Source organism: Kogia breviceps, chromosome 2 (assembly GCF_026419965.1).
Source record: "Kogia breviceps isolate mKogBre1 chromosome 2, mKogBre1 haplotype 1, whole genome shotgun sequence".
NCBI classification, from domain to species: domain Eukaryota; kingdom Metazoa; phylum Chordata; class Mammalia; order Artiodactyla; family Physeteridae; genus Kogia; species Kogia breviceps.
This window is the reverse complement of record NC_081311.1, coordinates 96,940,842-97,012,930: the sequence shown is the minus strand read 5'-3', so window position 1 is coordinate 97,012,930 and position 72,089 is coordinate 96,940,842. Positions and strand designations below refer to the sequence as shown.

Sequence of the window (72,089 nt, the reverse complement as noted above, 5' to 3'; positions counted from 1 at the left end):
TCAGTGTTCTGTCCTTTGACCTCTTGCTTGTATTCTTCACTAATGCTTCCCTACCAGGGACAATGGTGCTCCCCAGGAACATTTGGCAATGTCCAGAGACAGATTTGGTCACTGCAAGTGGAATGCTACTGGCAAGTAGTAGATAGAGGCCAGGGATGTTGCCAGACATCCTCAATGCCCAGGACAGCCCCATGCAACAAAGGATTATCCAGTCTTAAATGTCAATAGTGCTGAGATTCAGAAGTTCGGCTGTGGTTTTCAAAAGAAGGCACTGGAGAGAGGGTCAATCTTGCTACCTTCCCCTTTTTGTGGAAGGGGAAGGTGGCAAGATTTAAGATTTACCTCCATTTAAAACTTAGGAGGTACCTACTATATAATAAGAGTTGAATAATATTTGCAGGAGGAAATATGAATAAACTAGCCACCTTACCTCTTTCATATGTTGGTTGCCATGAGAGCTCTTTAGCTAGAGGTGGTTTTGTTGGACCTAGTGTTTAGAGGTGACTTTCATAACTCTAATTGCATTGCAGCCTAGCCCTATCAGTTTAATAACCAGTGAGGTTTTATGAACCTAGGTCATTGACTTGACACTCAACCCTCCAATTAGAGGGCAAGTGACTGCCCGTAATATAAGGCAGTAAACATAGATAGCCTTATTCTCTTGTGGTCACAGCAAAAGCAGCCGAGGAGAAGAATAAATTCAGAGGCCTATGTGGTATCTCTTGGTCCTTGGTATTGCTACTAACTGTGAAAGGAAAGGTTTACATATTTGGGGGGCAGGGTCCTTTCTCCCTCTACTTTTTTGGTGTCTATGAAGAAGGCATCAACCTAACTTTATTCTGAGATACAAAGAAAGAATCATGATGGAGACTACCCTTTGGGATTTTATACAATGTAAATCATAGACATTTAACATCTCCCTTTATGTCCTGGTCTCCTTCTGATTCACTTTCCATATGCTTATCAAGATAAGTAAGCTTTTGGAAACACAAAACTCAACATGCACTATTCCCTGCTTCCCATTAAATTTAGGATAGGAAAAAGAATTCTTAACATGGCATATAAACCCTCATGTGGTTAGGCTTCTTTATCCTCTGCTATTCCTCTTTCAGATTCCTCTCACTTCTCCATGTTAAAGCCCCCTCATAATGCTGTGTATATCTCCTTCATGGTCTTTGGCAAAGTTACATAATTTTTCTAGCTAGAAGTGATTTTGTTGGACCTAAGGACACTTATTAGTGTCCTTCTTTGATTAATATCAGTCTCTCTCTCTCATAAAATCTTGGCTCCAAGACAGCAGGGATTGTGTGTCTTTCAGTTTTCCATTGTATCCCCAGAGCCTGACACATAACATCTGCTCAGGAAATACTTCTTAAATAAATGAATAATTAAGCAAAATGGATGGTATCATTAGTAAACATCACTTCCCCACTTCAGCCTAGGACCTAACCAAAACCAACTTTTGTTAAAATATGTAACCACCACTTCGAAACCAAAGAAGATATAAGACAGAAATAGAACAAGTTCATTGATGATGATGACTGATAATATATATGTAATATTGATATATAATCAAATAATAGAATGATTATACCTAATAGTTAGATCTTAGCATTTATTGAGTGCTTACTGTATGCCAGGTACTCTACTAGGTAATGAGATAAAATGTGGAGCAAAATCAGACATGGTGCCTTTCATGCATTATCTCATTCAGTAGATTCATTAAATAGGTACAGCTCTTTTCCCATTTTATAGATGAGAAATTGTGGAAGCTTAAGTAAGTTGCTCATGATAATACAACCAGAAAATTGCTGATAGAGCAAGTATTTGAACCCAAGAGTGACTCCAAAGTTGTTAACCATTAAATTGTATAATTTTAGAAGAAAAGAGATTGGGTCAGGCTAGTGCATCAACCTAGGAGGCAATATCTATCAGCAAATGCTGCAGATACTAACAGATCCACCAGCATTCACAATGAATTGAACATCACTGCATGCCAGACACTGTTTTGGGTGCTATATGCACATTTTCTCTCATCTTTAAAGCAATTCTACTGGTAGGTATTATTATCTTCACTTTACAGGTGAGTCAACAAAGGCCCAGGTAGGAGGAAGAGGCAGGGAAGAGATCAAAGGCAGGTGCGACACTTGAAACCTTTCCAGCTTCTACAGTGTTTAATATAACTTCTAAATTGTATTTTAAAGGCAGGAAAACCTTTTGAATTCAGGCACAATAAACCTAGAAGTTGTCATATTGAGACTTTGAATCATAGACTTTTATAACTGAAAAAGATCTGAGAGATCATCTAGTCTAAACCCTTCATGGGGCTTCTGACTGAGTATAAAATTAGATAAATCTTAGGTAGCTGAAAATTTTTCTTTATTCAGATAATGTTATGATTTATAGGCCTATCACAATGTGCCATTTTAAATGACCGACTCAATTTAAATGAATTAGTAACCACGCCAATCAATTTATAACTACATTTGTATGTAAGAAAAGTGTGTATCTTTATCAATCTTTGATATTTGTAATAGTTACTAATTCAAGTAAGAGGTCACCAACAGGGTTTCTCTTAGTGGGGGAATGAAATTTTATTATCCAAAGATGTCTCAGGACCTGAGGCACACACATATTCCAGAGTAGAAAAGCACATTCCCGGAAGAGAGATGTGTCTTCCTCCCTCCCTTCTTTCTTGCTTTCTTTTAATCCCACGCCACTGCTGTATTCTCTTGTCTTGAACAAGTAAGGATGGATCGTATTTTAAAGCATTTGTCCTCTGGTCATTCATAGGATCTAGAATACTTCTGGCTGTCCATGCCATTCCAAAGGAATAACTTTGAGTAGAAAAGATGACATTGTTGGTGAAATTGAAGGCTCACCTGAATTTACTTTAATGGGAGACCCCCAACTGCCCAGGAGGAAATGTCTGCAAAGATATCACTGGGAACTCAGAAGAAAATATTATGTTCTAACCTTTTAAAAATTAATCTGTTAGCAGGGATCCCAACTGTATTTCATTCAAGCCATCATATGAAAGGTACGATGATTAAACCAAGACAAATGTAGTGTCATAAGCAAATGTCAAGCCATAGATTTACCTACCAACAAGACATTGGGATGGTTCAGGTCAGAGGTTAATTAAAGACATTGAAAGGTCATTCTGTGATTAGGTGAAAGCAGACTTTTAATAGGGCATCAGTCCGACCCACACTGACAGAAGATTTATGCCAGCCACGATGATACCACCACGAATCCTGCTGATAACAAGAGCCTCAATATTGGACTGAACAGAATGATGAATGGAGCGCATATCTCCTCACACTTCTCATTACAAGCTCTTTCACTCCTGGTGGCACTTAGCAGCATTTATTTACTGGGGTTTGAAAGTGTGGGACAGCAGAACAGTATATCTAATACTTTTAAATGTAGACTAGTGATATAAAAATGAAACAGAGATAAGATTAGGTCTTTGAATAATTGCACAGCTTTTCTTCCAAGATTATATTCACTAGTACTAACATTATTTCCACCCCCCCAATGTTCTCCTAGTATGTGAGCAGTTCAAGAAAATTAATTGGGTGAGGCAGAAGGTCAGAGAGAAAAAATTACTGATAAGCATGAAACGTGCTATAAAATAGCACCTCACCACATTTTGCCTTCCAACACCCTTAGTATGTGAACAAAAGATAATATAAAGACAAGGATATACACATTTCCCCCTATGGCATATTCAGGGGTGCTTAAGTGCTGTTTTTAGTTGGCTTCGATTAGGATCTAGAAAGCAAGCCAAATAATAGAAAAATAAATAAAAATCAAACAAACAACTTATAATACTGCTCAGCTTAAGGCAAATATAAGAGAAACTAAAGCCGTGATAAATAATGTTTACTTTCCTGCGAAACTCTTTTTCAATATGTATATATTTATCAAACCACTAGAGTGTAAATTTGACAAAGTCCTATCGCCTCTCCACCAGTAGACATCATAAAAATGAAAACTACAGAAAATTGTTAGTATTATAAAAAGGCTACTTTCTATAGGCTCAAACATATCTGCTGCTGCAATTTCATGATAGAAAAATCAGACTCTTTCTGCTTGGGCCACCAACCAGGGCCAGACCTGAGAAAGATCACATCACATCTAACCCTAAGCCAGTCCTCACATTTATCCAGGAACAAAGATGAGTTAGACTGAATGGAAGTGGTGAAGCTGGAGAACTCTGAGAATGTTTCCTTTTCTTTTTCAGGAAAGTGTATTCATGGGTAGAGAACAAATTGTAGGTGGATTTAACAAATGGGTAACTCAGCCCAGCATACTCAACCACTTGGAGCCATGAGAATGCAGTTAGGTGTGTGGCAACCACGTGCACACCATTGAGACCCACTTCTTGGCACCGAATGAACTAAATGAGCATTTGTGAATGGCTGATTTACTCCATCCGAGTGTATAAAAGTTGCTAATAATGAAGAGGATTTCCTTACTGGCTTTTGAAAAGAGCTTCTTTCACCACTTTTAGCTTAGGATTTTCATTTGCCCTGACAAATGTTAGCTGGTGAACTCTTCAGAATCGATAACATCACCATGCAAAGAGCTTCTTGTCTCCTCTATTCTGACCCAGCAGAGGCTTATTATGTAGGCAACCTCCAGTATTAAAATGACAGGTTATTGCAGGACCATCCCGCCTGTGACCATAGGTCTCAGTCAGGCCACTCAGTCCACCAAGTCGCCACAAGAAAGCCCAGAGTGATGGCCATCAGAGAACTGTATTATTATATATACATATATATATATATATATATATATATATATGAAACTGAGTAAATTTTGAAGATCTTACTGGCTTTATTTAATGATCCATGCATTGGCAGCACTCTTTCTAGCAGATAGAAAGGAGCTCCAAAGAAAGACTTTTGTAGGCAGAAGGGAATAGTATAAGGAAGTTATACGAGCAAAGAGCAGATTGGTTATGCCAACGGCGCCTTCTTTTAGGGGACAGCAGGGTCAGTCAGGTGTTTACTTCATGGTACGGACCAGGTAATTGGGGTTTGACTGGTTTAATTTTTCATTCCTAGGAGAGCCTGACACTGTAAGTTAGGTATTAAATCTTGGTTTGGTGATGATGGACTTAGCATAGGTGACTCCATTTGAGGCCTGTTTCATCTTTATTAGCAGTTCCCCCCAGTTGGTCAGACTCTCAGCCTGAGAGATGTGATCAAAATTTAAGGCATTAACAGGACTCCCAGATACCGCTCTGAATTTCATGCAGGTTTTTTTTTTTTTTTTTGCGGTACGCGGGCCTCTCACTGTCGTGGCCTCTCCCGTTGCGGAGCACAGGCTCCGGACACGCAGGCTCAGCAGCCATGGCTCATGGGCCCAGCCGCTCCGCGGCATGTGGGGTCTTCCCGGACCGGGGCACGAACCCGTGTCCCCTACATCGGCAGGCAGACTCTCAACCACTGCGCCACCAGGGAAGCCCTCTTGCAGTTTTTGCTGACCCTCTGTGTGATATTTACAGGTCTTGATGTCTTTTTGCTGAATCTCTGCGGTATTTACAGGTCACAACTTCAGGTTGACATTTTTGAAGATGATCATTCTCTTCTTTCCTTTTCTGACATTCTAGTTTTAGGGAGATCATTTGCTTGATTTGCAGAGGCTGTGAACATGCTTTTAAAGCTTTTGAGAGAATGTGGCACACCAGGGAGATTACTATGATTATTTATAAACAGGGTAATTCCCAAACCAATCAAGATCAAATAAGTCAGAGAAGGACCCCATTGCAGCCACTGGCTTGTTGAACAAGTGGCTTGTTCAGTGATCTTATGCAGCTGAGTCTCAGCTTCCCCAGAAGTGTTAATCCAAGTGCAGCAAGTGATGTTGGCCACAACACAGACACTCCTTGCTCATCTAAAAGATAACCAAGTACTATTTTATTATCAAGAACAACTTTGGCCAGAAAGTCTAAGGGTTTTTTTTTTTGGACAGCTATTGCTTTAGCATTGGATTCTGCAATATCTTCAAGAGTTAAGGAGAGATTCCTGATCATAGCTTCATTCATACTCACTCCTAAACAGGGAAGTAGGGACCTGCCAAAGGAAGTGATTTCTGGATCAGGAATACCTCCTGGTAGGTCCTTTCTAACTTGAAAATGTAAATTCAGGGGAGTTGACCAATGAGATATCTCAGTTTGATTGTGGACAATTAGGGGCACAGTTAGATAAACTATGAGGCATTGTTTTGTTACGCACCAGTCATGTAGGCATTCATAGGCTCAAGGAGAATGATAAACACCACAGACAAAGAAACCCTGTTGGGGCACAAACCACTCCTACTAAGGTGACACTGTTAATGGATTCATTTGCAGGAATTGTTGTGTTTGCAAGCCAGGGGTCAATTAGGCTTTCAGTGCATTTGGGAAGTAAATCTCCTAGACTGAAACAGAATGTTGTTCTAAATTCCTTGCAAAGATTGATGCTGCTGGTGAGATCTTTTCATGATTGAGGACAGATCTAAGTCAGATCATATAAGAATATCAGATAACATAAGAATGTGGAGATGCAAATATACCATGATTTGCATAGATATTTGTGTCTAATTGGGCAAGTCCAGTTATAATAAAGGAAAGGTCAAAAAAAGGCATTGGATAATCTGGCTATAAAAGTCAGACTCTAAGTGACTTCTAAAGGTGGTCAATTATAGTTTATGATGACATTGGGAATCGAAGAAAAATTGGTCACAGGAAGGACCAGGGGGTCTTTAGCCTCGTGAACAGAGTTTTTGATGACAAATCCAGCAGTCTAAAGTTACTCTCCTTAGTAATGGCCTGGGAGACACAGATGATAGTGTTATCTTTCCAGGCCAATGCCAGAGTAAAAGAGAAGAAGAAAAGGTTTTATGTTTAGGTAAGGTATGAAGCCTTGATCTAGTATCTTGGGTGGATTCAGTCTACCTTGATGTCAGCTACTTCTCTTCCTAGTCAGTTGGATTCAGAGGTCTCCAGCATTCTGAGCCTTCCTCAGCTGTGAGATGTGTACCCAAAATTCAAAGCCTTCTAGTTTCACATTAGTGTCAATGGTCAGGAGTACTTGGTGAGGCTCTTTCCATGAGTATCACTTTTGCAAAAACATCAGAGTAAAACAATAACTATTTATAAATGACAAAAGAGTTAAAATGCCCATTGTTAAAGATCTGATGAGAGTTCATAAGTAAATGTAGTTATTTCTGTGATATACATTTTAAGATAATAACTGGAATTATGACTGATAATATACTAGGACATATCAGATTTCCAGAAATTTCATACAATTTCTACAACTTATATACCTGGAAAAATATAACTTAAAGAAGGCTTAATATTACTTCTGATTTGACAATTCTTCCCATGTAATTTAACATATCAAATAAGCCTAATTAGTTTAACCTCTCTGTCTCTCTGTCTCTGTCTCTGTCTCCCTCTCTCTCTTTTTATAAGAAGAGAGAACAATTCTTTTGAGATGTTCCAGAAGCCCTCTGGAAAATCCCAAAGTTAGTTTCAAGTCAAAAAGACTTCATTTAGAATTTGATTTTGGGAAGTGTGTCAAGAATATAAAAAATTTTGGATACTTGACTAAAAATATCACAGAAAATTATGAAACAATACAAAATTGCCCATTTAACCAAAGTAATGATAGAAGATGGTAAAGGCAAATACAGAAGACCACATAGTTGTGAACAAAACTTAGCTCTTTTAATATGGAGAAGATTGAATTTTCTCAGTATTAATCAAAGAGCTGATAATCAAAGACCTGATAAAGACAATATGGAGCCCAGTAAATTATTTCAATAAGACAGAAAATATTTGCTATCTAGGTAGATTACTTAAAAGGTAAACAAACTTTCACAATTTTCTTATCCAAACAGACCAAAAGTCCAGTAAAAACTTTGTCCTTTTAACAAAGAGAACACTAAATTCCAATTTTGCACTAGTGTACTTTGATATTAAAATTCATTTTTTAACTTAGATAAATTCATCACAATCTTAGCCATCTTGACCACACATAAAATTCCTTTCCATAGATTCTTTTCCACAAACCTTCTACAACTTTTAAAATATTTCTTGAGATTTTTGTCATGTTTGTCCTCTTTTTCATTTTGTGACAATCATTTTACTTTCCTTACCTACTTTTCATACACAGCTGTTCCCTTTCACCCTTATTACTTCTAAGTAGCTTTAATTATACATATTAATTAAAATTCTTAACCCTAGAATCCTTAATTCCTAGTGAAAGCTAAGATGTAAGCAATTGTGGACTGTCTGTTACACTAGCATTCTGTGAATTGGCAAATTTATAAAGACATTTCATAACTTCTAGAAACATGCTTCCTCAAAGCACAGTTTTTCAATGTGGCACAAAACAATAGAACCAGATATTATTTTCTTGGTAATAAGGAGCCAAAAGTAGATAAACTTATGTTCAGTGGTTAATGTGTCTCAATATTTTATTTTATTTGGAAATGATCTAGACATTTAATGACTATCCATAATTTAATTTAACTTAGTAAAACTCTAAGGTTTTACGTTACCAAAAAGATTTGGGGAAACTAACTAGACATACCATAAAAAACAATTATTGTTGCAAAGTTCACCTAAAAATTCTTATCCCACTCACACCTATTTAATTTACTTACTCCCAACAATTACATTTAGACTACCCACAAAAACTTCACGAGACATTAGGCAAAGTCAGCCATCACCTCAAGCTGTTTTTCTTGTTGAAAAATTTTGTAACAGAGATAATATGAAATTATTTGACTAATAAACCCAGGTAAAGTAAGAGTTGCATGTCTGCATTGTTTTCAATAATATCAGTGTTGATAACTCTAAAGACATGTCTATTTTAATTAAACCAACAAACTTAAAGTAGCTTTTCTTTACTGAAGATTATCCTAGATCACATGAACTTGAAAAATATCTGGGAGAGTTTTTATAGTTCTGAGAGTATACTTAATTTATACAGTGCTTGTTTGTTTTTACATCAGTTAAATAGAGCTTTTTACAAATTAAGTTTTGCAGCACACATCTTTAACATACATTTATAGACATACATAAACCTAAAGACACAAACAGAGATCTTATAATTTTTGTCTTAAAATTGTAGTCATGAGATGAGTACGATAATACTAAACTCAACTAATTTATAAAAGAAGTAGGATTCAAATTGTGTTTTTGGCAAATGGAATAAGTTAAGGTTATCTGCTCAGATGGTGAATCGTTTTACTAACAGTTATGAAGAAGACACTTAAGATTTGTCATTTACCTAAATTCCAGATATAACTTTTTCCCCTTTCCTTCTGATAAGAATTATTTTCCTAAAGTGTGTATTCCGAAGAGACGGCCTAGATAAGAGTTCCTGAAGAAAACCAGGTAGAACATTTACATCTCAAAGGCACAGGGAAAGTATGCAAGTTTCTCCAAGGTGGACTTTTGTTTTCTAAGGCCAGAATTTTTACAATACTTACAAGCCTTTTGAGATAAATTAGGGGAGGTTTGTGGCTTGGTTAAAAGGATAGGTGAATTTTTAATTCTTTCTGGAGCCACATTTCTGGTCTTGCAAAGATTTGTAAGATAAGGACAGTTGCTTTTAATACCTCAAAGAATTGGTTTGCAGCCTAAATGATATCAAAGGGCTGATCCTTCCATCCAACTGTATTATCTTTAATTTGCTTTTTTATATTAGGGAGAAGATTTCCAACTAAGATAGAAATCAAAAGATTTTTATGTTCTGAATTTAGAGCTGTTTGTCTTTGGAATGTTTTAGTGAATTCTTTCACAAAGGCTTCAGAAGTTTTCTCTGTCCCTCTGGGTACATAATTTTGGTTTAGTTTAGGGGGAGAGGCCAAAAATATTTCTGGCCATATTGAACAACGCTGTCAACTGAAAAAAAATGCACAACCTAAAAGTTGAGAATTATATTTTATTCAGTGGACTTTCTGAGGACTTCAAGCCTGGGAGGTAGCCTCTCAGATAGTTCTGAAAGACTGCTCTGAACAGGAAAGGGAGTAGCCAGGATATTTAGGAGTTTTGCAACAAAATTCAGGTAGTTGGAACATCAAAAGATTACTGTTAATTAAAGAAAACCAGATATCTCAACTTAATTTAGTACGTTTCTGTCTATGGGAAGACACAAGATTCTGGGCTTATCAAAATCATTCCTTTGAGAAGCACCTTAGCTATCTAGGGCCAATATCCTGTTTTTTCCCATCTTGAGTTCCCTCAGGGTGCACTGCTGGGTGCGGCTCTAGTGGCTTGATGGCTGCACATCCTTTGTTTACTAATGTGGCAGGTAACATTTTTCATTTACAACCCCATGGGCCCAAGATGTGTTTCCAAAGACAGTGCAAAAATATTACCCTCCTAAGATCCAGAGCCACTCCCAAAGATAGCCAAATAGAAAATTTCTCTGAATGCTGGCAATAGACTCTAGCTGCAAATGGAGTTCAACCCACATTCCTGATGGTTACCAAGCTGAGTTCCCAGGACGCAAAACAGGACAAACAAGAAGGTAACAGCTGTCTCTGGGAGAGAAAGGATCAATAATCAATGAGTCTGACTTTGGAAATAAAAGGACAACATGAAATTTTATTTTTCTCTTCCAACAGTGTACTACAGAGATTCAGGAATGCTGACACTGGTAAGAATTCTCACTCTTCTCTGGCTTTTACCAGTTTTCCCAAGATCCTATCTTCAAGCTGTGGCATCTCCCAGAATTTGATAAGGTTTTCCATTAATTTTTTTTTATAAGTCATCTGTTTTTATTTATTTATTTATTTTTGGCTGTGTTGGGTCTTCGTTTCTGTGCGAGGGCTTTCTCTAGTTGCGGCGAGCCGGGGCCACTCTTCATCGCGGTGCGCGGGCCTCTCACTATCGCGGCCTCTCTTGTTGTGGAGCACAGCCTCCAGACGCGCAGGCTCAGTAGTTGTGGCTCACGGGCCTAGTTGCTCTGCTGCATGTGGGATCTTCCCAGACCAGGGCTCGAACCCGTGTCCCCTGCATTGACAGGCAGATTCTCAACCACTGTGCCACCAGGGAAGCCCTCCATTAATTTTAATTTTAGTTTCCCCTTCACTGCTTAAGGGAAAAATGTAGCAGTTTACCACAAATTCTGTCAGAGTTCTGTTAACCTGGGAAGAGTCAATATGGGTGATCTTGGGTAGCCTTGGCTTGCAGAAGCTTGAAGCAGGATCTCAGTTCCCTGACCAGAGATTGAAGCCAGACCATGGCAGTGAGAGCACCAAATCCTAACCACTAGATCATGAGGGCCAGTGGCTAGTGACAAGGTCCTGGATCGTCTGCTTAAGAGAAGGGAATTTCAACAAAGAGACAGAAAGTAGTGTAACAAGTAAAGTGTTTATTAGGAGGAGAAAAGCATGCATGGATAGACACACACGGGAGGGTTCAGAGAAAGAGTTGCATCCTTAAGGTAGTTCAAATCACATATTGGGCAGTTCTTCTAGGTTTCCTCCGGCCAGTCATCTTGCTTTGCCTGGCTCTGAGTCCATATTTGGTCTAACTCAGGGCCATCCCCTGTGTGTGTGTGCATCTTTTAGCCAAGATGGATTCCAGTGCAAGGGTTTCTGGGAAGAAGAACACATTATGGTCTGGTACCTCCTTCCTTCTGTGACCTCTGAGGAACCTTTCTGTGCATGTGTAGTTTGGGAGGTTTCCTTGACCTCAAGAATGAAAAATATGTGGTCTCTTGATCTTCTATTCAAGCAGGACTCAACTCCTCCTTGCTCCTGCTATGATCTTCATCTTGGAGTATCTGTCCACAGGGGACAGTTTCCAGCTGCTCAGCCTGGGGCCCATCTGTCTCCTGCCTCGTGGGGTTCTTTCTTCGAGGGTAGTTATGGGAGTATCTGTAAGGCCACTAATTTGGCCGACTTTTGTTTATAGTCATGTAATAGTCTGCAGGGTGGAAAGACAATTCAGAAAAAGGAGTAGTAGAATGAGTACTCAAGTAAAGAAAGATAGAGGAGAGTAGTAGGAATTGTGTCAGTCCCATAGTCCTTTGATTTAGGTACCTATTGTGTCTTCAATTTTTCACTAGCAGTTTGTAATGAATCCTTCAATAAAGCTGTCTTGGAATTTTGAAGCCTTTTATAGGCTTTGGCATGTCAATTAAAATAGGTGTCTCATTCTGTTTGTTTGATTTGGTAGTCTTTGCTTTCAAGTGAACTTTGTAAATAATCTTTTCTAATTGGAATGCTCCTCTTAATGGTCATTGTAATTCTAGGTGGTTTTCATAATATATTGACATTTTTGTAGATATTTACAGCTTCTGGGACCATAGTTCTTAGATATAAAATAAGCAGGTGTGCTGGAGGTAGCATGCTCAACTCTTTGGAACTTAAGGATTCCATTTCTTTAGCTAAGTCTTGGGTCTCTCAGAGCCACACTAATACCTAAGAGGGATGTTGCGCTGGGTTGGGGATTGTGTTTTCAGTGTACCTCATTGCATGGAAACTTTCTTGAGGTTGCAGGTGACCTAGTGTCAATCTAACCCTTTCTGTGACCAATTTATCCTAACACAGGAGTCTTAGAGTTAGGTGGCAAGTGCTGTAACAGCTTTTAAGTGCTTGGCACCCACCAAATTTTCAGGTTTTAGCTTTCAAGATTCCCATTAGCAATAGCTTTACCTTAACACACCAGCTGTAGTCAAAGAGATATTACTGTGAACTGGTCAATAGAAGGCCTTGTATGGCGCTCCAGCAATTCCCAATGTGGCAATGGGGAAAGGATTGAACCAACAGACCCCAACAAAAAGGGACTGCAGACAGGGATTCCAATCAAACGTGTAACTACAGACTGAACCACCAGCAGTTCCCAATGTGGAATCTGGAGACTGATCCAAGGGCTGAGATTCTAATCAAATGGGGAATTTCAGACTGAAGCAAGGACTAGGGACTTGGGCTCTGGGTGGAACTGTGCTAGCTTAAGCTAAGCTGCCCTGGACTGGAAAGCCAATTAGATCAGGAACTTAATGCAAAGACAGTGGAGCTCAAAACTGAGTGGAACTTAACCCACAGCTCTTGGAGATGGTGAGGAAGGCAGAGAACCCAGAGTGTTCATTGGTACCGGGACCTGTGTTTCTCATCATCCCTGAAGCCATCAGAAGTTTCCTTTGGATCCTACTGCTGCCACCAATACTGTTAAGACAAAATTCAACTGAGTGAATTTTAAAGATCTTGTTGGCTTTAGTCAATGATTTATGAATCAGGCAGCATCCCTTCTAGCAGATAGAAAGGAGCTCCAAGGAACTGTAGAAAATTAAAGATTTTTATAGGCAGAAAGGAGCAGGACAAGAAAGTTATATTAGCAAAAAATGGATTGGTTGTGGCAAGGTCACCTTCCTCTAGGGGACAGCAGGGTCTACTAGATGGATTACCTCACTAGTGCTGCCTAGGTAATTCCTGATTGACTGATTTAAGATTCCATTCCTGGGAGAAGCTGAAACTGTAATTAAGTTAGGTATTAAGTCTGGTTTAATGATGTGGGGCATAGCAAAAGTGACTCCATTTTGGGCCTTCTGTCTCTTTTTTAACAGTATTGATCAACTTCTGCCAATCCAAATTATGTCTGCTAGTACTTATAGTGTGTGTGTGTGTGTGTGTGTGTGCGCGTGCGTGCATGTGTGTGTGTGTGTGTGTGTGTGTTTTGCAGCTGTTTTGGGGTTGTTGGAATCAGTATATAGTCGATGGGGAAAGTATTACAGTTATGTAATTGTGTATAGAAAGGATAATATTTTCCGGACTACTAGGAAGAAATACACAGCTATCCCTTTGAATCTTACTTTACTTTCAGAGAAAATTTGAAGCTAACCAATGTCAGTAGGCTGTGCCCACTTTGCATCACAAACAACTAGACTGAAATGGTGTGAAAGTAACAAGATATCATTTTCTCTTTCCTTTTTGGTACCAGAAACATCTCACAGAGAATTTGGGTAAATTGTGCTCTTTCAAAGAAAATCAAGAAGAAATTGACTGATTAGTTAGTGTTCATTAATAATTTATTCTGAGCTAAGTATTACAAAGTGTTCAAAACATGTACAAATCATAGACCCTATCCTCAGGGGGCTTCAAACTCATTGAGAAGACATACAGAAACATCAAAGTATGATCCCTACATGAAGCTTCTGATAAGTACTAAAGAAATGGTGTATACCAGAATTTGGCAAATTTTTCTATAAAGAACAGATAGTAATTATATTAGGCTTGCATTTTATATGGTCTCTGGGTCAACTACTCAAGTCTGCCCTTTTAGAGAAAAAGCCGCTATAGACAATCATAAATGAATGGGCGTGGCTGTGTTCCAGTAAAATTGTATCTACAAAAATAGATGGCAGGCTGTATTTGGAAGGAGGACCATGCTTTATTGACCTCTGGTATAGTCATTAAGTGGTATGGGTATTCAGAGAACTGAGAGAGTTTAACAGTCTTCATGCAGTAGCAGGAGATTGAAGACTAAGTAAGAATTCTTAATGGGAACACAGTGTAAACAAAAGCTGTGTATAATAAAAAGGCTTTGTGTTGTGGTGGGTGGGAGTAAATAGAAAAATTGGGCTTCTCTGTGAAAGCACCCCAAGAGGCAAGGGCATTTCCACTTCTGGAAAGCAACTGCTGAGAGATGAAATACACAATATAGGTCCTGAGATGCATATTCCTAAAACCATGTCACCTGTTCAGGTCCTTTTGCCTTTCCACCAGGCTATATTTCTAGCCTATCTCTTTCTGCAGAATTGGCATTTCAGACTCCAGGGTACAGGGATGTCAGCCTACAGGAAGAATGAAATTTGTTGTATGAGTGTTTAGGAGAGTTCCTTGGTGAGGTTTTCTCTATGTGGTCAAGAGTTGCACACCAATCTAAGTGACTGAGGTAGTTCTAAATGTCTATGTCTCTGATGACAAGAGCTCCCAGTTTAAGACAAACCCTTACGTCAATGGGTGGCATTTCTTCTACTGTATTAATCAGAACACTAGTCTGGTTCAATCATTCCAGAAAAATAGGGTTCTGTGGTACAAACTATGCTTCCTTTTGGAGACTGACCAGGTCCACTGGTAAATTAAAGGGCAAGAGAAGACCTGTTGCAGAGAAATCTGTTTAACTTGTAATAACCATAAATTTCCCAAACATTTGACCACAGAACCTTTTTCCATGGAGCATCTATGAACATCTCATGGAACCCATTTTGGAAAACAATGCTTTAGGGAAACAAGTGTGGAAATAAATATTGCTAACAGTTACTAGTTGTGGCTTCAAGTTAACATGAAAGACAGGGTGGGGGATGAGAAAGAGAGTTTTAGAAGCTCAGATGACTCTTTTCGGTACGTGGGCCTCTCCCTGTTGTGGCCTCTCCCGCTGCGGAGCACAGGCTCTGGACACGCAGGCTCAGTGGCCATGGCTCACGGGCCCAGCCGCTCCATGGCATGTGGGATCCTCCCGGACCAGGGCACGAACCCACGTCCCCTGCATCGGCAGGCGGACTCTCAACCACTGCGCCACCAGGGAAGCCCACTCAGATGACTCTTGAGGGATGTAAGTATAGGGTGGAACTGAGTGTTATTATTTACTGTAGCCATTTGAATTCTTGTCCCAACCTACCCACAACCTTCTAATTTCAGGTGAACAAGAGTACTAAAATGCTGTGATAAGACAGCAAAAAAAAAGGGAGCAGAATACTTAAATATCTTTTCTTCTTTTCTTGTTGTTATTGATGTTAAACTTCTGGCTTTGTTCTCTTCTTCATGGTCCTTCTGGAGCCTTTGTTTGAAAGCATGAAAATGATTGTCATCTGGAACGATTCATGGTAGGCAGAGCTGAGCTTAGAGGGAAAACAAACGTATGATTAGCAAGTACATAAACATCCCTATTCAGACCTAACTCCCCTCCTCTGCAGAGCAGAGGAGGGGCTGTGCAGAGGAGTGAGGCAACCAAGAATTTCGTTGAAGTATCTGGAGGATTCGCTGGGAAATTCTGTACAATTTGCTGCAAACAAGTCAGACATTACAATCTAATTAAATTTAACCCTCTGTTGAAGAAGCTCTAGTTGGCATTTCATTTCAAAGCATTCTTTTTTTTTCTTCTTTGTGCTTACGAAACGGCCTAATTTTAGGCACTGTATTGCTATCTAGTTTTGTCAGCTCGTTCACTTGGTATGTATTTATTTAGGATCTATTATACAACAAGTACTAGCAAATCAATGAAGAATTTGGCATGATCCCAGCACTGAGGGGCTGAGAATCAATATGGGGAGAGACACACAGAAGTTAATAAATACAGTCAAGTGTTAAGATGCATGCTCGATATCTGTATAGGCAGAGGGGAATTCAAGGGAAGCAGTTGTCAGTTCTACCTGGAAATCCCAGAAGTTTCATGCAGAGGGTGGTCTTAGAACCAAATCTTGAAAAATGAGCAAGTAGGGTGTTTGTCAGGCAGACAGGTATTCACATCCTTCAGACATCTGTTGCTGGTTAGTTCCGTGTGCAGTTAGATGATCAGCAAATCGTTACGCCCATCCCATCCTCATACTATGTTGTAGTTGAGAATATTGTACCATCAGTGATCTTCAAAGTGAAGCATGTGAACCCAGGGTGAGGGACATTGCAGATGATCCACTAAAGTGTAGAAAAGAAATGTCACAACTTAAAAATTTTTATCTCATCCCTTTGAAACTTCTATTTTTGAGTTTTATGAAGGGCATATGAATGTCATTATATATGTTTATAATTTATAAATAAATATACATATATTGGAGGTGCATGGTACAGATTTTTTACTGATGGAGTGCAGGATCCTAAAGCGTGTAGACTACCTGTATTTGTTATTCATCTATGAAGTGGTTGCAGATATCTTAGGTTTTGTCTTTTTTGTTCAATAGACTATTCCTCAGTGTCTAGACATCAATTTTTTTTTTTTTTTTAGTAATAGTAACACACTATTTTATGCCTCTACCAAGTTCCATGTTCTGAATTAGGCACTTTGCATAAAGTACCTCGGTTAACTTTTAGAATTGTCCTAGTGAGACTGGGAAAACTGTCCCAGTTTGTGTTTGAAAAAGTGAGGAACATAGAAGTTTAGTAATTTTCCTCCATATTAGAAGGTGGCAGACCCATGGTTGAAATTATATGTAGCCTGACTTAAATGCCAACATGCTGAACAATTAACAATTGCCTTTTCAGGGTCAATAAAAAGAAATTACTAACATGCTTTCTTTGTTTTGTTGGAGATTATAGAAATTAAGTATTTAAAGCCTTTTACACTTATAATTTTACTATGAAAATGTGTATTCCTGTGAGTAAAAGTGAACTCTGATGCTTATTAGATTATTCAGCCTTTTATATTTGCATTTGAGTTTTGAAAATGTATCTCTTCTTTGACCTGGAAAGAATTATCCATCTCTAGTCATAGAAAATATTTATTTAGTACTTACTATATGTCAGACACCGTAAAAAAATATTTTCCCACAACAGCAAGCCTCCAGTTAAGTAACTACTTAGAGTAATAGCTAGTGGGTGATAAAGCCAAAATTCTAACCCAAGCAGTATCTTTGGCTTTGGGACCCATGCTGTTAACCATTAGGCTGTGTTCCCTCCCCACAGAAAGGCATAAAGTTGCCTCAACAAGAATATTCATTGCAATGTTGTCTGCAATAGTGAAAAACTGAAAGCAACCTTAATAGCCATCAACAATGTCCATCATTGTGTTCCATTCCCTGTGGTAATCCATGAGGAATGGAATACAGTAAATACTATGTAGCCGATAAAAGTGCTAACTGTACAGTACTGGTTTCTTGGAGCCACCATAACAAATGACCACTTACTTGGTGACTTAAACAATAGGATTTTATTGTCTCACTGTTCTGGAGGTCAGAAGTCCCAAATCAAGGTCTCAGCAGGGTCAGACTCCCTCTGGAGGCTCTAGGAGAGAATCCTTCTTTGCCTCTTCTAGCTTCTGGGGACGCCAGGTGTTGCTTGGCTGGTAGCTGCATCCATCCAATCTTTATCTCATCTTCATATGGCCCCCTCCCTCTGTCTCTCTGTGGCCAAATCTCCCTCTCCTTTTACTTAGAAAGATGCCAGTCACTGGATTTAGGGCTCATCCTAGATCCAGGATGACTTCATCTCTAGACCCTTAACTAATTAAATTTGCAAAGATACCACTTCCCAATAAAGTCTCTTTCTGAGGTTCTGGGTGGACATTAATCTGGGCAGGGGACACTACTCAACTCACCATAATAATTTAAACCTATATTTATTGAAATACAAAATGATATATTATTAAGTAAAAAAACCCATTAAATTGCAGCATGCCTAATATGATTTCATTATTATAAAAAGTATACGCTAACATGTGTGTATATATACGTAGAAACATGTGTAGAAGAGTATCCCCCAAAATGTTAATATTGATTATCTCTGTGTAGTAGGATTATGGATGATTTTTGCTTTTCTCTCTACCATTTTCTATACAGTCTGAATGCTTTGCTGTGAAGAAAAAATAATCAGAAAAACAATTTCTAATTTTTTAGAACATATCTATATTCGACTCAAAAATTCCCAAACACTTTAATGACACAGTATGAAACCCTATTGGTCTAATACTTTTGATGCTTACAGAAAATCACTTGGGGGAAAATCATTAGAAAGGATTTTGCTTTCTGTTTGCACAGAAAAATGCTTTATCAGCACTTCCCATGTTCCTAACCTCAAGTCCTTTGTCATCTCCAACCCCACCCCATCGTATTGACTACAAAAAGCCTTTAAACCCAATTTTTTACCTCTTGGTTATAGTAACACATCTGTTTTTTTGGCCATAGAATTTTCAGATATTAGGCAAAGGGTTTTAAAAATCTTTTACAATGTGAAACAATATCCCTTTAATTTTTCCACGTGCAGGATCTCATCTTCCCACCAATATTGTGACTCAAAGAAAAGATTGCGTCACACTTCTTTGTCTTCTCATATTGTGGTTGCCTATCTCTGATGCATAGAAGTCAGCTAAGAAAATATGTGGTTATCTGAAAGACTAATGTCTCTATATAAAGGTACCTTTTAAAAATAAATATTCCCATAATTGCCTAATGTTTTATGAGAAATTGAAATGCTTTTCTCAGTATACCTATTTTGTTTTGCAGCAAATCTGCTGCTTCTCTCAACATACTAGCTGCTGATTCATTACTGTCAGCTATTTGGATGGGATTGTTTCTCTACTTGTTATCTCTGCAGTCAGAGTTCCAATCCCTTGGGATGTTCAGACTATTTTTGTCATCACCTTTGCAATTTAGTTTCATGTTTTGCAACGTGAAAAATACTTTGGGAGGCTCTTAACATTTAGAATAATGTTGAGAATATCAACAGATATATATAGTCAAATTTACTATGAGGTCCTTACCAGGCTGAGAACTCTCTGAGGACACAAACTGGGTTTTCTTCCTTCTTATACCCTCATGTTTGTAGCCAGTCTGGCCCATAGCACTCACTAAATGAGCTTGCTTATGTGGCTTCCGAGATGTTAGACTTCCCATAAGCCTCATTAAGCTGAAACTCAGCATATTCTTTTTCCATCAGGAATGGGCAGTGACAGTGCCTGGCAGAGCCCGAGGAGAAAAAAGTCCAGCACATCCTCCTTACCCCGCTTCTGAGTATGCAAATTTGTCCCTGGGATACAGGCCATGTCTTGACCCTCAGCTCTGGGCACACTTACTTTTTGGCTATGATTTAGAGATGCAAGAAGATGAGCAATGAGAGAAAGAGTTTCTTCAGTGAATATGAAAAGGATTAAAGATCAAGGATATAGCACGAATTCCCTATCTATCTCACCCCAGTCATCAGCTAGGCAAAGCATGTAGAACAACCTCTCTGCCTCCATGCCCCACCCCTGCACATTCTTGAGAAGGACACTCTGTGTGGCTCCTGGGACCAGCAAACCCACCGCAGACACACCCAGACCATGTCCGTGAATCCTACCAACATCTGGGACCCATGTTGTGATCAACCGTATTTAACTGTTATTTGGTGACTGTGTTTTGAGTGGGGAGGCTGAGGCTAGCTAGGGCTAAATGGACTCAGGTTTTCTGGAAATCACGCACAAACACTGCATCTGATTTTTCCCGCAGAGACTGTGAGAAGCCCAGAGGAACTCTGGTTTACAGAATGGGGGCAGCTGCTGCCTCAATGCAAGAGGTAATTCCTTCAGCAGAAGTAGCAAGGCAGAGTCTTACGCGTGGAGGAAATGTTCCATCCCTTTCCACGACCATATAAAAGACTGAGTGCCAAAGCTGGTTGAATGTTCATTTTGTGATTACTGGCATGAGTGAGTGTGGTATTGTTTTAGCAATTGTCTCTCAGAGAAAGGAGGTAACATTGGTTTAAAAGGTCATTGGGTGGCTCCATCCAGAACAGCCTTCAGGGTAATGTCAGGAGTAGGGTACACCTCCTTGTTAGAAGAATTAAAAAAAAAAAGAAAAAGAAAAAGAAAGCAGTTGAGTCAGTTGGGATGCTGAATTACTGAACAACATTCTGCATAATTATTGGAGCAGGAAAGAAACGCCTGTGTTGTTTGAATCGTTTCTTGCTTCAAAAGAAAAGCTAAAAAAGAAACCGGATTAAGTCAGATGTAAAATTTCTGTTTCAAGACTCCCAGGTGACACTGATAGATTCCTGTTAAACAAAAAAGATGTTTTCTGAAAAATAAAATAAAATCTTATCGCAAAAATAGCAAAATTGCAAAGGAGGGAAGAAAAGTAACCTCAGATTTGCAAGAAATATCAATCTTCAAAGTCCATTATCCAAAGACATTGTACATCAATACTTGATTTGAATTATGGAGCTGGGTTGTACTTTCATTTACATGGTATTTCCCCAAGTAGCCAGATAATATCAATACCTTGCATTTATACGACGATCATCTTCCCAGATGGCTTCATTAAATTGTATGTTTTATGAGACCCACTTTCTGAAATGTGGTCATCTCTGAATGAGAATGATGCTCCCGGGTAACTTGGGGCAAGGGAAAAATCGTGTTTTGCATTTATGTGTCTATCAGTGCTCATAAAAATCTTTAGTTAGCAATCATTTCCTTAGCATCTGTGTGGGCAGAGCCCGAGACAAAGATCTGTATGGTAACATACGGAAGATTAAAAGGTGTGGTCCCAACCGTCCAATACCTCAGTCTCTATTAAAGGCAATTTTTCCATTTCACAAATGTGAGGGCTTCCCTGGTGGCGCAGTGGTTGAGAGTACGCCTGCCGATGCAGGGCACACGGGTTCGTGCCCCGGTCCGGGAAGATCCCACATGCCGCGGAGCGGCTGGGCCCGTGAGCCATGGCCGCTGAGCCTGCGTGTCCGGAGCCTGTGCTCCGCAACACAAATGTGAAAACTTGAGGCCAGAGAAGTTTAGAGAATTGGCAGAGATCATATGGTATAATTTTCCAGAAGTGGTAATCCTTATTTCCAGGTTTGGATGTGAATAGTTTTGATAATAACATCCAAAAATGTTTAAAATATCTCAAAGATGTATTTAAGTGGAAAGGTTAAGGCTTGGATTTTACTTAAGGAAGAAAAGACCATCATCAAAAAAAGAAAATGAGGAAGGGTCTCTTATGTCGTCGACATAGATTATAAATATTATTAAATATCTAGGACTGTGATAATTGCCTTGAGGGGACAAAAGAAAGGCAGAATTCCAACGGTAAAGAGCTTGGCTGCCTTTGGAAGTAGACTAGTGCCTATACGTGGTGGTTTCAAGGAAACAGGGAACCTGACTTAATTTGTGGTCTTAGTTCACTACCTTGTAAAATTGCAAGTTCCCCCAGGAGAAGTAACACATGAAGCCATGCCCAGCACAGTGTCTGGCACCTGACAATCACTCCGTAAAGATTATTAGGAATTTACCTTGTGTGGATAAATTTATCATAGCCTTTCTTGAGAGCTTAGGTTTTAATGAGTTTGAAGGGGAGGTAGGGTGGTGAATGGAGAGGGTAGGAGTAATAGGTACCAAAGAAGGGAAGAAGAAATAGTCAAGAGTGAAAGAAAGCAGAAAAGAGAGCCTATGGGACTGGGAAAACCTTGTCTTCCTTATAATCTCTCTCAGGGACTTCACTGATGTATAGTGTATCTGGAGATATGGGGATAGAAGATTATTTTATATAAAATACCTACAAGATCATACATCACAGTAGAAATTCTAACTCTAATACTGATCTCCTTGGGATTTGAGGCAAGTTGCTTCACTTAGCTGGGTCTTAGATATCCCATCAGTTAAACAAGGGTATAGACTAAATGACCTCTAAGATAATTTTCTGTGTATAGAATTCTGTTTTTCTACATAAATGAGAATATGGGACCATTTAGAACAAGAAGTGGGGGAGTGATTGTCCTGATGCTTACTGAGCTTGATGAAAGAAGGGATAATGTTAAAATCAAAGGTCTGGTGACCTTTTGCGGTATGCGGGCCTCTCACTGTTGTGGCCTCTCCCGTTGTGGAGCACAGGCTCCGGACGCACAGGCCTAGCGGCCATGGCTCACGGGCTTAGTTGCTCCGCGGCATGTGGGATCTTCCCGGACCAGGGCACGAACCCGTGTCTCCTGCATCGGCAGGCGGATTCTCAACCACTGCGCCACCAGGGAAGCCCTGGTGACCTTTTCTTAATGTACTACTACAGTCTGTTCAACACCTCAGTCTCCTGATCCAAATATATTGGATTCTATTCTGTCAACCTTAAAAGACCGTATCCAACTTCAGATGCATTTAGAATAGTGGATGATTTATCTTTGTTCTAGATTTCTGTATTTTTTTTCTTTCCTGAGCTGAGATCTTCTTCAACGATGTCTAACTTGTGGTTCTCTCAGTAATAAAAATTTAAAAATTTTTAGTTAAAAATAAAACTACAAATGTTAACTAAAAAACGTTATCTATGAAACATTCTAAATTTCCAAAACTTTTCCCACGAAGTAAAGTTGCTAAATTATACATTAAAATTATAAGTGCTAAAAGAATTCAGAGAGTAGAAAGATCATAATGGTTATAGGTAATCAGGAGAGGCTTCAAAGTAGAAATAGGGCTGCAGGTTTGGCCTTGAGGACATTTAAGCCTGGAATTGTTGGAGAAAGAGGCTTTCTAGTTCTAAGAGTATCTTACAAAAAGCAGGACTTCTAAATGCAGGTCTAAGGACCATTCTGGTCCAAGAAGTTTTCACTGATCATGACTACTAAAAAAAGTCAAGGGCAATGCAGGGAGTATGTCTGAAAACTAAATGTAAGCAATTTAGAGGACTCTTATTTTGAGACAGTGTCTTTCCTTCATTTTAGTGTTAACATACCTTTTTGTAAAATGTTAGTGGTTGTAGATGTTTTTATTTTGTGAAATAATGGCGTCAAATTTGGCCTCCATGTGACGGTCTCTCTCTTTCCCTTTGAAAATTTACTGACCCATGAAATCCAAAGTTCTGTGCACCACCAGTTAGGTGAGCATTCCCTGACATGTGGCCTTTCCTATAGCCCTCCCCCATGCAAGCCAAGAGGTTGAGGACAGCTTTCCAGCAGGGGTAAGGACCATTGTGTCTTAGGATTTTATTTCCCTGTTCCTGTGATGTTGTCACGGTAGTAAATGCTGTGCAGCCTTAGCCATGATGCTGACAGAGTTAAGTTCGTTATGCTGGACCTAGGACGTGTCCCAGGCCTTTCAATGACATAGCAACCTAGAAAACACCAGCTGCTTTGTTGACTTTTACTTTATTTTAGAGCTCCATGCCACATTGGCAGCAGAAGTGCTGCCAGCCTGTTTACCAAAGTCCCTGCTTTGTACTGATTAAATAAAAGCACTCTTTCACAACTCTTCCTCATTCCGTTGATGGAGAATGCCTGATCCTTGGATTTCTACTTTAGTACAGGCATGCAGAATTCCTTCCTCAGAAGCCACTCTTGGGTATTTAAAATGCTCCTTGACTCCAACATATAGGGTGGGACCACCCCTCTAAGCCACGGCATAAACACTCATTCCCCTCTGGAGGAAACACACGTGGGGACACAGTGTTTTAGTACAAAGCTTTATGGTTTTCATTTCCACAGCTGTCCCTGTGTCTCCTGGCCCCTTGCTAAGGAACACATATAAGGAAATTTTTAATGGTGATCCTAGGGCTGGAGCTATAAAAAAAAGCTAATGAACTTTCTATATTCTAATAGATGTTTTGCTATATATTTTAATATTTATATTTTATTATATGTTTAATAGGCAGCACATTTTATACATGTTTTTATCAGCTCACTGTGATCTTTGAGCTTTCATGGGGGAAAAAGATCTTAGAAACACAAACTCTGATTTCATGTTTCTCAATTCAAAGATGAAGCAAAACTAAGGCCCAGATTAGGTAGTGAGTGACTAGCTCACGGTCACCCAGCTATTTAGCTGAAGTGCAAGGACTTGAAGTTGATCTAGTGCTCTGTCTCCTACCTTCCTCCAATGCCCCATTGGAACTGAAATCACTGCACTAGCCACTGCCAAGTACTTAACAATGGATATTTGATGGTGGCCCTTTAAGTCGGTACCAGGATGGTTTTCAGTTTCTCCCTTCATCAGCACGGGAAGGCAAGGACATCACACAGACTCTATAATATTTCATGCTAGCTCTGGATTCCCTTGGTTTTATATTTCTGACTCGTCCCTCAGTTTCTTGTAGGGCTTTATGATTTAATTTAATTTCAGCTTATGGCTAGGTTTGGTACCCAGAAGAGTGGTAATTTGTCCTTTAAATTATTCACCCAGGGGAGTCAGTGTTCTTGGAAAGTGACGGCAGGGAGAACCCAGAAGCTTTGTCCCCTCAAAGGGATACACAACACACACTGATACCTCACTCACTTGTTCTCCCACCACAGTACCTTATCTCCTGTGTCCAGCCCCAGTTCCTACAATGCTTTGTATTTCTGCAGAGCTTCTCACATTCACAAATAAAGCAATTTAGACAGTATTTACACACTGACTAGTGACTAATTATACACCTACAAGCACTGCAATCATTCTGGACAAGCAGCATTCCTCTACATTAGGTTCCTTGTAGGAACGTGTCTGAGAGTTATTTGTGGAGAGAAATTTGGGGCAACAGTCTTGGCTCCTACATTCAATTGTTCAACATAGCGGAGTTTATATAATCTAAGATGCACCTCTGGACTGTGCAGCTCAGAGCTGAACCAGGGGCTAGAAGGTTTACAAAAGAAGAGAAAAAAATGGGTGACTGTGACCCTAGAGGATCTTATGAAAACTGCTGACGAAACCAAGAAAACAACTCACAAAGAACACATGGTGTTATAAAGTCACCTGCCAGCGTGTTTGGTACAGATATACAGGTGCTGTTTTATGCAGAACTGGAATACAGGATGGAGGCAATTATTGTAGTTTTCAGTTAAAAGGATAACAGCCGAAATAATATTAAGAGCTACCATTTAATGAGTGCCTAACCTGTACTAAATTCTTCCCACGTATTCTTTCATCTAATCCCACGTCATCCCCATGTATCACATAAAATTTACTAAATTTTACTAAGAAGTGAAATCACACTCTTCAGATCACTTGGATAGCTAGTAAGGGAGAGCGGGAATTTAAGCCACATCTGTCTGACCATGCTGTTATACCTTCTGCGCCCTAAGAGGGATGACAAGAGGCAAATACCTAGTGTGTATGTGTGTAAGTGGCAGTGGATTATGCACACAGAAGAAGGAAAGGATTGGTAGCATTCCATTTATAGGGACGCTAAGAAAAGAAATTAAACATTTTCAAAGTTTAGGTTTTGGCAATAGAGTCGGGTAGGAGCAATGGAAGTGCTCCTAATAAACTGATTTGGGTTCAGAGGGTCTTCTCTGATGAATCCAAACAGAAAATAGACAAGCAGTCATGTTCAAAGACTAAACATCCATGTAAGTCTCTAAGAATGTTACATGTTAATATCCAGAATGAAGGGAGCCATGTAAAACATGTGAAGTCATCAAAAAGGACTTGTCCAGGGTTTCCCTGGTGGCGCAGTGGTTGAGAGTCCTCCTGCTGGTGCAGGGGACGCTGGTTCATGCCCCAGTCTGGGAAGATCCCACATGCCACGGAGCGGCTGGGCCCGTGAGCCATGGCCGCTGAGCCTGCGCGTCTGGAGCCTGTACTCCGCAACGGGAGAGGCCACAACAGTGATAGGCCCGTGTACCGCAAAACAACAACAACAACAACAACAAAAACAAAAAAGGACTTGTCCACTTATGTGGAGGAGGAAAAGCAAGTGACAGATGCCTTTGCTGCATGGTGCTTGGTCTCTGTTCGCTGGGCTCTGCTTATCTGGTTTGGTGTTTTAAAATCTTGTCTGCAAATCTTCTGACACTGCTCTCATTGAGAGGTGGAATCTATGTCTCCTCTCTCTCTGAATCTGGGCCAACCCTAGTGAGCAGTTGACCAACTGAGTATGGCAGAAGTGACACCCTGTGACTTAAAGGTGATGCAGCTGCTACCTGGTTGGATATGCAGCAATGAATAGCCGGAATACCTGGTGAGGATGTCAGATCCAAGCGTATCACCCTAAAGAAAGAACCCGGTGGCTGAAGAGACGCATTTCCCCTTGGGAGACCAAAGGGTTAGGAGCAAAGAGAAAAGTCCAAGTATGAGAACTATCAGGTCTAAGAAGGCAAGTAGAAGTGAAAAGTACAAATAAGTCACAGAGTCAGGCTGAAAACAGGTCAGACTGTAGGGTGCAAGCGCTCAGGGTGAAGTTATGAACAATACAAATGTATGTGGTTTGGGACTGAGGTGGTGAGTCACAGATGGCCCAGAAAGGTGCCCATGATTTAAGGAGCCTTGTAGACCCAGACATCTACAGTGTTAAAAGAGAAAAGGAAGAAAGCAGAACTGCTTATCTGCTTTAATTCCTACGTTTTCTCCAGCTGAAAGACTGTCAGATGGGGAAGGAATGTGTAAGAATCTTTAGGTGCTGGCTGCAAAACGCATAGACGTTTCATGACATTCAGGATGAGGTGCATTTCTTAGACACTGAAAGAACTTTGGGATAAAACAGAGGAATTCCTGTCAATAATTTTTGAAGCATCCTGAGAATTAGGGATGAATGAAAATGCACAATGTCTTCTTCTCAAAACAGAGGTGAATCCTGTGAACTCCGGAGATGGGCTGGACATCTGAGACCAATTATTAAGGAGATGATTTGTAAGCCTTTGGCAAAGAAAACAGCATAAATTAGTGAGGATGAAGTGCTTAGCTTCAATTTCTACATGAACTTACCAACTTCTAACGATAGCACTCTGAATGTGAGTTGGGTGTACAGTAGGCAGAGTTCTTTCTGATGAATGGATTTATGTCAACTAAAAGGCAGGGCTCTCTCTAGAGCCTACCACAGGCCTCTGGGCTTGGCGCTGTACTACACAAATTGTTTACTAAGGACTTGGAATAAGATTATGATAGCATGATGGCATGCAGATACAGGCTGTAGGTAACACAAAGCTGAAAGGCATTATGTTAAATGGTGGAATTTGTACCCCAGAGATCTTTATAGGTAGTAACTATGAACATGGTTTAAGAAGAAGAAATTCAACCCTTTTGAATTATAAACCCTTTCGTTTAGGCATCCACCCCTCACCCTCAATGGACAAGGTGGAAACATCCAAAACAGCCCCAATTCTACTCACAACTATAAAAGAAAAAGATAACGAAAATGTGGTTTGTGCACATGGAAAGGATTTAAGAGTTGTTTAAATTTAACAACTCAATACAACTTAATAGTGGGATGTAGCTGCCAAAAAATGCTACTGTGATAGAACATTGTGTTAAAAGAAGTATCCAAAACAAGGAATGTGAGGATGTAACTCTGGTGTTTGTTCTGGAAGTAACCCTATGGCAGGTAAATTGACAGACTCAAGTATGTCCAGAAGAAAGCAACAGTTATAGAAAGGGGCAGAGAAACTGTGCTATGGAAAATGAGTAAAGAAACAGTATATTTAGCCAGATTTACAAGAATCTGTGGGGAGTATGGAGTGGGAGGAAAAATGAACAATTTAAAAGCTGTCACATGGAATGGAATCAAGAGGTGGGAGCCATAAAGAAGCTGAGTCCAGTTGAACCCCAGGAGGAACTCTCTCATACCTGGAGCTGTGTGTGCAAAGATGAAGAGGAGAGAAAGTCCCAATCCTGGAGACATTCAATAGAAATAAGGCCATTTGTCAAGATGTATATCAAAGTCATTAATAATAATACCCACAAAACTATGATCTTTTATGACTTTATCAGATATATTCCTTACAACAGGAAGTATCGGGTTGGCCCAAAAGTTTGTTCAGGTTTTCCGTACCATCTTATGGAAAAACCCGAACGAACTTTTTGGCCAACCCAGTGCTTTAATGATGAGGAAATGGAGGATCAGAGAAGTCAAGCAACTTGCCAAAGAATACCCAGCTGGTGATAGAGAGCAGAGACCAGAACGTAGATATGCCTCCTTCTAAAGAGTGTTCACGCTTTTCCACTAGTGCAGGCTTCCTCAAGGAAAACTGAGCTCTAGCAGAGGGTCAATCTTTAAAATCACAGAGGAGCTATGAGATCTACTGGAGCTAAGGTGTCCAATAAACCCTCTGAGAATCTTAAGCATCACCAGGACTCTCCAGGCCATCACTGATCAACATATACTATTTCTCAGTTTGGAATGTCTTTTCTACTCATGGTTTTGTCATACTTCAATACTAAAATTAATTTTGTGAATCTAAGATCTGTTTTGGAAAAGTCTTAAGTTCTTTTAATTTTCTGTCATCATTATTAAAGCATTAATTCCTAGCCTTAAGAAAAAAGCCATGCTTCTTAAATTCCCAAGGAACTAAATTTAATTTTTTTAATTAAAACAATTTATCAAAGTATAGTTGATTTATCATATTGTGTTAGTTTCAGGTGTACAGAAAGTGATTCAGTTATATATATATTTTTTTCAGATTATTTTCAATTATAGGTTATTAGAAGATGGTGAATATATTTCCCTGTGCTATACAGTAAAGCCTTGTTGCTTATCTATTTTATGTATAGTACTTTGTATCTGTTAATCCCATACTCCTAATTATTCCCTCTCCTCGCTTTCCCCTTTGAATTTAAAAGCATTTCAAATAATTTATTTCTATGGAAAATTATTTTGATAGTTCCTGTTTTGGGGAAATCTAAATCCCAATAGAAATCTAAATTCAAGCCCTTGAATTTCTATAGGTGTGTTTTATGTCTATTACATCACCTACCTTATACATATTTCTTTTGAGAAATTTAAAACTATTTAATCATTTGTGTCCTCCATCTGTTATCAGAAAAAATCCTCTGCTTATATATATATATATATATATATAAAACTGGCAAGTCAGAGGAAATTCTCTGCTACATTTTTCAGCCCCTTATAAAAGCAATATACACTTTTAGACAACTGTGAGTCTAGCTTAAGTTCAATAAGAGCTTAGAATACACCTATTGCCTTCGGGAAAGTGAAAGCTGTATAAGCCCCTCATGTGTGATTCAGTTTGAATGAAGGAGTGTTGCAGAGCTGGAACGGCAGTGTGGTGAATTAGCAGGAGAGAAATCTCTTAGAAAGCACCTTGTTATGTTTTTTGACCTCAAATTGTATGGGCCCTTGTAATAATTAATAGCTAGTGTCGCCTCTTTTTTCTCGGTCTCTATCATTGCCTCTCTGACAAATAGTTTATAGTCTATATTCTTTTCAGTTGTCTTCTCACCCTGATGTTTTATACCTCAGTGACTTTGTCTCAGAGTTGTATTTTGCATTTGCTTGCTCATCCATGGTGACCTTGTTTGGGCTTTGTTTAGTTTATTTGTTGCCTGATGATACATACCAAGCCTTACAGGGACCATTTGACTTTATATACATTGACTAAAGTCAATTTATTGACTTTAGTCATCACTGCTTCCTAACAGACCCGAAAAACGTCCTGAAAGGGTGACAGCAAGGCCAGTACTAAATGGTGAATACCCTTCTCATTGCCCTCTTCTTTCAGAGTATTGGAGGTTCAACCTGTCCTGTTCCCCATCCTGCCCCCCTCTTTGACCACATTTTTTTTTCCTGTAGCCAGCATTGATCATCACATCACTAATCATCACGGATTGAAGCAGTGCAACCATGAGAATTCAAGTTAGTTTGCCGGCTTGTGACTAGATTGATTTATAAGCACCTCTGTCATTCCTCTTTTCTTCCAGTTTGTTTGAATGTGGTATAGAGCGAGCCACCAATTAAAAAAAAAATTACAGTGAAGCTAAGGTCAGTAATTGCAGTAGACATTTAATGAGTTTACATGCAAGAAGATAAGCATCCCTATTATGAAATCACCTCACATTTGTAACTATTATTGAATAGTGGGTGATCTCAGTGTACAGAGTTATGAAATGATAAATAACGTATATTGAGTATTCTGGGCATATTATTAAGAAAATGTATAAAAGCTTTACCTACAAATATACCAAGAATTATCTATTACTGTCTCAGAGTCTGTTAAGCTAATACAGTAGAAAAATTGTTTTTTATATGATCTAAAAGATATAAAGCATGGTCCTGAGATCAAGATGAATTCTATTAAAAAAAAAAAAAGAGCACAGGATTAGGAATCAAAGATCTGATTGCTCTTCTGACCCAACTAATAATAAACCTTGGGCAAGTCCTTTCCCTCTGTGAGCCTCCCGGTCTCCTCCCAGAGCTGACAAAGGATGTAAGAAGATCCTGAAACAGTCTCACAAAGAGAACAGACTTTTGGCTGGGGTGTGGGGAGGAGGGGAGGGAAGGGAAGGACTGGGAGTTTGAGACGAGCAGGTGCACACTAGTATATAGAGGATGGATACACAACAAGGTCCTCCTCTATGCAATACCCTGGGATAAACCATAATGGAAAAGAATATGAAAAAGAATAGATATATGTATGTAACTGAGTCACTTTGCTGTCCAGAAGAAACTAACACAGTATTGTCAATCAACTGTACTTCAATAAAATAAAATAAAAAAAGAAGATCCTGCACTCAGAGTAGAGTAAAAGCCCCCTTTCCCTGGCAGAGCGTCCTGCATTCCCGGGGCTGGCTGCCCCAGGCTCTTGTGGCCCCAGCAATTAGGCTGTGTGTCCACTAAGAGTTCACTGTGATTGTTACCAGTTGTGTTGTTGGAATTACATAAAGTAATACAAAATTTGTAATTTGATGAAATGAAAATATGAAAAGGATGGTTTTTGTTCCTATGACAAATAAGTTGAAAGCTCTGGATACTTGGTTAAGGTGAGTGTTACGAAAGAAACTTCTAGATGTATTAGATGTGGGCTTGGTATTTGGAAAAGACTGGAAGAACATTTAGAAGGGTTCAGTTCACAGGCATTTTGGACCCTATGGTTCTAAGACCACTTTAAACAAAACTAAAGACAGAAGTTTTTGTATTTACTGGGGTGGAGTGAATTTGGAATGCAAGTTTGCCTGAAGGCCAGCTTCTGGCTACATTTCCACAGGTACTTATTTCGTACCTTTGAATTTCCCGCTGCTCCACTCATTTCCGCCTGTGGGTGGCGCGTGGGATTACTTCACGTGGTCAAAGGTGCTGTTCCTTGGGGTCCTGCGTTTTCAGTTTGAGGTCTCTGACGCCAAAAGTTCGCGGCCAAGATGTTACATTGTCTCTTGTCTGAAAAGTCTGCCAAAACAGAATTTCAGTTTTTCCCAATCAGCAAATAATTTCAGGGCAAGAGTGGCTTCCTTGCTCTGCTTACTTTCCTGGGGTCCCATTTCCCCTTAGATTTTAGCCTACGAATCCCTCTTTATCTTTTCGGATGTTTGATGCTTTCAATGTCCTCCTTAAAATACATTCCAACAAACGCTGTTTCCAGCGGGAGGTTTTTTTCTTTATAACCTGGCCCACATTAATGTGCTATATAGACTTTCTACAGGTCACCTACTCATGATTCTTGCTGAGAAACCACACTGCCTTCTGAAATTGGCACGTCCCTCTGGAATAGGCTGGTGCCAAGTCTGAAAGCTTAGAATGCCATATCTCAAACTTTTTCCTAAAGTAAAACTAAAACCACTGGGCTCCTCTGCATTACATAATTCTGTCTCCAACATGCTAAAAGAACCAATAAATTTTAGATGGACAAATTGGTGGATAGATAATGATTTTACCTCTATTTCTTGATGTTTTTTTCTTACCTTTTCAGTATTTTGAGGCAGCTAAATTTACATAAATCATCTAATCAGTGCTTTCCAGTAAAACTTCATGTGATGATAGAAGTGTCCTATAATCTGCACGGTCCATCACGTGGGTTTATTGCACTCTTGAGATGTGGCTAGTGTAACTGAGGACCTGAATTTTTATTTTATTTTGATTAATTTAAATAGATGCATGTGTCTAGTGCCTGCTGTATTAGACAGTACAGATTCTAAGACAAATTTCTTTCTGCTCCTTCAGGATAAACACTTGTTATATAAGAAGGCTATATAAAAATAGTTTTCTGATCACAGTCTTCTCTCCAGATGCTACGTAGTTCATGAAACCAAAATAGTAGCAACCACTATTGACGTAAAACAAATAACAAACGCAACAAAATTTTAATTAACCCAACAAATATTTATTGAACTCGTATTACAATACAAACCAGGCACCACCCTAGGCACTGAAAAGTGTGCCATATGCCCTAAGAGCCTGCTTTCTATGTAGATGATTATGGATTTATTGATGACAGGATTTTATAAACAGCTTTCACCGTAAAATGCAACTTCATTACTTCAACTTCCCCTAAACATATTAGAGAGGGATGTTTGACAGTATATAAACAACCACTAGCTCTGTGAGATGCTCCAAAGGGGGGAGAAAACAAATATTTAATGGAACAAATTGTGTCCTGGAATATTACAGGGTCTCAAAATTCCCATATTGACAATATCTGTTTAATTTTTTCTAATCCAATGCTTACCAGATATGAGCACAGAATCCTATTTTTCTCCACAAATTCCTGTTAATATTGATTCTACGGAATACATTTTGGGAATTGGAGATTTATGCTAAGGAATTTTACAAGGCATACATAAGCAAAAACTCTGGATAACCTATGATAGCTTTTTTCAAAGTAGTGTTTGCAGATCTTTAGAGGACATGAGTACATTCTCAGTGCTCCATAAATTTACTGGAGGATTTTTAAATGATGTGATTTTAATTACATAATAACCTTCAAATATTAATACAAGCATGTTGTAAATCATGTTGATAAACACGTTCTAGCAGAGCATTGCTACATGATTTCTCTTAAGATTGGATTCTAATTGTCTTACATTGATTAAAAAACAACAGAAATGGATTTATATTATCATTTGCTCTAAATGAAGGCCAAATAATGGTAGGGTTGACTGTACAAATAAAGGTTTAATAAAGAGAAGTAGTGAAAGAATTGGGCCATCACATGATAAACAGTAATAAGAGCATGTTTTATCTCAAATAATTCATTCTGTAGCAACTACTTCAGTCTTTATGGAAATGCTTCAGTTTCAAAAAACACCTTTCACATTACTATAATTTGAAGCTTACTTATTTTATGCTTTTGTTCACATTTATTTTGCAAATGTTTTGGTTTATAGAAGTAAGAGTTAAGCCTATGGATTTTCTACCTAGTTTTATGTTTAGAACATTATAATTTTTGTAGGTTTAAGTAATATTATCAAAATGATTGAAGTAAAAACTAGGGTTACATACAAATTATTTATGTGTGAAAACACTGTGGTAGGATATTTCTGTTACAGTTCTCAATGCATCATATAGCATTCTTAAATATTTAGCCAATATTTAAAATTGGTTTGCATTCCATGGTTATGCATCATCTGTTAAATTTGCTGTGTGCCCAGGGAAGGTCTGGAAAGTATTAAAATCTCATCATAGATAATCATGAGTTGACTGTTTAATATCACTGCAGATAAAAATAGCTTTATTGAACTATTCAAATACAGCAATGTCAGGTTTTGTGGACTTTTTTCCTCTTGATATCTATTGTCTTTAAAAAAAAATTCCATACACACTATGCAAGGCATGCCTTCAACTACCACCTGGAGGTCAAGGATTCCAGATCTCTATTTCTATCCGTTTGCTCACTTGAATTCCAGATACACATTTCCAGTACTCTATTAGACATTTTTACCTAAATGTTCAACAAGTATTTCAAACTCGTTCAACCCCAGATTCAATTCCTGTGTTCTTGTTCTAGATCAGTGGTGTTCACTTCCACTCAGTCTATCAAACTCAAGACTCTGAAGTCATCCTCCACTTCTTTCTTGACCTCACCCTCATGCCAGTGGTCAGCAAGTCCTACCAATTCTCTCTGAACCCTCACCATTGCCTTAGTTCAGGCTTGTACCATCTCTCAGATGATGATTGCAATAGCTAGCTGCCTACGTAGATCCCCCGATGCACCAGTTACCTTCAGTGCCAATCTAGCTTAAAATAGGAAGAACATATCTGATCTCAATGACAGTCCTCAGTTGACTTCCTTCTGCCTACATGAGCTGGCCTAGCTTCATTTACTGAGACTTCTGCCTTAAAAGGCTGTGAATTTAATGAAGGCAAGGGCTCTGTCTTGTTCATTTTTATTTCTCAGTGTTTTACAAAGTTTTTAGTATGCAACTGGTGCTACATGTAGTTGAATGTTGACAGGGCACTAGTGAGTGGCTAAAAGTACAGGTTGTAGAATCAGACAGATCTAGGTTTAATTTCTCTCCTCTGCCACTTAGTTGCCAAGTGACCCTGGGCAAATTAACTTTAAGACAGTGATTCTCAACTCTGGCTTCATATTAGGATTACACAAGGGATTTATTAAAAAGGCCCAGGCCCCCTCTTCAGTCCAATCAAATCAGATTACATGGAGGGTGAGGCTCAGGCACTAGAAATTGTAATAGATACACAGGTGATCTTAATATGTAGCCAGGGTGAGAATCGCTGCTCTTAGCCTTAATTTCTCATCTACTATACAGTAACTGTTTTGAAGGGGTTTTGAGCATGTGAAATGAAATGGAATTTAGCATAGTGCCCTGCACATAGTAAGCCATGAAATTAACACACAACCTCAATATGTAACCTTCTTCTCAATGGCTACCCACTAGCTGCTTTGCCTTCCTTTCAGTTCCTGGAATGTACGAAGATTTTGCAGCTTTAGTGCCTTCACACTTGCTCTTCACCCTGCTCCTAGAAGATCTCTATCTTCAAGTCACACCTGAAGTCATACCCAGTCCCCTTTCACAGTATGGAGATGTTCATTATCTTTGTAGCACTTGTCTCAATTTGAAATTATACACTAATTTAACTATTTACTGTGTGAGTTTCCCCAACTGTACTGCAAACTTCACAGGGCAGAAAAGGTTTTGTTTTCCTCCTGAGGTCCAGTGCCAAGTGCCTGAGATGTGCATGATGTTCAGGTGATAGTTGTTGAGGGGTGAATGGATTAACAAATGATCCATCCTGTAATCTCAAAAGGGCAAAAATCCTTGACTTTTTGTGTCCCACAACTATATGTATTCCTACGTCAAAACACCACCAAAACTAGTACTAGAGTCTCTAGTGTTTTGGGTTCTAGGTACTGACTAGGAAAACTCCAGATGCTTTTAATTCAGGAAAGGCTTCCAAGTCCAAGTTTCTTAGAGGCTTAGTCAGCAACCCTTGGACAATCATTAATGTTAGTCTAACAATATCTCACTTCAACAAGGCAAATAAACTTTTGTGGGTGTTTGTGTTAGCTAAGTAAAAAGGTTTTTGTTTTCTAGTTTACATTTTGTCCCATTCAGTTGGGAAACCAAACAACATGTAAGGTTAATGGAAAAAACTTTTTTCTGAAGTCACAGAATTAGCAAATCATTGATACTTTTGCCTAAGAAGAGAACCTTAGAAATAATCTAGACCAATCCTTCATTTCACAAATGAGAACAAAAAAGCCTACAGAAATCAATTTATTGGACATGATTATGCACTTGCTGTCACAGCGCCAGGTTTCAATCCTTCACCAGTGTTCTCTCAGCCATATTACACCAGCTTCAAAGTAACCCAAAGTTATTCTGATTTCTCAGCATTCTTCATCAATTTATACTCTGGCATCAAGTAATTTGTGATTTTCATGTTTCCATGATAATAACAAATATCTAGTCCAAATTCATGAGTGTGACTTTCAGATCTCATGTCTCAATACATCTGTCCACGCTCCAGGCTCCACCATCTATGTCATGTTTTTCCATCTCTGAGCTCCCAGAGAATGCACAGTTTCATCATATCTGCCTCTTTATCATGCATGAAAACTGTTCCCAAACTTAATCAGAAGACAGTGGCTCTCTGTATTTCTCCTGAGGACTTTGTATTCTGCCTCATACTGAAGTAGGAATGACTGCGTTGGATGGAAGAACCTTAGGAACTGGTTCCTAACAATAACACAGTTGTTGCTTTTTAGGTCTTGTCCCTCATTGCAATCAGTAAATATTTAAACTAAAACAAAGGTCTCTCCAGGCTAAAATCTTCTATAAGGATTTCATTAAAGGCAATTTTGAAGTGTTTGAAAAAGCTGGTTTAGAGGAGGCAAGACCTGGATGAACAGGACTCATGTTGCTTTAAAGAGAGCAATGATGTCAGGACCTTTTGAAGTTATTGTCTATTTTCTGGGTTCTTTTCTGGGTGCTTTTCTCCTTTCTTTTTAAAATTCCTCCTCCATTCAGTATAATCCACCCACAACCCTTTTGTTACTGGTAGCGTGAAAACCTACAGGAGAGAAATTTAAGACCTTTAGGAAACATTAGTGAAAACAAGAAAGGCCATATAAATACTTGCTTAGATGCATTTTGTTGCAAATTTAATTCCTCCTTCAATTTTCATTAATAAATGTACCAGTGAAAACGACGACTGCCCGGTCAGCAAACAACAGCAGATCTAGCCGCCTTTCTCCACGCCTACAGCCGGCCGCTACCCTCGCGGAGACCGGAAGTCCTTTTGCCCCGGCTCGCGGGCCCACCACCTGGCACCGGTGGGAACCGGAAGTTATTCTGCCCCGATCGTCCGAGCGTGTCCGCGTCGGCCGCACAGGCGCAGTGGAGCTCGGGCGGAGTTGTGGGAGGGGAGGAGGAAGCGGCGGAGGGGTTGGGGGCCGGTCCCAGAAGATGGCGGAGGCGGGGGTGAGTTGGGCTTCCCTGGGGAAGCGCGGGGGACTTGGTGCTGAGGGAAGGGGCCTGAGAAAGGTGGTGGCCCTCGGGAAGAGGAACCGCTTGCGTTTTTGCCGCCTGGGAACCCTACTGGCAAGTGCAAGGAGCCGGGACCACAGATGGGGCCTGAAGGGCGAGGGGCTCCGCTTAACCTGGAGAAGGGACGGCGAGATCCGGAAGGGGACACCTGGGTCGGGGAGAGGGTGTAGGAGAGGCCGAGGCTCCCCGGACAGTGGAAAAGTGTCCTAGCGGAAAGAAGGCTGGAGGACGGCGGGAAGGGCGACCCCGGAGATCTGTTGGGGTGGAGGTCTGCGGCCTGTCAAGCATAGAGATGTCAGGACTCGGCAGGCTTGTAGCCAGGGAGACCAGACTCAGGCTTGGGAGGGGGAAGGATCCGTAAAGGTAGGTATTGTGGAATGCTTAGAATTCGCCAAAAGGTATGTTGATATTGGGTTGAGGAGTGGGACTTAGGCATTTTGGATTGGAATTGAAAATCTCTGGAGTAGGTGTGTGGTAAAGACAAAGATAACTCTTTTCAGGACCTAGAAGTCGGTTGGTGATAGTTTCTTGGATTTTAGGGTTGGTCAGTGGGGATTGGCAATCTGGTAGAGGAAAGCAGTGTGGATATGATGGGGGACGAGGGGAAGGGTGGTAAAACAAGTGATAGTGACCCATGTCCAGTTAGCATTGGCAAAAAGTTATGAAGTATGGAGTTAGCTCGATAGTCTAGGAAAATATACCAGGGAGAGCTGACTATTTTGTAGCATTATTGAGAACATGCTTCAAGAAGGAATGAATAGTCTTGACAGCTGGGGCACTGAGACTGGCCGAGTTCACTGTTGCAATGCAGCTGAGGATTGCGGGGGGAAGACGAGCTCCTGTCTTGGGTGCAGGAGGAATGAAGGCAGTCTGGCAGAGGCTAGGTTGTATCTTCGAACTTTGGGGTTTGGCCCTGATAGGGAACCACTGAGTGAAAAATGAATGAAGGGATGCCCCCACTAATAGGGCCCCCCCAGAGAATAGCCCTGTACTCTTCCTGTTTCCTCCTTTTATTCTTTCTCTGTACATTACGTTGAGTAGTGTGTTTTGTTATAGTTCTCAGTGCATATCTGATATAATGTGACGAAGTTGTGAATCATGTACATTTATTTGGGAAAGAGGTTGATTCTTTTTAAACTGACAGCTGTTGCTTTTACGTGTGGTGGACTGAAAAGGAAAGGATAAAATGCAATTTAGTAATTTAAAGACAGAGCTTGTTTTCACTGTTATCAGAAAATTATTCTCAAACGATGGAGTAACCTTTTTAGGACTGAGATTTGTTATTTAAAAGCAATAATGGGATGCAAATGTTGCTTGCTTAATGGTTTCTGTGTTTGGGTTTTAAAGATGAGTTGCAGGGTCTTCAAGGCAAACATGTTTTTCTTCCCAGAAGTTTTTGGCGTCCATAGCCTATGATTCACATTTGTGTGCTTTTATTTAAGGAGAGTTTCATTGATTTAAGTGTGTTTTTCCTAACTGTAATGCTTATTCTATTTTGAGAATGCCGTTCTAATTACAAGAGCGTAGGATAAAAAAGATGTGAGGTAGTAATTTAATTTTATTATTTAGTAGCCTTTCCGACCTAAGCACCTGAAGAGACAGGTAATCTGAGGGAGTAAACATACTTCTGTGACTACTCTTCCTTTGAAGACAAAAGATCTTGTGTGGTTTTGGGGGTGTTGCAATTGTTAAAATACAATTGGTACTTACTCATTTCTTAAGGAGATTTTGTCTGTATGCTTGTTTTCAAATGCCTGTTGCCTGGAAGTTGTTTCAGTGGCAAATGTAAACTTTGATTTTCATCCACAAAGCTGAGAATCACTTATTTTATTTACCTAAAGGTAATAATAATCCATTGACAGGAAGCCATAGACTGGGAATAATGTTTTTCCAGTTTTGATGATTTGTTATTATCTATCCAAACTATTTGAACTATTTTTCTTTTTCAGTAACGTACTTTATAGAAATTGTAGGTCAGGGCTCAAGGTAGAATTTTTCATGTACTGTGGAAGTTTCTTCTTTGTCAGTTTTTGAAAAAGAAAAGTATTATTTTGGTATTAATGGTAGTTTATCAACGTGGCTTTAAAAACTGTTTCTTTTGTGGCATTTAAATCGTTTCTGTATGGTGTTTGTGGAAAAGGCAATTGTGAAACGGGAAATACTCTGGACATGGAGTCAGAGTGCTTGGGGCTAGCTAGTCCTTGTACTACCTGGCAAGAGTTTTATAATTTCAGAAAGTTACTTAACCTATTTTACGTTGTAAAATAAAAAGATTAAGGATTAAAAACACCTGCCTACTTACTAGGATTATTGTTGAGGATTATTGAGATATGGTCTTTTAAATGGTATCTTTATACCAGAGACTTCTTCCCTGATCAGAAAATTATTTCTTGGGTAATCTAAATTTTTCAAATATAGGTTTTTAAAAAATTTTTGAGAATCGAATTTATTGCTGATGTAACAGTAACATTTAAAGGTATAGATATGCTCTAGGAAGATATTATCAATACATAATCAGAAAACCAAACTTTAGAACAAACAAATTAGGGATACTTATTCCAAGAGCTTTCACTTTAAAATAACCTACTCCCCTAATGTGTGACTATTATAAACAACATGCTTTATTTAGGGACTTAGTTGTTGCATAGTAGGCGGTGAATGGTCTTGTGGAATTTTTTACCCCTTTGATGAGTCAGTCTGGCCATTTCTAGGAGTTCAGTTTACATGTTTGTCGTAGCAAGACCCAGTAGTACACATTCTTGATCTTGTCACTTCACTTAATCACTTTGGGTCTCATTTGCTTTGCCAGGAAACAGATCACTGGTTCTTAACTTCTTTTGGATCATGAACTTTTTGAGTACTTAATATAAAAATGTCCAACTCCCTAACCAGAAAAATGCACATATCCACAACTTTTTGGGGTTTGTTTTACATCAGACTCACATAGCCCCTGGAAGAGATGAACTCCCAATTCCCTTTCATTTCTTACATTTTAGGATACTGTGATTCTAAAGCATTTTAACTTTTATTTTTGTCTCCAGTAATTATATAGTATTGTATTATTATGTAGTCACAGAATTGGCTTTTTGGACTTAAAAAATAGCTTTAAAAATCTTATTCAAGTTAACATGAAACAAGTGTTGTGTTATTTTTAAAGACAACTTTTGGGGTGAAGTAGGAAACTATAAGCAAGCACTTTCAGCAAAGGTTGCATAAACAGCTGCGGCAGAATTACATAAATAAACATTGTAGAAGGTCTCTAGCAGCCTGGAAATAGAATGCAGAAAGCAGTGTCTCTCAGTTGGAGAACATTGCCTCTCTGTGGGAATTTGGAAACATGTAAGACCATGTTTGGTTATCTCAGAGCGGGGAGGGGGTGTGCACTGGTATTTAGTGGGCACCAGCCAGGGCTGCTAAATGTTTTGCAATGGTTAGGGCAGTTCCAAACAACAAGAAATTGCCCTGCCCAAAATGCCAGTGCCCTTTCACAAAAACTGGTGAGTGATGTGAGATGGGACCTACCACACCAGAATAGCTTTTTAAAACTGAAACTGTTTTGTTCTTTTAAAAATATTACTCAACATAAAATTCCCTTTTGGAAAAATTCACAGACAGAAACAATTTACTAGATATACTAGAGCAATTTGGGTTACTTAAAATGTATATTTACTCTTTGTCCTCTAGTAGCTGTTTTAATAGCAGAAAGCGGGGGGTATTGCTGTGTCTACTGAAGTTTGGGAAATAGGAGTCAACTCTTGGTCTAATACTGTATGTAAGTTGGCCATATGCTTTTTTTCTTTAATACATCATTTTACTCCTGGATCTAGTACTTTTAAAGAAAATTTCAAGGTGTTTGTACATTTATTCTTATGGTCTTTCTGCTTGGACATTAATTGACATTAGTACCTTGAGAATATTTACAGTTAAGATTGTTTTCCACTGTCTGTCCATCTTTTCAGTAACCAAATCCCCTTCTATAGGGGATGCCAAAAAAGAAGTCTAAGGAGTTGGGCTGGAATGGGGCTCAAGTTTTAGAGGAAAGAAGATGGGTTTTGGCATCAGTCAGATGTAAGGTACAATTCCAGTTCTAATACTGCATGTCATGTGACCATAGGCAAGTTGTTAAGTCTCTTTGACTTTATATCTTCATTTGTAAAACGTGAATGATAATACCTACCTTTAGCATTATTTTGAAGATTAGAGTTACTATATGCCTGGCATGGAGTAGGCCCTCCATAAATGGGTGCTGTATCATGATGATAATGATGATGATGAATTCTGTAGCTACTGAACACTGTAGAACATGTGACATGCTGACATGCTGGATACCACAGCAAGGAATAGTCTGCAAGACCAGGTCAGGGGGAGATGTTTTCTAGGATTTTCAGTAGGTGTTTAGAATATATTTTCCTATGAACCAGCTATAATATGTACTGTTTTCTCAAGGCTGCTAAGCTGTAGAGCTCAGTGATGTTGTAGAGTAAGTAGGTTTGTGAGCTTGAGGATGAAACTCCCCCCTTGGGTGTTGGGCACAGAGCTTTGAGTGTGGTAGAGGCACAGAAAAAGTCTATTGTCTCTGTTTATTACGTGGAACTGATAGGCTGTGAAAGTTACTAGTGCTTACAGATGTTCTCATTTTCATACTGATTATTTCTAAACTCAACACCCCCACCCCTCCCTCCAGTTTACACATGGGTTTTGTTCCCAAAATTCATTTATAAGGTAGTTTGAAACTTGGAAGCTTAGAGGACATATATTTTAAAGATGATTAAGTGCTAGGTTAGGTTTACCTTCCAAAATGCCTGCTTAGGAGAGACCTTCAAGATGACGGAGGAGTAAGACGTGGAGATCACCTTCCTCCCCACAAATACATCAGAAATACATCTACATGTGGAACAGCTCCTACAGAACACCTACTGAATGCTGGCAGAAGACCTCAGACTTCCCAAAAGGCAAGAAACTCTCCATGTACCTGGGTAGGGCAAAAGAAAAAAGGAAATATAGAGACAAAAGAATAGGGACAGGATCTGCCCCTCTGGGAGGGAGCTGTGAAGGAGGAAAAGTTTCCACACACTACGAAGCCCCTTCACTGGCGGAGACGGGCAGTGGGTGAGGGGGGAGAGCTTTGGAGCCACTGAGGAGAGCGCAGCAACAGGGGTGCGGCGGGCAAAGCGGAGAGATTCCCTCACAGAGGATTGGTGCTGACCAGCACTCACCAGCCTGAGGGGCTTGTCTGCTCACCTGCCGGGGCAGGCAGGGGCTGGGAGCTGATGCTCGGGTTTCCGAGGTCAGATCCCAAGGAGAGGACTGGGGTTGGCTGCGTGAACACAGCCTGAAGGGGGCTAGTGTGCACAGCTAGCGGGGAGGGAGTCCGGGGAAAAGTCTGGACCTGCCTAAGGGGCAAGAGACCATTGTTTCAGGGTGCGCGAGGAGAGGGGATTCAGAGCACCACTTAAACAAGTTCCAGAGACAGACACGAGCCGTGGCTGTCAGCGCGGACCCCAGAGACGGGCATGAAATGCTAAGGCTGCTGCTGCAGCCACCAAGAAGCCTGTGTGCAAGCACAGGTCACTATCCACACCTCCCCTCCCAGGAGCCTGTGCAGCCCGCCACTGCCAGACTCCCGTGATCCTGGGACAACTTCTCCGGGAGAACACACAGCACACCTCAGGCTGTTGCAGTGTCATGCTGGCCTCTGCCCACATTCCATACCCCTCTCTGCCCCACCGGCCTGAGTGAGCCAGGGACCCCTAATCAGCTGCTATTTTAACCCTGTCCTTTCTGAGAAAAGAACAGATGCCCTCAGGAGACCTACACGCAGAGGTGGGGCAAAATCCAAAGCTGAACCCCATGAGCTGTGCGAACAAAGAAGAGAAAGGGAAATTTCTCTGTGCAGCCTAGGAGCAGTGGATTTAATCTCCACAATCAACTTGATGTACCCTGCGTCTATGGAATACCTGAATAAACAACGAATCATCCCAAAATTGAGGTGGTGCCTAGAGGGGTGGGATAGGGAGGGTGGGAGGGAGGGTGATGCAAGAGGGAAGAGATATGGGAACATATGTATATGTATAACTGATTCACTTTGTTGTAAAGGAGAAACTAACACACTATTGTAAAACAGTTATACTCCAATAAAGATGTTAAAAAAAAAAATGAGGTGGTGGACTTTGGGATCAGCTGTAGGCTTGGGTTTGCTTTCTTCATCTAATTTGTTTCTGGTTTTATGTTTATCTTGTTCAATATTTAGAGTTTATGGTCATTGTTTTATTTGTTTATTGATTTGGTTGCTGTCTTCCTTTTTTTTTTTTTTTCTACATAGAGATATATGTATATTTTTTTCCTGTTTCTCTTTTTGTGAGTGTGTATGTGTATGCTTCTTTGTGTGATTTTTGTCTGTATAGCTTTGCTTTTACCATTCATTTGTCCTAGGGTTCTGTCTGTCTGGTTTTTTGTTTTTTGTTTTTTTGGATAGTTTTCAGCGCTTGTTATCATTGGTGGAATTTTTTGGTTTGGTTGCTCTCTTCTTTCGTTCTTTTTTTTTCTTACTTTTAAATTTTTTTATTTGTAATAATTTAAATTTTTTTATTTTAATAACTTTATTTTATTTTAGTATTATTTTTTCTTTCTTTCTTTCTATTTTTCTCCCTTTTCTTCTGAGTCATGTGGCTGACAGGGTCTTGGTGCTCCCGCCAGGTGTCAGGCCTGTGCCTCTGAAGTGGGAGAGCCGAGTTCAGGACATTGGTCCCCCAGAGACCTCGCGGCTCTACGTAGTATCAAACAGGGAAAGCTCTCCCAGAGATCTCCATCTCAGTACTAAGACCCAGCTCCACTCAACGACCAACAAGCTATAGTGCTGGACATGCTATGCCAAGCAACTAGCAAGACAGGAACACAACCCCACCCATTAGCAGAGAGGCTGCCTAAAATCATTTTAAGGTCACAGACACCCCAAAACACACTACTGGATGCGGTCCTGCCCACCAGAAAGACAAGATCCAGCCTCATCCACCAGACCACAGATACCAATCCCCTCCACCCGGAAACCTACACAACCCATTGAACCAACCTTACCCACTAGGGGCAGACACCAAAAACAAAAGGAACAATGAATCTGCAGCCTATGAAAAGGAGACCCCAAACACAGTAAGTTAAGCAAAATGAGAAGACAAAGAAACACAGCAGATGAAGGAGCAAGGTAAAAACCCACCAGAACAAACAAATGAAGAGGAAATAGGCAGTCTAACTGAAAAAGAATTCAGAGTAATGATAGTAAAGATAATCCAAAATCTTTGAAATAGAATGGAGAAAATACAAGAAACTTTTAACAAGGACCTAGAACTAAAGAGCAAACAAACGATGATGAACAACACAATAAATGAAATTAAAAATTCTCTAGAAGGAATCAATAGCAGAATAACTGAGGCAGAAGAACAGATAAGTGACCTGGAAGATAAATTAGTGGAAATAACTACCACAGAGCAGAATAAAGAAAAAAGAATGAAAAGAATGGAGAATAGTCTCAGAGACCTCTGGGACAACATTAAATGCACCAACATTCGAGTTATAGGGGTCCCAGAAGAAGAAGAGAAAAAGAAAGGGACTGAGAAAATATTTGAAGAGATTATAGTTGAAAACTTCCCTGATATGGGACTCAGAGAGTCCCATGCAGGATAAATCCAAGGGGAAACACACCAAGACATGTATTAATCAAACTATCAACAATTAAATACTAAAAAAAAATATTAAAAGCAGCAAGGGAAAAGCAACAGATAACGTACAAGGGAATCCCCATAGGTTAACAGCCGATCTTTCAGTGGAAACTCTGAAAGTCAGAAGGGAGTGGCAGGACATATTTAAAGTGATGACAGGGAATAACCTACAACCAAGATTACCCAGCAAGGATCTCATTCAGATTTGAGGGAGAAATTAAAACCTTTACAGGCAAGCAAAAGCTAAGAGAATTCAGCACCACCAAACCAGCTTTACAACAAATACTAAAGGAACTGCTCTAGGCAGGAAACACAAGGGAAGGAAAAAAGGCCTACAATAACAAACTCAAACAATTAAGAAAATCGTAACAGGAAAATTCATATCGATAGCCACCTTAAATGTAAATGGATTAAATGCTGTAACCAAAAAACATAGACTAGCTGAATGGATCGAAAAACAAGACCCGTATATATGTTGTCTACAAGAGACCCACTTCAGACCTAGGGACACATACAGACTGAAAGTGAGGGGATGGAAAAAGATATTCCATGCAAATGGAAATCAAAAGAAAGCTGCAGTAGCAGTTCTCATATCAGACAAAATAGACCTTAAAACAAAGACTATTAGAAGAGACACAAAGGACAGTACACAGCGATCAAGGGATCAATCCAAGAAGAAGATATAACAATTGTAAATATTTATGTGCCCAACATAGGAGCACCTGAATATGCAAGGCAAATGCTAACAGACGTAAAAGGGGAAATTGACAGTAACACAATCATAGTAGGGGACTTTAACACCCCACTTTCACCAGTGGACAGATCATCCAAAATGAAAAAAATAAGGAAACACAAGCTTTAAATGTTATATTGAACAAGATGGACATAATTGATATTTGTAAGACATTCCATTCAAAAACAACAGAATGCACTTTCTTCTCAAGTGCTCATGGAACATTCTCCAGGATAGATCATATCTTGGGTCACAAATCAAGCCTTGGTAAATTTAAGAAAATTGAAATCATATCAAGTATCTTTTCTGACCACAATGCTATGAGACTAGGTATCAATTACAGGAAAAATTCTGTAAAAATTACCAACACATGGAGGCTAAACAATACACTACTAAATAACCAAGAGATCACTGAAGAATTCAAAGAGGAAATCAAAAAATACCTAGAAACAAATGACAATGAAAACACGATGACCCAAAACCTATGGGAAGCAGCAAAAGCAGTTCTAAGAGGGACGTTTATAGCAATAAAATCCTACCTCTAGAAACAAGAAACATCTCAAATAAACAACCTAACCTTACACCTAAAGCAATTAGAGAAAGAAGAACAAAAAAACCCAGAAGTTAGTAGAAGGAAAAAAATCATAAAGATCAGATCAGAAATAAATGAAAAAGAAATGAAGAAACAATAGCGAAGATCAGTAAAACTAAAAGCTGGTTCTTTGAGAAGATAGTTGACAAACCATTAGCCAGACTCATCAAGAAAAAAAGGGAGAAGACTCAAATCAATAGAATTAGAAATGAAAAAGGAGAAGTAACAGCTGACAATGCAGAAATACAAAGGATCATGAGAAATTACTACAAGCAACTATATACTAATATAATGGACGTCCTGGAAGAAACAGACAAATTCTAAGAAAAGTACAACCTTCCCAGACTGAACTAGGAAGAAATAGGAAATATAAACAGACCAGTCACAAGCACTGAAATTGAGACTGTGATTAAAAATCTTCCAACAAACAAAAGCCCAGGACCAGATGGCATCACAGGTGAATTCTATCAAATATTTAGAGAAGAGCTAACACCTATCCTTCTCAAACTCTTCCAAAATATAGCAGAGGGAGGATCACTCTCAAACTCATTCTATGAGGCCACCATCACCCTGATACCATAATCAATGATGTCACAAAGAAAGAAAACTACAGGTCAAAGTCACTGATGAACATAGATCCAAAAATTCTCAACAAAATGCTAGCAAACAGAATCCAATAGCACATTAAAAAAATCATACAGCATGATCAAGTGGGGTTTACCCCAGGAATGCAAGGGTTCTTCAATATATGCAAACTCTCAATGTGATAAACCATATTAACAAATTGAAGGAGAAAAACCGTATGATCCTCTCAATAGAGGCAGAAAAACCTTTGGACAAAATTCAACACCCATTTATGATAAAACCCTCCAGAAAGCAGGCATAGAGGGAGCTTACCTCAACATAATAAAGGCCATATATGACAAATCCACAGCCAACATTGTTCTCAATGGTGAAAAACTGAAACCATTTCCTCTAAGATCAGGAACAAGAGAAGGTTGTTCACTCTCACCACTATTATTCAACATAGTTTTGGAAGTTCTAGCCACAGCAATCAGAGAAGAAAAAGAAGTAAAATGAATCCAACTTGGAAAAGAAGAACTAAAGCTGTCACTGTTTGCAGATAACATGATACTATACATAAAGAATCCTAAAGATGCTACCAGAAAACTAGTAGAGCTAATGAATGAATTTGGTAGAGTAGTAGGATACAAAATTAATGCACAGAAATCTCTTGCATTCCTATGCACTAATGATGAAAAATCTGAAGATAAATTAAGGAAACACTCCCATTTATCATTGCAACAAAAAGAATAGAATACCTAGGAATACACCTACCTAAGGAGACAAAGACCTGCATGCAGAAAACTATAAGACACTGATGAAAGAAATTAAAGTTGATAGAAATAGATGGAGAGATATACCATGTTCTTGGGTTGGAAGAATCAGCACTGTGAAAATGACATACTACCCAAAGCAATCTACAGATTCAATGCAATCCTTATCAAACTACCAATGGCATTTTTCACAGAACTAGAACAAATTTCACAATTTGTATGGAAACACAAAAGACCCTGAGTAGCCAAAGCAGTCTTGAGAAAGAAAAATGGAGCTGGAGGAATCAAGCTCCTGGACTTCAGACTATAATACAAAGCTACAGTAATCAAGACAGTATGGTGCTGGCACAAAAACAGAACTACAGATCAATGGAACAGTATAGAAAGCCCAGAGATAAACCCACACACATATGGTTACCTTATTTTCGATAAAGGAGGCAAGAATATACAATGGAGAAAAGACAGGCTCTTCAAGAAGTGGTGCTGGGGGGCTTCCCTGGTGGCGCAGTGGTTGGGAGTCCACCTGCTGATGCGGGGGGTGAGGATTTGTCCCCCGGTCTGGGAGGATCCCGTGTGCTGCATAGCGGCTGGGCCTGTGGGCCACGGCCGCTGAGCCTGTACGTCCGGAGCCTGTGCTCCGTGGAGGGAGGGGCCATGGCAGTGAGAGGCCTGCGTACCGCAAAAAAAAAAAAAAAAAAAAAGTGTTGCTGGGAAAACTGGACAGCTACATGTAAAAGAATGAAATTAGAACACTCGCTATCACCATATACAAAAAAATCCTCCAGATGGATTAAAGACCTAAATGTAAGGCCAGCCACTATAATACTCTTACAGGAAAACATAGGCAGAACTATGACATAAATCATAGCAAGATTGTTTTTGACCCACCTCCTAGAGAAATGAAAATAAAAACAAAAATAAACAAATGGGACCTAATGAAACTTAAAAGCTTTTGCACAGGAAAGGAAAGCATAAACAAAATGAAAAGACCACCCTCAGAATGAGAGAAGATATTTGCAAATGAAGCAACTGAAAAAGGATTAATCTCCAAAATATATAAACAGCTCATACAGCTCAATATCAAAAAAACAACCCAATCTAAAAATGGGCAGAAGACCTACATAGACATTTCTCCCAAGAAGATATACAGATCACCAACAAACACATGAAAGTATGCTCAGCGTCATTAATCATTAGAGAAATGCAAATCAAAACTAAAATGAGGTATCACCTCACAACAGTCAGAATGGCCATCAAAAATCTACAAACAATAAATACTGGAGAGGGTGTAGAGAAAAGGGAACCCTGTTGCACTGTTGGTAGGAATGTAAATTGATACAGCCACTATGGAGAACAGTATGGAGGTTCCTTAAAAAACTAAAAATAGAACTACCATATGACCCAGCAATCCCATTACTGGGCATATACCCTGAGAAAACCGTAATTCAAAAAGAGTCATGTACCACAATGTTCATTGCAGCTCTATTTACAATAGCCAGGATGTGGAAGCAACCTAAGTGTCCATCGACGGATGAATGGATAAAGAAGATGTGGGGCTTCCCTGCTGGCGCAGTGGTTGAGAGTCCCCCTGCCTATGCAGGGGACACGGGTTCACGCCCCGGTCCAGGAAGATCCCACATGCCGCAGAGCGGCTGGGCCCGTGAGCCATGGCTGCTGAGCCTGTGCGTCCGGAGCCTGTGCTCTGCAACGGGAGAGGCCACAACAGTGAGAGGCCCACGTAATGCGAAAAAAAAAAAAGATGTGGCACATATATACAATGGAATATTACTCAGCCATAAAAAGAAACGGAATTGAGTTATTTGTAGTGAGGTGGATGGACCTGGAGTCTGTCATACAGAGTGAGTAAGTCAGAATGAGAAAAATAAAATACCATAGGCTGACACATATATATGGAATGTAAAAAAATAAAATAAAATAAACGTTCTGAAGAACCTATGGGCAGGACAGGAATAAAGATATAGATGTAAGGAGTGGGCTTGAGGACACAGGGAGGGGGTAGGGTAAGCCGGGATGCAGTGAGAGAGTGGCATGGACATATGTACACTACCAAATATAAAATAGATAGCTAGTGGAAAGCAGCCGCATAGCACAGGGAGATCAGCTCGGTGCTTTGTGACCCCCTAGAGGGGTGGGATAGGGTGGGTGGGAGGGAGGAGATATGGGATATATGTATATGTATAGCTGATTCACTTTCTTATAAAGCAGAAACTAACACAGCATCGTAAGGCAATAATATACGCCAATAAAGATGTTTAAAAAAAAGGCCTGCTTAACCAAATATATTTTGATTCAAAAAGAGTTAACCTAATTTAATGAAACAAATATGAATATGTAGAGCTCCCACAGTGAACTAGGCACGTACCTGTCCAGGTACGTAGGCACAGCGAAAACTTGATCGTGAATAAGACCTACATAGAAATTTTACAATCTGTAAAGCAACTATACATATCATCATAAGGTAGCTATTAGAAGTGCCATAGTAAAGGTTTAAATAAAATACTTAGAGATTCAAAGGAAGTATCCCAAGATATATTGTTAGGTGGGATAATGGTAGGTTATGAAAATAGTCTGTATAATACTTTCCCACTTCAAAAAAAGTATTCATAAAAAAAGAATTTAGGGCAACATGTAACAATTTGGGTGGCTGAACATAATGGTATGAATGAGGGCTTTGGAGCCAGACAGACTGCATGGATTTGAATCCCAGCTTGCCCTCTTACTAAGGCTGGAAACTTGGTTGAGTGACTTAACCTTTCTTTGCTTTTATACCTCACCTGTAAAATGGACATAATTGCACTTACCTGTTAGGGTTATTGTGAGAGTTAAAAGGACAGCTCATAGATAGCCTCAAATGTTATTTGTGTTAAACATATACAAAGGAAAGTTCACTTTGGTTTAGAGGGGTTGAGTGAATACCTAGTGATTGTACTTGCAAAGTTCTAGGTTTTAGGAATTAGGAGCCATGTGGATCAAACTTCTTAGAATCTAGCCAAGAGGTTATTCTTTATTTTCTTAGCTCGCTTTCTTCTGCTTCCTACTGCAGCTTTCTCACAATAGCTCCCATGATTGCAACAAGGGCAGACTGGGTCAAGGCAGGGGTGGGACACAACTCGGGTCCTGGTGACAGTGGGTCAGGTCTGGTTTCTGTGCTTGGTGTATGTGTGAGTGAGGGGTTGGTGGTCTGTTTTTTTGTAAGATAATTTTGTGCAGAAATTCACATATATCAGCATTAAACATCAAAAGAGGTCATTTTATTCCCCTGTGGAGATTGTCCTCACGAGCAAGTCACATTTTATTGAGAACAATATAACATTTTCAGTCAGAATATGTTGATTTTCTGTAAAGTATAAATTTATTTATTTTCTATAAACCGTAAAAATTTCTACCTAAATCTCCAAACCCATCAGTAACTTGGGCTTGGAGATTTGGGTAGAAGAAACAGAAACCTGGATTTTGATCTTCCAGTTTCTAGTAGAAGTGTCTCAGATAACCCGTCCTGCTTTTTTCACTGATGTGGGGCTAGCTGTTTTTACTATTATTCTAACCTTTTAGTCTCTTAGGTCACTAATTCTGTCCTAGTAAATATAGATTTAGCACTTTATTTTTTATTACATCATTCATTTAAAATGCTTTTTAAATGTCTTATTCAGTAAATAATTTAAATAAATATAAAAGCTTGTCAATTCATTATTTGGCCTTTAAAATGAATTAGCATTGAAATCAGGAAAATTGTATAGTCATTTATTAGACACATTGATTTCTTTTTTCTTATCTCTTGCAGGATTTCTGGTAGGTCCTATTTTAGGACGAGATGCAATATTGTTGAAACACCAATCTGCTTTGGTTCAGGCAGTTGGCTTTTCAGCTGAGAAACCATTTCTTCTTCCTCTTTTTAAAATTTTTTTGCTGACTTACTGAACTTATGAAACCATGGCGGAAGGAGAGACACAGTCACCTGGGCCCAAAAAGTGTGGCCCCTATATCTCATCTGTCACTAGCCGAAGTGTGAACTTGATGATTCGAGGAGTAGTGCTGTTTTTTATTGGAGTATTTCTTGCATTAGTGTTAAATTTACTTCAGATTCAGAGAAATGTGACGCTCTTTCCACCTGATGTGATTGCAAGCATCTTTTCTTCAGCATGGTGGGTACCGCCGTGCTGTGGCACAGCTTCAGGTATGTGAAGGCCATGTCTGTAACACTTAGAAAGGAATTAGGGTAAATGAGTGTCAATATTGTCTGGGCAATACTTTTAAAAAATCAGCTTTATTGAGGTATAATTTAAATAGAGTGCAGTAGACCTGTTTTAAAAGAACAGTTTGATGAGTTTAGACAAATACATACAAGTCATGTAACTACCATCACAGTCCAGGTATAGAACATTTCTATCACCCCCTAAATTCTCCTGTGCCCTTTTGCAGCCTACCCCCAGCCTCAGGCTGTCACTGGATTATTTTTGCCTGTTCTAGAATGTGATATAAATGGAATCATAGAGTTTGTACTCTTTTGTGTCTGATTTCTATCTGACTGACCCATATGACTTTTAAAAATTCAATCCTAAAACAATCTTGATTCTCTTAGGGATGAGGCTTTTAACCTCTTAATTTTGTTCTTTTGTCAATCCATCTCATATAAACTTATTTTAAGTTATTTTGATGATCATCATCACTGTTTGGTTTTAAGGTTTTGACATGTATGTTATCCTCTGGTTTTTGAAGTAGATAAAAACTTGAAAGATGGAGACAGTCGACCCTTGAACAACATAAGTTGGAATTTATGTGTGGATGTTTTTCAATAAATACGTACTACACAATCCGAGGTTGGTTGAATCTGTGGATGTGGAACTGTGGATACAGAGGGCTGACTGTAAAGTTATACTCAGATTTTTGATTGTATGGAGGGTTGGTGGCCCTAACCCTCATGCTGTTCAAAGGTTGACTGTAGTTTTATTCAAGTTTAAAGCTTCATGTTGTTATTTTTTAGATTTTTGCATATGCTTTTTTTCTTGGTATCTTGTTTTTAGATATACACTCAGAATAATAGATTCTTAAAGAGATCAGTAAGGTAGATTCTCTTTGCTTAAAATCATTATTATCCTATTTAGATCTTTTTTTTGGTGGACAGTGTGTTTTGGATAAAGTGGAGCATTTCAGAATGCTGTATTGATGATGATCTTCCATAATGGATAGCTCTTCAGTTTTTTCTAATGAGGCCAATAGATTGATACTATTTTATATAATAAAGTAATAGAAGGAAGCCATAATCATGTGGTAGAAGATAATTCTGACTGAGAGAGAAAAGTTTTTTTATGAATGTCCATTTGGTGTCTCACACCTAATATACATAACTACCTGGCAATATAATGTAGATCCTCCTTGATTTCTGTCCTAGAGCTAGAGGGCCAACAGTGAGGAGTTAGGTGTGAGACATTTTAAAATGACCTTGTGAAACTTATTGGACAATTACATAATCCCGTTGCGTGGATTGAAGGGCATTTTCGTGGTAAGGTTTCAGCATGGTTTATATATTGATGTCTCACTATTACAATATTCACATTGAAAGAGAACTTGTAAAGGTGATGATTCTTAGTTTCCCCAGAGCTGTTGTTATTCTCTGAGAGAACAAGGCAACATAGTCCAAACAGACAAAGCATAAATTATGTTTTATTATTCTCTGTTGTGTCTACCAGTCCTCATGTATTTTCCTTTCTTTCATTTAAGTTCAGAAGAAAAAAAGTTTTCCCAATGACGTTTTCTACGTCTTTATTTTCTCCTATGGTAGAGCTGCTGTCTCTCTACTAATAGAAGCTTTTCAGGACTTGGAAGAACATGTCTTTTCAGAATAGACAAAAGGAAGGTCAAGGGAGGGAAATTATTGCTTATTGAATGTGTACTAATGTCCTGGGCATATCCCTTAAGCCCAGGGATCTGTAGGGCAGCGTTGGGAGTGAGATGTTTGCATTGTGCCTGTTTTGGGGGGATGAGGAAACAGATAAGGAGAGGATATCAATGAGTCCAGGGTTCCAGAGGCAAGGACTGGTGTGACTAGGTGAAATATCACATGCTGGGGAAGGGGTCAGGGGGAGCCACTCATCCTTCCCTCTATTGGGTATCTCTCTTGAACCTTCCAGACTAAGTGCCAGGCTTGGAAGGAGTACACTGGCCTGTGCTACACATTCTGGGCTAGGGTAGGAGAACTTGGCTGAGGTTTCATTCTACCTCCATTATGGAGAGGAACAGGGGTTACATCTCTTCCTGTGATATGGGCACTTTTGCCACAAACTCACATTTAGGAAGGAAAACTTGTAATGTTAATGCTACATTTTGGTCACTTTGTCCCTACTTTCCTACCTTCTCCCAGCTGCTAGGCTTGTCACACTTACAAACCTAACCTCATATCATTTCATGTGGAGGATGTGGTTTCTTGCTTAAGTGTTTCTTCTGAAAGCAGTGCATTCTGTGAGGTGCCCAGCAAATGAAAGGAGAGAGGCCTTGGGGAATTGAGATTCCAGTTAACGCTGCTGTTGATGTTGGGTAGGTCATGGTGTTTAGTAGGTGGGGGTGAGGATACCAGGTTTGTGGAAGTTGCCAAAGATGGAAAATGGGCTCTTGCATAATTGCTGGCCCCCTCCAATTTTAGGGAAAATATTAAGGAAAAAAAGTAAATGCTGTAAGAAACAGTATGTACAGTTTGTGTGTGTATATGGTATGTATATGTTTTTGTGTATATGTGTTGGTGTGCAATTTCAAAGCTCTTATCATCCTAAATCAGAAAAACTGATAATTGTCCTTTGATTTTCCTGTCCAATTAATATTTGTAGACTGAGCAGTTACCTTCTGGAGGATCTCTAGAATCACCACTTTCTACATGTAAACCCAGTGCTGGAAAATTTGCTAGTGGTGCTTCTGGAGGGCCAACTAGTAGAGAACTCTGATAAACTCCTTTTGATCCCGTTTTTCTTTTCCTGGTTCTCTATTTTTAGTTTAATAATGTTTGATGTTTCAAGTTGGTTAACTTCTTTATGTGTGCAGTGCATTGGAATTGGAGTTAAGAACCTCTTGAATGTGATTGAGAGCCACAAAGGAATCTCTCTGAAGAATAAATAGGAGAAAAAAGATTGTGTGGATAAAATAACCGGAGAAGTTGACTAACAAATCACGAGTCAAATTAATATCTAATTTAAAAATGAAAACAAACAGATCTTTTCTGTTGAGTCATGCAGTCAGTCAGTCACCCAATTCCTGGAGAGTCTTAGAAGGCTCCTCCCTTTGTCTCTCACTGCCCACATCTGGTTTCCAAGTTTTACATCTCTCCCTTGTCTCTTTCTTGGTCTAGGCCCTCAACCGCTCTGCTTGGAATTTTCAGTCTTTTTTTTTTCTGCCTCTGATTTTGTCCCCCCTGCACCCCAAGTCCCTCCTCTCCTGTCCTGTGTTGTACACTCACTGCTGGAAGAACGATTGGCCCTCTCTCTGGCACAAGTGTGATGGTGTTATTTTCCCAGTGACTGTGGGGCAAGTCTCTGTGATATGGCCCCCGCCAACTTGTATCCTTCTCAGACTCTTTCTGGACCCGAAACTCCCTTTCCGCCTAAAGTTTCCAGTTTCCAGATGATACCAGGTATTTTCTGTTGTCTGTGCTTTTCCTCAAATGCTTTCCTTTGATTAGAAAGCCCTTTCCAGACCACTCACCTGCTGAACACTCCTGCCTCAAGGGTCACCTTTTCTATGAAGCTTTCCTGACACGCTCGCACCCTGCTTCCCCCCGGCACACACCAGGAGAAGACTGGACCCCCGGGCCCTGTCAGTGCTGCCCCTAACACTTTACTTAATTGTTTCCGGGGTCACTTTGGGACGGGGGTCATGTCTTACTCATTTTCCCTTTTTAAATCCCCAGTAAATACCAAGAACTAGACACATTATGGAGGTTTAAGTATTTGTTGGATGAACACATTGCTTATCCTGTTGTAGTTTTCCATGAAAGTATATCTCATTCAGTGGTTGTGCTTTTTCAGCCCCTTTTCCTTGAAAAATGTTTGATTTAATTGTTTCTTTTAGTGCAGCACTGCATTAAAAACACGACCATGAAAAATGATGACTTAATATTAACGTTTTACAAACTTCTCTTGTTTTTGGTCTTGGCAACCTTCAACTAGTCACTGGGAAATAACTGAAGTTTATCCCAAGAAATGTGGGTTTTGCATCAGAGAACCATCTGATTAAGCAGGACTGTGTTTGCATATGATTTTACACAGGCGTGATTTTAACGGTCTCTCTTGTTAAAATAAGAAAGTGGAGGAAGAGGACAGGAAGGCCAGACACACTTCTGCTGAGCTCTCAACAGTGCAGCCTCACTGTGCTGTAGATGTTGCTCTCAGACTCTGCCAGGCCTTTATTTAAAGGAAAGAAAGAAGACGTTTAATGCGAAGTGACAAGCTCCCTCGAATTCTCCCTCTCAGTGAGCGTCCAAGAACCATGCATACTCAATGGATTTGATTTTTATTGGCAAATCCCAAGGTTGGCAGCATGGCAGTTTAAATTTCTTTTTGTGTTTTTGCTTTCTCTCCTCAGTTGTCTCTCATGTGTGAATCTGACATCACATGCATAAAAATACAGTCAATTTTACTTATTTATATCTTTGCACACACGTCAGTACTCTCTGTGTGATAATTCTTTACTTATGGCATCAGCTGCTGAGGAAAATTGACTTAGAATATCTGATCTTAGTTGATTTCCTCAGCAACAGGCAAAGGGAAGAAAGAGAGAGAGAGAGAGAGAGAGTGAGGGATGACACATGAGCTGCCAGTTTCATGACCCCTTGAGAACAAAAAAGAGGTAATATTCATTTAGATATATTTCAACTGTTAGGCATGCCTGTTGCCACTTTAATTTTGTAGAAATTTGGAAATGCTGTCAGTTAATCTCACAGGATTTTAGAGCGGAACATTTTAAATAGGAATATAATTTGAAACTTTTAAATTTACTAGTAGCTGTTGGAGCTCTGCATTGCTGAAGTTTGTTGTTAATGTCTTGATGGTCTGTGAACCATCTATCCTCAGAAAAAGCCTAATCAGAAGAGCACTTTCAGTTCTGAGGATTAGAAAATGTCTGCATCATTGCAACATCTCCACTCCAGATGAAAGGGTGATGGTGCAGCCTGGTTTTCATGCTGTTCCATTGGTCTGCTAGCCTCTGATTTTTGATATTAATTGATTTCTGTTTTTCCTTTAAGATTGAATGCATTGTTTGTGAGATAGAGCTAGCCAGTACCAGGCCAGGCAGGGGCTTCCAACCCCTCAGGCATAGGTTTGGGCATAATAATTTCATGATACATCATAGGTAATACTGGACATTTTAAACATACTTTTCAACTGATGCGACAGTTGTGTTTTTATTACCAAATGGCAGCATAAACATACTTTTTAAAAGAAGATTAGCAAATTAAAGCTGCCCAGCTATTTCCTGTTAAATTTAATCTGTAGAAGTATATTTTCCTTAAAACTTGTTGAAGAATGTTTTGGTCCATGAAATACTCTTTTTTTTAATGGCTAACTTAGCATTTAAAATCTTCTCCCAGTGAATGGATAAAATGTTGAGGTTTGACAAGTATTTAAGTTAAAAATTGAGTTATTCATACTAATTAATTACATCATTAGTATTCAAAATGTTCTTTCCAAAATGCAGAAATATACTAAAAAGATTTCTTCTGATCTTTTAACAGTGGATTTAAATTTTAACTGAAAATATATAATTCTGTAGACCATGTTTCCTCCATTTGTCCTTTGCAGAATGAGTCTTACACGTAGATTTCTGTTGCAAGTTTCCCTGCTTTGACAGTCTGACCTAGAGTCTCATTTGAGGGCCAGGTTGGAAGGGAGTTGTCAGGACAAGGCACTAGACACAAGAGACTGAGTGAGACAAAAAGCTGGGGGGACAAGGATTGTATGTGTAGCAGGACAGCTATAGCCATCTAACAGAATGTATATGATGAACTTGTATGTGTTTACACTTCAAGATTCTCTTTAGATTTGTGACATTTCGTAGCGTGCTTCATGGTTATATAGCTTAGAGAGAACATTGCTTAACTACCAACTGCTTTGATGCTTTCCAAGTCTCAGAGATATTAGTAGTAGAAAAGTAGCGTGAATCATCTAGTCCAATCTGCTAAATTCTGAATCATAAGCTGAAGTAGTGTTTTGCCTATTATAATTCAGAGTACTGTTGTACTCATTTACAATGCTGTTTTTGATGGTGTTATCCTCACTTTTTTTTCTTTTGGAAGGTAAGTTTAAAATATCAACGATTAATGATAAGTAAGTTGAAAAGCTTTTCTAGAGAATCTTTCAAATGCTTATGATGGTTGTTGTGACTCTTAGCTTAAGTTTTGCCTGTATACCATTGGAGATGACTTAATTTTTTCCCTTTTTTTCCCCACAGCCGTGATCGGGTTATTATACCCCTGCATTGACAGGCATCTAGGAGAACCACATAAATTTAAAAGAGAGTGGTCCAGTGTAATGCGGTGTGTAGCCGTCTTTGTTGGTATAAATCATGCCAGTGCTGTATCCTTCCTGCTGTAATGAAATGCGTAATAACAAAGCAGCTTTTGACAAACCAAAGGTTAAACAGTCCCTTGCAACTTCACTGTTGTCAAATTGTGATATGCCCACTTAGTCATAAAAAGAATGCACTCCGCATTGTTGAAGGATCATGGGAGCACCTATGCAATTACAGTGTGGGATATAGCCTTTCATTTCAATCCCTATTTATTGATATCACTCAGAACTTTACACACTTAAAAAATTTACGTGGTTTTTAGGGGCTTCCCTGGTGGCGCAGTGGTTGAGAATCCGCCTGCCGATGCAGGGGACACGGGTTCGTGCCCTGGTCCGGGAAGATCCCACATGCCGTGGAGCGGCTGGGCCCGTGAGCCATGGCCGCTGAGCCTGCTCGTCCGGAGCCTGTGCTCCGCAGTGGGTGAGGCCACAACAGTGAGAGGCCCGCCTAGCACCAAAAAAAAAAAAAAAAAAAAAATTTACGTGGTTTTTAAAAATTATGTTACTTGATTACCTCCATCTAGTATTGGTAACTAGCATTGAAACAGATACATTTTCAAAGGAATTTCTTTTCTCTCTTCATTTGAGATTTGTCAGTAAGGACATCTGGTGGCTTCAGGTCTGGCTGGGTTTTTTTTCTGTTTTGTTTTTAATTTGAAGAATATATATATATGTATATATATATTTTAAAGACTGTTATTTATTGGTTTTAATCAACACCAACAAACCACATAAATGTTCTTAAAAGTGGCAGAGGCAGAAATAGCCAACTTAGATTGTGGCCAAGAAGAACTTTTTTTCCTAAGTTACATATTTTTAAAGTTGGATTATTTTGAGGATTTTGATATTTTAATTTAGTGATTAATGAGTATTTTCGTAGTGTCCTGGCTAGAAGGATAAGGTAGCCTCTATTTCCCACCTCTCCTCTGCTTCTACCCCCCAGAAAAAAATGTCTACCCCCAGAACGAAAGTTTTTGCCCTCATAAGGATCTTATCCTGTCATCCTCCCCACTTCCTCCCCTCCCCGCTGACCTCCCAACTTCCCTTTGTAGAAGACGGACGATCTGGGAAATGCTAGTTCAGTCTTCCCTTTTTTGGAAGAGATGGCGTAGAGGATGGAGGTGGCAGGAGCCTTCTCTTTGGGGAAGAGAAGATGTGTGACTCAGGCTGCCTGAGGTTTCCTCCTGTAACTCTGTGCTGGGCTCAGGGCTGGCAGTTAGCTGGAGAGAGTGTGGGTCAAAGGGCAAGGAGATTCCAGCGTCTCTAACAGCATGTATTGAGGTGTTTTGGAGAAGCTGGAGAAGAGGAAACAAGGAATGAAGCAGGGTGCTGGATTCTGAAAGCACGTCTACCTTTCTGTTCCTAGTTGCACTGGCTCTTGGAGATCTGTGAATTTGGAAGTCCCTCAGTGGCTCTTATTATTTTGTTTTTTACCCTTTTGTCTTAAAGAGTTTCCCAACATGTTTAGTTTGGTGAAATCTTTGAGAATTAGGATTGTATAACAAACAAATCTAGTGGTTAGAAGGACTTAAAAAAGGTAGACTCGTAGAATATTATATCTAGAAGAAAACTTAGAAATCACCTAGTTCCACATTTTCTTTATAAAGATAATAAGAGAAGTGAAAGCTAGAGAGGTTTGGTACTTTGCTAAGTCATACATACTGCAAGGCTGCTCCAGAGCTGAGGACAGACCCTGGAGATCCTGACTCGAGTCTAGGAACATTCCTTCTCCTACCCAGGAGCCCCACAAGTGTGTAAATTTGTCTTTGTCTGATGGATTAGACCTTTCTATCCCAGACAGTTCAGGTATTTTTAAGTTGAGTAATTTAAATAACCTTTTCTGGAATTAAAAAGACGTATATCTAATTTAAATTCGTTACTTTGGTCATTCTTTTCTTCCTCTCAGTGAAATCCTTAAATATAGCCATCTTAGCTATTCTGTTCATCCTTTAGGCAGAATCCAAAATGTTTACAAAATATATAACACAGACTTAATATTAGGTTACTTAGACTTTAGAAAATCACATTGTACTCTTTTTAAGATTGATGTTTTACCTGTACCCTAGAAGCCTCCTTATTTTGCTTTGACTCTTAGCAAAGTTAATTTAGTCAGCAAAGATAGAACCCAGTTAATGTCAAATTCCAGTCTTTACAAGAATGTTTATTGCATAGAGAAATCAGAGTGCACAAGTGTTTCTTTGGAATTTGAGGTATAGTACTCACTAAAGACTAAAAGCTTTTTCAGAAAGCATACCATAGATTATATAGGTCTCTTGATAAATCAAGCCTAAACAAGGACTGACCAAGAATGGCAGTCTGGGTGTTCAGGATACCCGCTGGTTGGGTAGGAGGGGGGGATAGTGGTAAACAGCAGGGTGTTAAAGGAAGTGGAAAATGGTTTTATATGTATTTTTGGAACTTCCCCTCTCTTCTCTGTAGTTGCAGCATGGCCAGTTTGGCAAGATATATAGTATCCTCTGGGAAGCTGGATATAGAGCCAAGATGTGGCCTTTGGGACATAGATAATGCCCTTTTAATGACACTTGAAATTAATTCCTTTAGTGTAATCCTCTAGCAAAGAAATGAGAAAATTGAATTTATAAAGCTTCATTTTGCCCAGAGATTTTGAAGTAGAAAAGGGCTGTACATTTGTGAATAGGTGCTTAAGTAGGTGACGGAAATAAAACATCATTTGAGCAAACTGTCCTATACCAGAAAGTCTCAGGCACCAAAATAGCTTGGCAGGTTGCAAGATAATGTTCACTTCAAGGCTTTATCCTCAACAAATTAAAACTAGAACAGTTGACATAATAGAAAGGGATAGTGTGTCCTTGGTACTCTTGTTTCTGAACTGCATTATTATAAAATGTGTCTGTCAGTAAATCACATAGAGAATGTGGTACCCTGTTAAATAGCTGTCAACTCTTCTATTTGCAAGTTCCTGTATGGTTCTCAAGTAATTCTAAACCTGTTTGAGAAGTAATACCGGTTTCCTTTTTGGCAAAAGTGTGTTCCTGTAGCAATACTTGTGTTTTGAGGCTTCTAGTTACATTTTTTTTTGCAAGGAAAGCATTTCTTAAATAATGGATCTGATCTGATAATCGGCAATGTATACACTGTGCCATTTTTTTGGAGAGATTAGCACGTCAGTGAGATCTATTAGTGAAGTATCATGCCCTCTGTGCGTCTTTAGTACATATCGGAAATAGTTTTAATCCTCCCTAGTCTCGTACATTGTATTAAAAACCTGAATGCACTCTAGATTACGCAGTCTATTCCCTTCTCAATGTTAACATCTTTTATTTTAGAAAAATGAACAGGTGATACTATTTGGTTACAAATTTTAAGATGACTCTTTAACACTGATCTCAGAAAGTGGATTTTGATAACAACATACAGTTGTCTCTCACACTGGCTGCACTATCCATTGGACTGTGGTGGACTTTTGATAGATCTAGAAGTGGTTTTGGCCTTGGAATAGGAATTGCTTTCTTGGCAACTTTGGTCACTCAACTGCTAGTCTATAATGGTGTTTATCAGTAAGTATTCTTTTTGGTGCTTGTTTCCTAAAATCTCAGAATTGAGATTTTAAAATTGCATTAGCCACTTTAATCTACAGAGTAACTTATTTCCATTGTAATTATCTTAATAAGTGTCATTGTACTTCCTTTGTGAGTTGTTAAAAATATTTCTATTATTCTAGATATACATCTCCAGATTTTCTCTATGTTCGTTCTTGGTTACCATGTATATTTTTTGCTGGAGGCATAACAATGGGAAACATCGGTCGACAGCTGGCAATGGTAAGCTCGTGCTTATTTACTTACCTTTCTGTTACTGAGATGTAAGACAAGTTTTCTCCATACAGCAATAGAATAAGTCATTTGGAAGAATTTAATCATAAGTGTATTAAAAATGGAAAGAACCACTGGATGGAAAAGCTAAAATGTGTTACGGACAGGGTGATATGATTTATCCTCCAATTTTTATTAATTAATTAATTTTACTAATCTATACGTTTCTACTCCATGAAAAAGGGACAGTTTTAAAAGTGAGAAGAAGCGCTGCTTATAACTGTGTTGCTACAATAAATATAAATTAGGACTATCTCCAGCATATCAAGATGTTTGATCATTGTAGTTAAGGAGGAAAAGGACATGGGGCTTCCCTGGTGGTGCAGTGGTTGAGAGTCCACCTGCCGATGCAGGGAACGCGGGTTCGTGCCCTGGTCCGGGAAGATCCCACATGCCGCGGAGCGGCTGGGCCCGTGAGCCATGGCCGCTGAGCCTGTGCTCCGCAACGGGAGAGGCCACAACAGTGAGAGGCCTGCGTACCGCAAAAAAAAAAAAAAAAAAAAAGAAGGAAAAGGACATTGTTGATAAGCCCAGTCAGAGATGGCAAAGGTCAGGGACTGGCATTCAGATGCCACAGCAGTTTGATGAATAAGTGCTGTCACTTTTACCATTTTAGCCAGCTGAGAGAATTAAGTGGTTGACATTGCTATCTTTTTGGTAGTCTAGCCACTCAATTATCCTAAATCCATTGGTTTACTTTATTTTGAATTATGAGTAGACATATTAATAGCTGTCCTTTCAAAATACGGTTTTGACCACAAGCTTTTGATATTCTAATATAGTAGATTTTTTCCTTTCAATTTTAAAGTTATTTGAAAAAATATTATCTGAATTCACAATATTAGTCCTGTCCTTAAGTTCATGACCTTTCCTTTGCTAATATGCCTTAGTGAGCACACAAAGAAATTTATTTTGCTTCCTTTCATATTCTAGGATTGATCTAAATCATGTACTGTTATCATTTGCTTGTAATGTAGAAATACCATTTTTTCCCTGCTTTTGGCTATGCCCCTTTCAGTTCTAGAATGCGAATTTCTATTTTCCTTTCATAATTGTCATTTAATCCTAATAGTTGTATAACTCTCAGATTCTTTGAGGAATAAAGTGGGCATATTTTAATAAACTATTAAGTTTAGACCTTTTTAGTTTATATGGAAATTGCTATTCAAAATAAACATTAATCTGTTAATCTTTTATAACCTTTTAATTTTCACAGTATGAATGTAAAGTTATCGCAGAAAAATTTCATCAAGAATGAAGAAGGCAAAAACATATCTTTTGTACAGAAAAACAAGACGAAAAGGTCATGTAAATGATAGCTATACCAACACTACTTCGGACTATAAAATTGCCAGGATGCAGTTTTTCCCTTAATTGGTGTGTGTATATATATAAACACACATATACATATATATACACATATACATATGTTACTGCAATCTGTGATTGCTTCATCTGTAAATCAAGTACAAACCTTTATGTATTTGACTTAAATAATTGTAAAATATATATGCAATACATTAAAAAACATGTTGATTAATAGATGAAATTTTTTAATTAATTTTTTAGACATACCATGTATTGTATCACAATGTTAATGTGCCAAAATATTCAGTTATCGTCATGCAGAGTATAAGAATGCTTTGAACAATTTATAAACTTACCGAAATAAAATATGAGGAAAGCCAAAAAAAAAAAAAGCAAATGAAAAGTGGTATATTCTCTTTTGCTTACTGTTGTGCCTTTTTATTTTTCTAATATATAGCAGTATGAGTTATGGCTGCCCTAATGTGTGGTTAGTTTCTATTTTAATGTTGTCTCAGAGAGCTTTGGGTGTTTTAATATATGATGAGAAAGAACTTCCAGGGAACATTTTCATACCTGCATTACTGGAGAGAGTCCAAAGAGTAATTTTTGTTTTAACAGATTTTACTGGAGGTGAAAGTGATCATCAGGAGAGTTTATCAGCATCAAATTGTTTTGAGTCTAAATCTGGAAGAATACATATAATTAAAAGTAAGGACCATTGAAAAATTTAACTAGAGTAAATATGTTTTACAATTACAAAATGACCTTCTGGAGTGCCACAAAGTGTTAAGTGATATTAACTGTCATTTGTAGTACAGTATTCCACTGCTTTTGCACATGGAACACATAAGAAGTCCTGAACAGGTCAAAATGAAGTTTCTGATTGTCTTGGGTTCTATAATCTGTTGGGTTCTGTAAAGCGAAACATTTGAGCTGGGCTGCTTCATATGATTGATTGTCAGTGGATTGCATCCGAGGAGTGGATGGGCACATAATTTGTTATGTATCCATGTGCCCATTAATGGACAGTTCAAGAATGTGTTGTTTAAGAATTTATTGGGATGGCATATTGTGCATGGTAAAGATCCTGGTAACAGTAGCGTGCATATTTTTCCAACAACTAGAGCCTTTTGAGTGTGATTTAAACATAGTCTTACTTAACCTTTTCCCCCAGTTTTTATTTTTGAAATTGATGGCAATTGTCTGATACACAAGGGTGAAATCTGCTTACTCTGGAGGGGTGTGTCTGTGTGTGTGTGTAGGATTGAGTGAGGGAGAGTGTGTGTGTGTGTGTGTGTGTGTGTGTGTGTGTGTGCACATGCTCTCTTAATATGTCAACTAGATATTTTTCCAGTTTTGATTTTAAAACCATTTCTGTCAGACTGAGATCTTGTCTGCCAAACTTTAATCTGCTCTTATGTTTTAAGGCTGAAAGTGTGAAAATCCTAAGAGGATTTCCTATTGAATATATGTATACAATCTTAACTATAGTGGTGGTAAACATACTACTGTAATTTATTATTCTAGCTTCCAGATAATGTTATTCATTTAGAACAAATAAGGTATATTTTTAGAATCAACTTTGTAAGCACTATAAATCTTTAATAAGTTATAAGGTCTATGATGTGTTTACTTTGAAATTTGCTGTTTAAAGCAAGATGTATTAAATATATAATTATCTTGGTTAAGAGTCTTTTTTCCATCCTTGTGGTTAATCTCAGAATTATATTACTAAGGATTAATTTATTAAAATTAACATGGGTGTTGAATTTATTCAGAAATAATGAAGGAAACTAAGTTTAGTGTTACAGGAATTGAATGATTATCACTTTGAGTTCTTAAATTATTTGCATATCACCTAGAAAACAAGAAAAGATATTTACGACAAAAATAAAATTGTTTTGATATTTTGATAAGTGTATAAATATACTACATCTTTTTTTTTTTTGCAGTGAAAGTGGTAAACATCTTTTAATACTGCTATATTGGCAGTGCTTCCTGGCTTTTATAATTTAAAGTTTTAAAAATTGAATAGTTGAAAACTGAAACTTAAATTCTATGAAAGCATAGGCAAATAATTAAAATTAGCTAGCAAGAACCCTGGTAATACTTTTGTTATAATCTTCATTTGTTTGCACTGAACTGTTTTACCTTCATTAAGGTCTTTGGAACCTCTCAGTGGTGCCTCTACTTCACACATCTGTTTTCTAGGTGGAATTCAGACTTGGTCAATATCATTAAATACTTTTCTAATCTTTCGGCTCACTTACCTGCATAATGACATATATTCTTTGTAAGGTAATTCTTCCAGTGATGGTCTGTGAATAGTAGAGTCTTAGCTTTGTGTGTCTGAAAAAGTCTGTTTCATTCTTGAAGAACAATTTAGCAGGCCATAGAATTCTAGGTTCACAGTTTCATCCCTAATCCCACCACTTTGAAAATTTTTTTAACTTGTTGTCTTCTGTCATCTAATGTTGCAGACAACAAGTCTGCTATTAGTGTAATTTTCTTTCCTTTGTAGATAATCTGTCTTTTCTCTCCAGGAGCTTTTTCATGATTTTCCCTTCATCTTCGAGGTTAGTTTCACTTTTACTTGTTTAGTTTTAAAATTTGTTTTTATTTTTCTTGTTTAGTATTCAGTATGCACTTTCAGTCTGTGAGCTCATGTCTGGAAAATTTTAAAATCTGGCTGCATATTGGAGTCCTGTGGAGTCTTGTAAATATATGCTGATGCCTAGATCCCAGTCCCAGAGACTCTCATATAATTGACCTGAGGTGTGCTCTGAGCATTAGGAGTTTCATAAGTTCCCCAGGTGATTCTAATGTGCAGCCCAGGTTGACTCTCACAGGCGTAGATACATGTAATATCAGGTGGAGGGTCCAGGTGAGAGAGATGTAATGACTTTGGAAATGAAGAGTGAGAGACACACTGAGATACATTTTGTATTAAATCATCTGAACTTGGTGACTTGGGTATAAAGGTCAAGAAAGAGGAAATGTGAAAGGTGACTTAATTTTTCTTTCTTGGAAAACTAAGTGGATGGTATTTCTGTAAACCAAAAAAGGAATGCAGAGAAGTAGGTGAATAGAAGTTTGATTTGATGTGTTGAGGCTGAGGTATGTAGGAGGCCTCTGGTAAAGATGAGTGTAAACCATGGGATATTTGAGCCTGGGTTATTGGGTTTAATGAGGGGGTCATCAGCATATGACACTAATAAATGCAGCTGTGGGAGTGGATGCGGTCACCTAGGGAGCATGTTATAGTGAAAAGGAAGAGATCTGGCCTGTTGGCAGACAAGCTGGTGAAGGAGATAAAGGGGTTATAGTCAGAAGTAGGAGGAAAAACAAGAGAGTGATGTGGAAGCCAGAATAGGAGGGGGTTTCAGGCAGAGGGTAACTGGTAGAATGAAGTACAGTTGGAGGGAATAATTGACTTTAGAAGTACAGGTGATGATATCTGATTGTCTTAGGTTGAAAAATGTTTTTTCTAACCTATTTTATCTTAACATTTAAAGTTTATCATTACGCAAGAGGGAAGCGATATGGGAACATATGTATATGTATAACTGATTCACTTTGTTGTAAAGCAGAAACTAACACACCATTGTAAAGCAATTATACTCCAATAAAGATGTTAGAAAAAAATTAGAATAAAAAAATAAAGTATATCATTGCATACAAAATATATTTGAGAAAAGCCTGATCATGTACTGTCATTTATTACTAAGGGGAGCTGGGGACAGCTAGAGAACTTTGAAAGAATAGTGGAGATTTGGGCCGTATCTTTGAAGAACGGACCCGGGAACTGACTAGTGTGAAGAAAGAATTTTCAGAGAGTTTTGAGACGATCCAGGACCCAGGTGAGGCTGGAGATCGGATGTTTGCCATGGAGTCAGTTCATATGGTGGTGCCATGTTTAAATGGGCTCGGTAGCCCAGGGGCTAGGCCATTTGTGATGGAGTAGATTGAGTCTAGTGGGGAGTTCATTGGTAGACATGGCGCAAGCGTTTGTGGAAAATTAAAGGAGGCTCCTAATGCAAGGTCAAGAGATTTATCGTGGGATTCAGGCAAATTGGGGAGGGAAGTTGAATCAGCAGTGCTAACCTGACTGCATGGGAGAACGGTATGAGGTGAAAGGACAGCAAGTCTAAGGAGACCAAAACCCTGTTTGATGGCAAGGGTGATCGGCTTGGGGTTTGTAGTCAGAGAGGGATTTAATGGCTCACTTCCAGATCTCGAGGTCCAGGGTATGACCTGAACACCTGTGTTTCCATGGTTTACAGAAGTGGCTGGAGATCTGAGGCCTGGGTAACCAGCTGTTAGTACTAGTATGGATGGTACTAGAATGGTCGCAGAGGCTGGGTGGAAAGGAAGGTCTCTTCTGTGGGCTCATGACCATTAGAGTGAAACACTTATCCAGATGCCTTGATTGTATTGGAATTCTAATTAGAATCCCTTCCCCCCATTTTATGTAATTATTTTGAGTTGTTTCATCATCCTATGTGCTTTAAAAATTCACACGATGTTTAGGAGTGTGTCTTCTACTAGTCCTGTTCAATCAGAGACATCATCTCTTTAATCCTGGGCAATTTGTTTTCTGTCTTTGCTGTTATTATTCCTTTGTTCACCTTCTCTGTTCTTCTAAAATTCCTCTATTTGGGAGATCTTTGACCTTTTGTTCCTGTTTTCTATATATCCCTTAGCTTTTCTCTGTTGTGCTACATTCTAGAAGAACTACGTAACTGGATCTTCCAGCTCAATGAGTTGCTCTTCAGCTGTACCCATTCAGCGTTCAGCCCATCAGTTGAACTTTTCATTTCAGTGATGACAGTTTTAATTTCCAGGATCTCTATTTGTGTGTGTGTGTGTGTATGTGTGGCAGTGTGTGGTCATTCTTGTATTTTCTGAGGATATTAATTAATCTTCTACAGTTCTAACCTCTTCTAAAGATCCATGGCAGGGAAGGGCAGGATGAGCCTGTGCCAGCCTGTCTCTGTATGTGAGCGCTCCTTGGTCTGCCTTGGGCACACTCCCAGGCCTCTCTGAACTTAGCGCTCACACCGCTTGCATCTGGGGGCAGATACCGTGCTCTCTGTCTCTGCCCGGTCCAAGGCAGCGAGTAGAAGTATGGAGGGGTTGGCCAGATGGCTGCTTCTGCAGGAGCCTGCTCTAACGCATGAGGTCTGTTGCCCTTGGTATTTCTGGCTCCAGGCATTAGCCACCTATGAGCTTTGAATGTCCCTAGTTTCATTTTTAGCAAATCCTTTCCTTGAGTGAGCTGTGGTTTCTTTCCACCTATCTGCTCTCAATTGTTCTCTTGCTTTCAGGGATTCCTTGTAGTGGCTAGTCCATGGAGGATGCTTCTCCTTATCTGGCAGTATACTTGTAGATTCCTTTACCTTTTAAAAATCTTGTTGTTGTTTCTACGGATTTGGGATAGGAGGGAAAAGCTACAGCTTGACTAGTCTGCCGCCCTGATTCAATCTTCCCCACAATTTTTTATACTGTAAAATCTTGCCATTTGCCTGATCATTTGTCTTTACATTTCAAAAATTCAATTTAGTTGGGAGCTGAGATAAATAGGTCAAGTCAGTGGTTTCCTCCTTGGTCTCAATAAAAATTGGGGTATGGAGATTTTTTTTTTGCCTTCAAAATACATTTAGTTCATTGAGATCATGGTGCCAGGAAGTGTAAATATCCTTGTATCTGTTCCTTTATGCCTCCCTTCTTTTTATCGCTGATGAAATCTGTGAAACCTGTCATCCTTCTTTGTGATTTACAAGACAGACTTTTCCAGGGTATGTCAACTGTTCTGAAGACAATGTTGTTAAGCATCAGATTTGGCAGATCAGATAGATAATGATGTGCCTGTGAAAGACGGGGCTATTGATGAGCCTCGTGTCGAAACTGATTGCCATATGTGGGCAATTTTTCCCTTTCACCGTTGCGCTGGCTGAGGTGTCTATATAAGGATTTTCATGAACAAGGGACGGTTTTGATTCTAAATCAAAATTCTGTGCTGGCAGAACTGTGTTTTATTCTGCTTTGTCATGGCAGGATTTGTAACTGCTCATAGTTCTGTGGCTTCCCCAAAGGTGGGCTTTAAAAGTAATGAGCACTTAGGAAACGTATTGCCATTTAAAATAATGTTTTTTTAATTACTGTTTGGAAACTAATAAATTCACTCAGTACTACTGTGTTTCCACAAGTTTGTTCAGTTCGCGAGATTTTGTCTCTTAGAAACATGTTTTGAGTAACTTGTACAGAATGTGATCGTGGACCAATTCATTGTGATGAGCAATTGAGTAGACAAAAGAAAGAACCCAACTGCTGAATCTGTTTGTTTTAGAAGAAAAGTTTCTAAAATGCATTCCCTGGGAATTTCTGCCATTGAATGAAAGTCATTTCTATTTCCTTTATAGTCATCTCATGGCACTCCTAGATCTTCTGGGAATGTCTGCTCAACCAAGTTATGACAGTGACAGTTCTGTTTTGAAACAGTTCCTTCTGCCTTCACAAAACCTTGAAATTTTGCAGCAGGACGTTACAGGAGGACAGACTACTACTGCCCCATCATCTTAGGATCAGCTGGAGGCCCCTGCTGTGCTCGGTCTCCACACACTGGACTTGGGAAGCCTGCACGCTGACAAACTGGAGATGAAGTTTAAAGATGTTTGTAAAGACAAATCTTTGTGGAATTTTCTATGCCTCAGACCTAGTGTGGGTCAATATCATGCCTGTCCAAGAGAGAAAGCGGGTCAGGATATGTTGAAGCAAGTCTTCTAGAATATATGTAGAATTCATAATAAAGTTGAGTCAGATTCAACTTTTTTTTCCCCCAGAAAAAGTAAATTAGTGATTCTTAAATCTTTATTAGGATTAGTTCTGGTCCTGTGACCCCGGCTACCTGCAAGGGGGCTGGGATATGCAATCCCTCCCCTGACAGGAGAACCAAATATAGGTGATCATTGGTAATGTCCACCTCAGTTGGTTTAAAGCATTTTGTAGCACTCTCTTCCCGCTAGAATATTTTTCTTTATAAGTGATTCATAGTGAACAGAGTTTTAAGGAAATGAAAATTCTTCTGGTGGTAAAATTAAAATTATAGCCTTTAAAATACATAAAATATAAACTTTGTATCCAAGTCCTGGAAGGGTGGGAAAGAAGGAAGGAGTCCACTTTTGTCTTTTCCTATCATCTGAAAGGGAGGGGGTGAGGTGCAGGGAATGAATCAAGTGTTTCCTTAGTGCTTCTTACAAATGTCCCTACCACACAGATAAGGATCGTTTTACAGCTGCCAACATCCACGTTTTTCTGAATGGCGGAGCAGCATTTCAAACTCTGGTCTAACTTTGCCCCAACGGTCAAGGATTCTCAGCACCACATGGTAGTGTCCCTGCAAGTCCCTGCAAACTATTCTGCATGTGCATTTCCAGCAGATTTCCAAGTCCATCACTAAGTGGCTTGGCACCGAGGCATCTCTGACACGAATGCGACCTTGACTTCATAGACGTGTGTTTCATATGTTGCTTCACTCTGGGATCCGGCTTCTCTAGGAAGTTAACATAAGCATACTTAGAGAGTCTGACGACTTTATCCCTCAGGGAATGCCTGGACTTGAACCTGAAGGCTCTCTTGATAGCAGACATCCTACCTCAGCCTCCACAGACACAGTCCCATGTGGAAATCTGACAGCATAGAAAGGAGATAGAATTTTTAACAGGTTTTGACTTCTGACCTTTTAAAAAGTTCAGTCTGAGAGAAGTCTGTGTGAATTATTGTGCTGGCCGGTCTAGCTTTTGATGTGCCCACAATACGTAAGTACTGGCCTGGTGGGATCCATGCACGCGAGCTGTATAGACTCTAAGTTCTATTAGAGTAGGAAGGGGATGTTAACACGGTGGCCCGGGAAAGGCATCTGGAAGGCAGGGGCACGGGTACTGACGGGTCAGGCCAGCTCGAGGAGGGGAGGACAGTTCTCTTGGGCTTGGGATGGACAGGAACACCACATGGACAGACAGGCGGATGTTCTCTGAAGACTCCAAAGTCCGGTCTGGAGGTGGTGAAGATTGCAGGTTGAGGAAGTGGTGGGAGGACAGACTTAAAACATGGCTTCACTTCACTCTGGGGTTTAAGTGGCTCCGAAAGAGCCTACCAGCAGGACGTGCTCTGCTCAGGCAGGGCCCCCAGCTGCCAGCGGGGTTACTTGTGGGAGCCCTGCGTGTTGAGGCTACCCCGTCTAGCACAGCTCAGAGCATTCCCATTGTCATCAGACTTCTACTGAAAAAGATCCTGTGGCTGATCCAGGCTCCATGCTGAGGTTGAGCAGTCAGCAAAGAGCCTTGGGAATTGAACAAACTCAGGCTTGATTTGTGTCCCCCAAGGAGTTATTTACAGACTGGGACCCTGGGCAAGTATCCCAAGCTCTTGAAACTTTAGTTTTTCATCTAGAAAATGGAGATACACTCCCACCTTTCTTGGAGGGCCATTAACATTAAATGCAGTAATATGTAAACAGGCGTCTGGTGAAATATTAGTTCTCCTTTCCCTCCTGTCTGTTCATTTCAAAGTATGGGTACTGTACTACTCCAGCACGTTGACATCCCCTCTGCATCAGGATAACTTCACTAATGTTTTTTTTTTTAATCAAAATGGAAAGGAGAGAATGCAGGAATATACTATGCTGATGACCACTGTCAACAGTGAGCAGGTTCCTAA

At 39.3% G+C, this 72,089-nt stretch overlaps 1 protein-coding gene and 1 long non-coding RNA gene across 12 annotated transcripts; one reads left to right on the top strand and one right to left on the bottom strand.

The window, feature by feature from the left end:
• Positions 1 to 14,024: 14,024 nt before the first annotated feature.
• On the bottom strand, positions 14,025 to 37,090 carry LOC131749981 (uncharacterized). Its single transcript, XR_010839074.1, has 4 exons — positions 36,915 to 37,090; positions 31,543 to 31,706; positions 16,389 to 16,650; positions 14,025 to 15,857 (listed from the first exon to the last, which is right to left on the bottom strand). It is a non-coding gene; the product is annotated as an uncharacterized lncRNA (long non-coding RNA).
• A 21-nt stretch (positions 37,091 to 37,111) lies between these two features.
• INSIG2 (insulin induced gene 2) lies at positions 37,112 to 70,181 on the top strand. Of its 11 annotated transcripts, none has more exons than XR_010839073.1 (8): positions 37,146 to 37,198; positions 51,441 to 51,833; positions 58,091 to 58,215; positions 61,582 to 61,748; positions 61,913 to 62,012; positions 63,280 to 63,440; positions 63,990 to 64,079; positions 69,794 to 70,181. XR_010839073.1 is itself a non-coding variant. In XM_067025877.1 (8 exons), the coding sequence occupies exons 4-8, from the start codon at positions 51,590 to 51,592 to the stop codon at positions 63,319 to 63,321; spliced, it is 678 nt and encodes a 225-aa protein (XP_066881978.1). In that variant the 5' UTR covers positions 37,160 to 37,198; positions 41,224 to 41,337; positions 42,075 to 42,216; positions 51,441 to 51,589; the 3' UTR covers positions 63,322 to 63,774. The 11 variants fall into 11 exon arrangements, 10 of the variants coding, with proteins under 10 accessions (XP_058908632.1, XP_066881976.1, XP_066881971.1 ...); XM_067025877.1 differs by lacking the exons at positions 63,990 to 64,079; positions 69,794 to 70,181 and adding exons at positions 41,224 to 41,337; positions 42,075 to 42,216 and having other exon boundaries at positions 37,160 to 37,198; positions 63,280 to 63,774; XM_067025875.1 differs by lacking the exons at positions 63,990 to 64,079; positions 69,794 to 70,181 and adding an exon at positions 42,075 to 42,216 and having other exon boundaries at positions 37,118 to 37,198; positions 63,280 to 63,774.
• The last annotated feature ends 1,908 nt before the right edge of the window (positions 70,182 to 72,089 follow it).

Bases quoted from the DNA above. Each gene is read 5' to 3' on its own strand.
- INSIG2 (XM_067025870.1), top strand. From the start codon at position 51,590: ATGGCGGAAGGAGAGACACAGTCACCTGGGCCCAAAAAGTGTGGCCCC. The intron at 51,834-58,090 runs GTATGTGAAGGC...TTTTCCCCACAG, and splicing joins GTGCTGTGGCACAGCTTCAG to CCGTGATCGGGTTATTATAC. The intron at 58,216-61,581 runs GTATCCTTCCTG...CACTGATCTCAG, and splicing joins GTATAAATCATGCCAGTGCT to AAAGTGGATTTTGATAACAA.